Consider the following 72,089-nt stretch of genomic DNA (forward strand, 5'->3'; position numbering starts at 1 on the left):
CTGAAGCGACTTGGCAGCAGCAGCAGCAGCAGCAGCAGAGTTGTATATATGTTTTATCACTCTGCTTCCTGGCCAGCAATTAATATCAGAATTTTAAAATATATAATATAAATAAAATATGTCATTGTGACATTAAATTGTACTTATCTGATTTCTAAATCACTAGTATCTTTTCTCATTTGAAATACAGGTTTGGTCATTTATTAGATTGTTTTGATTTGATGGGAGAAGGGTAGTTCTTTTTCTTGTCGCCTCATAGGCATATTATACTTGCTGCTGCTGCTAAGTAGCATCAGTTGTGTCCGACTCTGGGTGACCCCATAGACGGCAGCCCAACAGGCTCCTCTGTCCCTGGGATTCTCCAGGCAAGAATACTGGAGTGGGTTGCCATTTCCTTCTCCAATGCATGAAAGTGAAAAATGAAAGTGAAGTCACTCAGTCGTGTCCAACTCTTAGCGACCCTATGGACCGCAGCCTACCTCCATGGGATTTTCCAGGCAAGAGTACTGGAGTGGGTTGCCATTGCCTTCTCCGATATTATACTTTTTTTTTTTTTCTTTGGGTCTATCTTCTTCAAATAATTTGTGGTTTTCTATTTTCATTATTATGTCTTTTGATAAGCAGAAGTTTTTTTCTATTAATATAATTGAGTTTAATAATATTTTTTCGTTTAAGGTTTATATTTACCCTATTCTGAGATCATAAAAGATATCTTCTAAAAGTTTCCCTTTGGAATTTAATATTGAGTCAACTTGAAATTTGTAGGTATTATATACAAAAAAATATTTTTTTCTATGATTAGTATAGCTCCTTTCTCCAATGATCAGTAATATCATCTTTGTCATTACTGAGTTCTATTAAGCATACATCTGTTTCTGAACTCTCTAATCTATTGAATATTTTGTACCATGGCCAGTTTTGAATTAATATCATACTTTATTCATTGGCATATCTTTATAATAAAGTTTATTATCTGACAGTACAATTTTTCCCACACTATTCTTCTTCAGTTATGTTTTACCCTTTATTGGGCCTTTACTTTTTCAAGTGAGTCTTAGAGTTAACTTATTTCCTAAAAATCCTGTTAAATTTTGATTAAATGTATTATTGCAGAAGTCAGTAATTGAGAAACCAAGCACCACACTCAGAGAGTTGGAGAATTCAGGTTTATTATGCTGGCGGGCCCAGAGGAGATAACACTCCAAGCTCTGAGCCCTGAATAAAGGGGTTACAGAGTTTTTATACACAAACTGTAGTGGGCAACACTAGCTGCTAATAGGCTGGTTTAAACTAAGGGGTTCCACACACAGGAACGGCGTCAAGATGGGGAGGGGGATGCCTGACCTTTACGTGGACAGGCATGATTAAGCAGGTTGGCAGGGGCTGGGCATTTGCAAAGAGCAGGACAAGGGTGAGTGAGATAAGCTCCAGTTCCTGGTATTGTAAGTAAGTCCCCACTTTCCGAGACTACGTGACCTGCATAATTCAGACTTTGCAAGGAGCAAGCTGAGTTACAGAGGCAGAACGAGCAGGAGGTTATGTAAACTTTTAACTTTTCCTCATCAATATAGTGACATTTAAGGAGAACAGACATTTTATGGTATTGAGCTATCCCATCCATGAACTTGGTATATTTATTGTTATATTTCTGTGTTCTACAAATAGCTTTCAATAAAATTTAGTCTTTGTTCCTTGGCTTCTAGCACATCATCTTTTAAAATATATATATTTCATTGCATGTTTCATGTTATTAACAAAATACATTTTAAGTTATGCTTTCTAAATTTGTAGCTTGTATATATTAACACATTAATGTTTAAATAATGTTATAATCAGGCACTTTGGTAAGCAAGATTTCTAATATTTTGCTGGTAAATTCTTTAGGTTCCTATGTAGACATTCATATCATTTGTTCATTTCAGTACAGTTCAGTCACTCAGTCATGTCTGACTCTGTGACCCCATGGACTACAGTACACCAGGCCTCCCTGTCCATCACCAACTCCCGGAATTTACTCAAACTCATGTCCATTGAGTCAGTGATGCCATCCAACCATCTCATCCTCTGTTGTCCCCTTCTCCCGCCTTCAATCTTTCCCAGCATCAGGGACTTTTCAAATGAGTCAGTTCTTCCAATCAGGTGGCCAAAGTATTGAAGTTTCACCTTCAGCATTAGTCCTTCCAATTAATATTCAGAACTTATTTCCTTTAGGTTGGACTGGTTGGATCTCCTTGCAGTCCAAGGGATTTTCAAGAGTCTTCTCCAACACCACAGTTCAAAAGCACCAATTCTTCGGCACTCAGCTTTCTTTATACTCCAACTCTCACATCCATACATGACCACTGGAAAAGCCATAGCTTTGACTAGATGGACTTTGTTGGCAAAGTAATGCCTCTACTTTTTATTAAGCTGTCTAGGTTGGTCATAACTTTTCTTCCAAGGAGCAAGCATCTTTTAATTTCATGGCTGCAGTCACCATCTGCTGTGATTTTGGAGAGAAGAAAACTAAGTCAGTCACTGTTTCCACTGTTTCCCCATCTATTTGCCATGAAGTGATGGGACCAGATGCCATGATTTTGCCCAACTTTTTCACTCCTTTTTCACTTACATCAAGAAACTCTTTAGTTCTTCTTCACTTTCTGCCATAAGGGTGGTGTCATCTGCATATCTGAGGTTATTGATATTTCTTCTGGCAATCTTGATTCCAGATTGTGCTTCATCCAGCCCAGTGTTTCTCATTATGTACTCTGCATACAAGTTAAGTAAGCAAGGTGACAATATACAGCCTTGATGTACTCCTTTCCCTATTTGGAACCAATCTGTTGTTCCATGTCCATTTCTAACTGTTGTTTCTTGACCTGCATTCAGATTTCTCAAGAGGCAGGTCAGGTGGTCTGGTATTCCCATCTCTTTTTTTTTTTTTTTAATTTTTATTTTTACTTTATTTTACTTTACAATACTGTATTGGTTTTGCCATACATTGACATGAATCCACCATGGGTGTACATGCGATCCCAAACATGAACCCCCCTCCCACCTCCCTCCCCGCAACTTCCCTCTGGGTCATCCCCGTGCACCAGCCCCAAGCATGCTGTATCCTGCATCGGACATAGACTGGTGATTCGATTCGTACATGATAGTATACATGTTTCAATGCCATTCTCCCAAATCATCCCACCCTCTCCCTCTCCCTCTGAGTCCAAAAGTCCACTATACACATCTGTGTCTTTTTTGCTATCTTGCATACAGGGTCATCATTGCCATCTTTCTAAATTCCATATATATGTGTTAGTATACTGTATTGGTGTTTTTCTTTCTGGCTTACTTCACTCTGTATAATCGACTCCAGTTTCATCCATCTCATCAGAACTGATTCAAATGTATTCTTTTTAACGGCTGAGTAATACTCCATTGTGTATATGTACCAAAGCTTTCTTACCCATTCATCTGCTGATGGACATCTAGGTTGTTTCCATGTCCTGGCTATTATAAACAGTGCTGCGATGAACACTAGGGTACACGTGTCTCTTTCAATTCTGGTTTCCTCGGTGTGTATGCCCAGCAGTGGGATTGCTGGGTCATATGGCAGTTCTATTTGCAATTTTTTAAGGAATCTCCACACTGTTTTCCATAGTGGTTGTACTAGTTTGCATTCCCACCAACAGTGTAGGAGGGTTCCCTTTTCTCCACACCCTCTCCAGCATTTATTGCTTGCAGATTTTTGGACCACAGACATTCTGACTGGTGTGAAGTGGTACCTCAGTGTGGTTTTGATTTGCATTTCTCTAATAATGAGTGATGTTGAGCATCTTTTCATGTGTTTGTTAGCCATCCATATGTCTTCTTTGGAGAAATGTTTATTTAGTTCTTTGGCCCATTTTTGGTTGGGTCGTTTCTTTTTCTGGAATTGAGCTGCATAATTTGATTGTATATTTTTGAGATTAGTTGTTTGTCAGTTGCTTCATTTGCTATTATTTTCTCCCATTCAGCTCTCTTTTCACCTTGCTTATATTTTCCTTTGTCGTGCAGAAGCTTTTAATTTTAATTAGATCCCATTTGTTTATTTTTGCTTTTATTTCCAGAATTCTGGGAGGTGGATCATAGAGGATCCTGCAGTGATTTATGTCGGAGAGTGTTTTGCCTATGTTCTCCTCTAGGAGTTTTATAGTTTCTGGTCTTACATTTAGATCTTTAATCCATTTTGAGTTTATTTTTGTGTGCGGTGTTAGAAAGTGATCTAGTTTCATTCTTTTACAAGTGGTTGACCAGTTTTCCCAGCACCACTTGTTAAAGAGATTGTCTTTACTCCATTGTATATTCTTGCCTCCTTTGTCAAAGATAAGGTGTCCATATGTGTGTGGATTTATCTCTGGGCTTTCTGTTTTGTTCCATTGATCTATATGTCTGTCTTTGTGCCAGTACCATACTGTCTTGATGACTGTGGCTTTGTAGTAGAGCCTGAAGTCAGGCAAGTTGATTCCTCCAGTTCCATTCTTCTTTCTCAAGATTGCTTTGGCAATTCGAGGTTTTTTGTATTTCCATACAAATCTTGAAATTATTTGTTCTAGTTCTGTGAAAAATATCGCTGGTAGCTTGATAGGGATTGCATTGAATTTGTAAATTGCTTTGGGTAGTATACTCATTTGCACTATATTGATTCTTTTGATCCATTAACACAGTATATTTCTCCATCTATTAGTGTCCTCTTTGATTTCTTTTATCAGTGTTTTATAGTTTTCTATATAAAGGTCTTCAGTTTCTTTAGGTAGATATATTCCTAAGTATTTTATTCTTTTCATTGCAATGGTGAATGGAATTGTTTCCTTAATTTCTTTTTCTACTTTCTTATTATTCGTGTATAGGAATGCAAGGGATTTCTGTGTGTTGATTTTATATCCTGCAACTTTACTATATTCATTGATTAGCTCTAGTAATTTTCTGGTGGAGTCTTTAGGGTTTTCTATGTAGAGGATCATGTCATCTGCAAACAGTGAGAGTTTTACTTCTTTTCCAATTTGGATTCCTTTTATTTCCTTTTCTGCTCTGATTGTTGTGGCTAAAACTTCCAGAACTATGTTGAATAGTAGTGGTGAAAGTGGGCACCCTTGTCTTGTTCCTGACTTTAGGGGAAATGCTTTCAATTTTTCACCACTGAGGATAATGTTTGCTGTGGGTTTGTCATATATAGCTTTTATTATGTTGAGGTATGTTCCTTCTATTCCTGCTTTCTGGAGAGTTTTTATCATAAATGGATGTTGAATTTTGTCAAAGGCCTCCTCTGCATCTATTGAGATAATCATATGGCTTTTATTTTTCAATTTGTTAATGTGGTGAATTACATTGATTGATTTGCAGATATTGAAGAATCCTTGCATCCCTGGGATAAAGCCCACTTGGTCATGGTGTATGATTTTTTTAATGTGTTGTTAGATTCTGATTGCTAGAATTTTGTTGAGGATTTTTGCATCTATGTTCATCAGTGATACTGGCCTGTAGTTTTCTCTTTTTGTGACATCTTTGTCAGGTTTTGGTATTAGGGTGATGGTGGCCTCATAGAATGAGTTTGGAAGTTTACCTTCCTCTGCAATTTTCTGGAAGAGTTTGAGTAGGATAGGTGTTAGCTCTTCTCGAAATTTTTGGTAGAATTCAGCTGCGAAGCCGTCTGGACCTGGGCTTTTGTTTGCTGGAAGATTTCTGATCACAGTTTCAATTTCCGTGCTTGTGATGGGTCTGTTAAGATTTTCTATTACTTCCTGGTTCAGTTTTGGAAAATTGTACTTTTCTAAGAATTTGTCCATTTCTTCCACGTTGTCCATTTTATTGGCATACAACTGCTGATAGTCTCTTATGATCCTTTGTATTTCTGTGTTGTCTGTTGTGATCTCTCCATTTTCATTTCTAATTTTATTGATTTGATTTTTCTCTCTTTGCTTCTTGATGAGTCTGGCTAGTGGTTTGTCAATTTTATTTATCCTTTCAAAGAACCAGCTTTTGGCTTTGTTGATTTTTGCTATGGTCTCTTTTGTTTCTTTTGCATTTATTTCTGCCCTAATTTTTAAGATTTCTTTCCTTCTACTAATTCTGGGGTTCTCCAATTCTTCCTTTTCTAGTTGCTTTAGGTGTAGAGTTAGGTTATTTATTTGACTTTTTTCTTGTTTCTTGAGGTATGCTTGTAGTGCTATGAACTTTCCTCTTAGCACTGCTTTTATAGTGTCCCACAGGTTTTGGGTTGTTGTCTTTTCATTTTCATTAGTTTCTATGCATATTTTGATTTCTTTTTTGATTTCTTCTGTGATTTGTTGGTTATTCAGAAGTGTGTTGTTCAACCTCCATATGTTGGAATTTTTAATAGTTTTTCTTCTGTAATTGAGATCTAATCTTAATGCATTATGATCAGAAAAGATGGTTGGAATGATTTCGATTTTTTTAAATTTATCAAGGTTAGATTTATGGCCCAGGATGTGATCTATCCTGGAGAAGCTTCCATGAGCACTTGAGAAAAAGGTGAAATTCATTGTTTTGGGGTGAAATATCCTATAGATATCAATTGGGTCTAACTGGTCTAATGTGTCATTTAAAGTTTGCGTTTCTTTGCTAACTTTCTGTTTAGTTGATCTGTCCATAGGTGTAAGTGGGGTATTAAAGTCTCCTGCTATTATTGTGTTATTGTTAATTTCCCCTTTCATACTTGTTAGCATTTGTCTTACATATTGCAGTGCTCCTATATTGGATGCATATATATTTATAATTGTTATATCTTCTTCTTGGATTGATCCTTTGATCATTATGTAGTGGCCTTCTTTATCTCTTTTCACAGCCTTTGTTTTAAAGTCTATTTTATCGGATATGAGTATTGCCACTCCTGCTTTCTTTTAGTTTCCATTTGCGTGAAATATCTTTGTTCAGCCCTTCACTTTCAGTCTGTATGCGTCCCTTGTTTTGAGGTGGGTCTCTTGTAAGCAGCATATAGAGGGGTCTTGTTTTTGTATCCATTCAGCCAATCTTTGTCGTTTGGTTGGGGCATTCAACCCATTTACGTTTAAGGTAATTATTGATAAGTATGATCCCGTTACCGTTATTTTATTGTTTTGGGTTCGGGTTTACACACCCTTTTTGTGTTTCCTGTCTAGAGAATATCTTTTAGAATTTGTTGGAGAGCTGGTTTGGTGGTGCCGAATTCTCTAAGCTTTTGCTTCTCTGTAAAGCTTTCATGATTTCTCCTTCATATTTGAATGAGATCCTTGCTGGGTACAGTAATCTGGGCTGGAGGTTATTTTCTTTCATCACTTTAAGTATGTCTTGCCATTCCCTCCTGGCCTGAAGAGTTTCTATTGAAAGATCAGCTGTTATCCTTATGGGAATCCCCTTGTGTGTTATTTGTTGTTTTTCCCTTGCTGCTTTTAATACTTGTTCTTTGTGTTTGATCTTTGTTAATTTGATTAATATGTGTCTTGGGGTGTTTTGCCTTTGATTTATCCTATTTGGAACTCTCTGTGTTTCTTGGACTTGGGTGATTATTTCCTTCCCCATTTTAGGGAAGTTTTCAACTATTATCTCCTCAAGGATTTTCTCATGGTATTTCTTTTTGTCTTCTTCTTCTGGGACTCCTATAATTCGAATGTTGGAGCGTTTCATGTTGTCCTGGAGGTCTCTGAGATTGTCCTCATTTCTTTTAATTTGTTTTTCTTTTTTCCTCTCTGATTCATTCATTCTATCTTCTATTTCACTAATCCTATTTTCTGCCTCCATTATTCTACTATTTGTTGCCTCCAGAGTGTTTCTGATCTCATTTATTGCATTATTCATTATATTTTGACTCTTTTTTATTTCTTCTAGGTCCTTGTTAAACCTTTCTTGCATCTTCTCAATCCTTGTCTCTAGGCTATTTATCTGTGATTCCATTTTAATTTCAAGATTTTGGATCATTTTCACTATCAATATTCGGAATTCTTTTTTCAGGTAGATTCCCTATCTCTTCCTTTTTTGTTGGGTTTGGTGGGCATTTCTCCTGTTCCTTAACCTGCTGAGTATTCCTCTGTCTCTTCATCGTGGTTATATTGCTGTGTTTGGGGTGGCCTTTTAATATTCTGGTAATTTGTGGAGTTCTCTTTATTATGGAGCTCCCTCACTGTGGGTGGGGTTGTATCAGTGGCTTGTCAAGGTTTCCTGGTTAGGGAGGCTTGTGTTGGAGTTCTGGTGGGTGGAGCTGGGTTTCTTCTCTCTGAAGTGCAGTGGAGTGATCAGTAATGGGTTATGAGACATCAAAGGTTTTGGAGTGGCTTTGAGCTGCCTGTATATTGAAGCTCAGGGGTGTGTTCCTGTGTTGCTGGAGAATTTGCATGGTAGGTCTTGCTCTGGAACTTGTTGGCCTTTGGGTGGAGCTTGGTTTCAGTGTAGATATGGAGGTGTTTGATGAGCTCCTATTGCTTAATGTTCCCTGAATTCAGGAGTTCTCTGATGTTCTCAGGCTTTGGACTTAAGCCTCCTGCTTCTGGTTTTCAGTTTTATTTTTACAGTAGCCTCTAGATTTCTCCATCTATAGAGCACCGATGATAAAACATTTAGGTTAAAGATGAAAAGTTTCTCCACATTGAGGGACACCCAGAGAGGTTCACTGAGTTACATGGAGAAGAGAAGAGGGAGGGGGTAGTTAGAGGTGACTGGAATGAGATGTGGTGAGATCAAAAGAGGAGAGAGCAAGCTAGCCAGTAGTCACTTCCTTATGTGCGCTCTATAGTCTGGACCACTCAGAGGTATTTACACAGTTATACAGGGAAGAGGAGAGGGAGGAAGTAGACAGAGGTGGCCAGGAGGATAAGAGAGAGGAATGAAAAGAAGAGAGACAAATCCTGCCAGTAACCAGTTCCTTAGGTGTTCTCCACCATCTGGAACACACAGAGATTCACAGAGTTGGATAGAGAAGAGATGGGGGAAGAAAGAGACAGAGGCTACCTGGTGGAGAAAAAGGAGAGTCCAAAGGAGGAGAGAGTGGTCAAGCCAGTAATCTCGCTCTCAGGTAAAATTGGGTAGTGAAGTTTGGGTTTTTAAATGTACAAAATTGACAACAAAAAGTAAAGATTAAAAATCTAGAGTAGAGGTTGGATTTTCAAAAATACAATATTAAAGAAAAGAAGCAGAAGGAAAAAAGAAAAAAAAAAAGAAAGAAAGAAAACAAAAAGCCACAAGAATTATTAAAAAACTCCAACAACCACATAAAGAATATATATAGTGTTTGCCTTAAAAAAATAGTCTTTTTTTTTTTTTGAAAAGTAATAGTAGGTTATAGAAATAAAAATTAGAGGAGAAATAAAAGACTTAACAATTAAAAAAAAGTTAGAAAAAGCAAGAAAAAAAAGGAAAAAAAGAGGGGAAAAAAAAGAAGTAATGATTGTAAAAATAGTAAAGATATATCTAGCCCTTCTCTGATGTTGTGGGAAGTGTGGGGTCACTTCCAAGGCGGTTCCCTCTGTTTAACTTCTGTTTGCTGGTATTTTAGGCTCACTAGTTCAGTTGTGCTGTGGGGAGGGGGGGATGCTGCAAACAAATAGCACTGTCGTGTGCACACAGTGTCTCAGCCCCGCTGGACCTGTCCCTTCTCGTGGCGCACAAACCGCTCCGGTTCTACGATGCTCAGCCATCTGAGGCCGGCCCTAGGCTGCGTGCACCTCCCCGGTCTAAGCCGCTCAGGTTCGGCGCTCAGGTAGCCCTCAGAGGCTCAGATTCGGTTGGGACTGCGTTTTGTGCCCTTCCCAGGTCCGAGTAGCTCAGGAGTTTGGCGAGTGCAGTCACTGCGACTTGTCGCCTTTTCTGTCTCTGCTGCTCAGCTTTCTGGGTGGACCGCTGGCGCCCCTTGTGAGGCAGATGGTGACTGTCCAGCACCCCCAGAAGTCTTAGCAAAGAAGCCTGCTTGCGGTTTGGTAGGTAGAGTCTCTCCGGGGCTGCAATTGCCCCTTTCCAGCCCTTACGGCTCTGGCTGCCTGTCCTTGGTGGGTGATGGTCTGGAGCTGACTCTTTCTGTTCCATCCTTTGTTCTGTGCACAGTCCTGGCAGTGTCTTATGGTCAAGCTTCTCGCGTGGTAGCTATCCCACAGTCTGGTTTGCTAGCCCAAGTTAGATCATTCTGGTTAAGCGTGGGGCATTCCTGCCCGATTCTTACAAATCTCTGCAGCCCACGCCTCCCGCGCGTCCCTGCCCTGTCCCCACTTGCTAGTGGCGGATGCAGGCGTCTGTGCTGCTTTTCCGCTGGGGGAGTTACTGTTGGGCTTGTAATCTGCTGGTTTTAATTATTTATTTATTTTTCCTTCCTGTTATGTTGCCCTCTGTGTTTCCAAGGCTCACCACAGACTGGGCAGGGAGAGTGTTTCCTGGTGTTTGGAAACCTCTCTTCTTAAAATTCCCTTCCCGAGACAGGCTTCCCTTCCCAGGACGGAGCTTTCTCCCCACCTCCTTTGTCTCTCTTTTCGTCTTTTATATTTTTTCCTACCTGTTTTCGAAGACAATGGTCTGCTTTTCTGGTTGCCTGATGTCCTCTGCCAGCATTCAGAAGTTGTTTTGTGGAGTTTGCTCAGCGTTGAAATGTTCTTTTGAGGAATTTGTGAGGGAGAAAGTGGTCTTCCAGTCCTATTCCTCCGCCATCTTAGGACCGCCTGCAGTACTCCCATCTCTTAACAAATTTTCCAGTTATTTTGATCCACACAGTCAAAGGCTTCGGCATAGTCAACAAAGCAGAAATAGATGTTTTTTTCTGGAACTCTCTTGCTTTTTTGATGATCCAACGGATGTTGGCAATTTGATCTTTAGTTCCTCTGCCTTTTCTAAATCCAGCTTGAACATCTGGAAGTTCATGATTCACATACTGTTGAAGCCTGAGATGGAGAATTTTGAGCATTACTTTACTAGCATGTGAGATGAGTGCAATCGTGTGGGATTTTGAACATTCTTTGTCATTGCCTTTCTTTGGGATTAGAATGAAAACTGACCTTTTCCAGTCCTGTAGCCTCTGCTGAGTTTTCCAAATTTGCTGAATGTTCTATGTAGACATTCATATCATTTGTTAATAGTGACATTTTAGTTTTCTTCTGTATTCAAGTCTTGTCTTACAGACTACTTAGTACTTCCAGCACATATGGCTATTGAGCACCCAAAATGTAGCTAGTATGAATAAGCATGTGAATTTTTAACTTAATTTTCTTAAGTTTAAATAGTAATTTATGTCTAATAGTATTAGACCGTGCATATCTAGTACCTTTGTTGTCTCTTTTTAGCAAAGAAGTTATTCATCATTAAACAAAATAGTTATCATTTTCTTATTTTTAGTGTATAGATTAATCTGTATGTTTAACATTTGATCAACATTGTTTCTTACATTTCATAACTTATATCTAGAATCTTTCCTCCTTTAAGTACACCTTTTAGAATGTACGCTAATAAATGTCTATTGGTGGTAAACTTGTTTTTTCTTTTTGTAAATGTCTTTATTTTAATAATGACCTTGAAAAAGAACTTTTGTAATACAATACTAGGTTCATATTCTCTCAGTCTTTTGAAGACTTTGCTCTAAGGCCTTTGACTATATTTCTGAACAGCTTCAATGTTATTGTTTGACCAAATTTTCTTTATTATAGGTGTTCTGTTTTTTTCTTTTTTTCCTGGTTTGCAGAATTTCAGATACTTCCTTTATTATTGGTGTTCTGCAGTTTTACTATCTTTTATATATAGATTTTCCTCTGATTATTAAGTTTCTATCATAATTCTTACAAAGCTCTCATGTTCATGAGACTCAGCAATTCTCAGCCTGATTCTCAGTTATTCCATTATTGCTTCTCTGTATTATTTTCTCAAGGATTATAATTAAATGAGTGTTTGACCTCCTGTGTTTCTTTCTTCAGTGATTCTTAACCTTTTATATTTCCATGCCCTTATCTCTCAACTGCAAATTCTTCATTTCTTGTTTCTAGTTCATTATCTCTTTAGCTGTGTCTTATATATTATTTAACATAGCCATTGAGATTTTAATTTCAATAAATTTTTTTATTCAGAAAACTTCTACTTGATCCTTTTACAATTTGCTTAGCTATTTTTAATAATCTCATGTTTCTAACATATTTTAACTGTGTTTGTCTTTTTCTTCAGTTCAGTTCAGTCGCTCAGTTGTGTCTGACTCTTTGCAACCCCATTAATCGCAGCACGCCAGGTCTCCCTGTCCATCACCAACTGCCGGAGTTTATTCAAACTCATCTCCATTGAGTCGGTGATGCCATCCAGCCATCTCATCCTCTGTCGTCCCCTTCTCTTCCCACCCTCAATCTTTCCCAGCAATGGGGTCTTTTCCAATGAGTCAGCTCTTGGCATCAGGTCTTTTTTCTAGGCTTTTATAAAAATCATTTTATATTTTTCATCAGCTAATTCTAATGTCACCAGGTTTTGACAGGTTTATTTTTTTGTTATTTCTGATGACGCTCACTCATGCAGCCTATTTTATTTATTGTTAGTGATTTTTTTTAAATGGTGAGTTTTACTTTTATTATGCAGCTTTTGAGAATTCCAAAAGGCTCAAGTAGGGTGGCTTTCTGCCACTGAAGATTTGTTTGCTTCAGTGAGCCAAAGCTACATACATATATTCAAACGACTTTAGCTCCTGTGGGGCATCCCATCTTACTGTGCAGCATCCCTACCTTGAAGACAAGGGCCTAGGTGTCCCCTGAGCCCAGGGCTGGTATTAGAATTGGGGAACCTCAAATTGTATATTTGTTTCCTGGGATTATTCAGGGTTGAGCTCACTGTTCTTTTTATTCTTCCCCTACATATCTTAATCTTTGGAGATTTTCTATGTTTGCTTTTGTGTTCAACTCTAATTTAAAAAGCAAGTATGTTGTAGTTATGCAGGATCAACTTGCATTACAAGAGGAGGATCATTCGGAACATCTATCCTACCCTTCCCTTAACATCAAAAGTCAGTTTCAGGGTTCATTGGATCACAAATAGGCTTCTTCTAGAGCCCTACAGCATTTTTGGATTAGAGTGTGCTTATTGTAGAACTTCTAGCAGTGGGGTTAAATTGATTGACTTTATTTTTCCTGTATTCTAGGCTTTTTTTGAGCCTCATAAAATCCAATTATGTTCAGTTCAGTTGCTCAGTCGTGTCCAACTCTTTGCGACCCCATGAATCGCAGCACGCCAGGCCTCCCTATTCATCACCATCTCCCGTAATTCACTCAGACTCACGTCCATCCAGCCATCTCATCTTCGGTCGTCCGCTTCTCCTCCTGCCCCCAATCCCTCCCAGCATCAGAGTCTTTTCCAATGAGTCAACTCTTCGCATGAGGTGGCCAAAGTACTGGAGTTTCAGCTTTAGCATCATTCCTTCCAAAGAAATCCCAGGGTTGATCTCCTTCAGAATGGACTGGTTGGATCTCCTTGCAGTCCAAGGGACTCTCAAGAGTCTTCTCCAACACCACAGTTCAAAAGCATCAATTCTTCAGCGCTCAGCCTTCTTCACAGTCCAACTCTCACATCCATACATGACCACAGGAAAAACCATAGCCTTGACTAGATGGACCTTAGTTGGCAAAGTAATGTCAGATCATTAAATTATTATAATAGATTGTGGACAAAACAAAATACTAGTTTGTATCTGAAAAGCAGATATAGGTTTCACACTTATGGTCTTCCTTGGGAAAATAGCTTCTGAGAAAGTTGTAGATATGCTTTATATAATATTTCCCAGTTTTATCCTCCTGGCCCATATTGTCTAAGATTACAGAGACAGACAATGTATGGAAAGAGTACTAAATTTGTGGTGAGAGAAATGACTGGAATCCTTAGTTTAGACACTATGTATGTGATTTTCAATGATGTAATTAACTTCATGAGTCTGTATTTTATTTGTATAATGGAGATAATTTGTTTCACACATTTTCTATAAGAATTAAATTCAACAACATAGTACATGTTGAGTTACCTGTGAAAATGTCCGGTCAGGAGAGCAGTATATGCTATCCCCCAATACTTCTCTTTGGCATAAAAATTATCTTGAGCTGGTTATTCTTAAGCCACAACAGACTTTTTAAGCAACAGCAGACATAGAAGAAGCTCTGAAAATCTAGTAGAAGTTGTCCATTTTATAAAAAACATGCATAGTTATAAGGGAAAATGTCCATTTATAAGTCTGTCACCCTCTCTGTACCAGGAAGAGAAAGATCACTAAATCTTTAGATATGCTTTCCAGTAGAGAAAACTACTCTATTCCTGTTTATTTTGCTTTGCCTAATAACCTTCCATAACTGGCTAATCCCTCCCTCTTGCAACATCTTCTGTATGTAAGGTATTGTTGTTGAGCTGCTAAGTCGTGTCCAACTCTTTGCAACCCCTTGGACTGTAGCCCACCCAGCTTCTCTGTCCATGGGATTTTCCAGGCAAGAATACTAGAGTGGGTTGCCATTTCCTCCTCCAGGAGATCTTCCGGATCCAGGGACTGAAATACATCTCCTGCATTGGCAGGTGGATTCTTTACCAGTGAACCCCCAGGGAAGACCCATGTAGTGTGTGGCTTGGGCCATTTGGGGAGTTAGTTTTCCATGGGTATCACCAAGGTATACATGTTATTAAACTTCTTGTTTTTCTCCCCTGTTAATCTGCCCTTTAGCACAGTTGTCTCCACTAAGAACCTAGAAGTATAGAGGGAAAAGTATTTTTCCTCCCCAGTAATTTTGAAAGACCCATGATGGTAATTTCTGAGACAACTTACTCACTCTGGAGCCTACAGATGAGAAATCTGGTAGAAGCTGGCAAAAAGTAAAAAGTTTTACTAAAGTCAATTCTCCCAAGTCCCTATCTGTATACCCAGTTTAGACAAGAGGGTAAAAATTTCTTGTCCCTCCTGTCAACTAAAACCTGTTTAGTTTCAACCTGAAAGTAGGGCTTTCCTTATAGCTCAATTGGTAAAAAAACAACACCTGCAATGCAAGAGACCCCGGTTTGATTCCTGGGTTGGCAAGATCCCCTGGAGCAGGGATAGGCTACCTACTTCAGTATTCTGAAAAGTAGAAAGCTACTTTATTTGGTGGGAATGTTTAGGACTCTGAATCTGGGAGGCAGCATCTCAGTAGCTCTGAGAAAACTGCTCCAAGGAGGCAAGAGGGACCATCAGGCTATATACAAGTTTACAACAAAGAGAGCAGACACTCTGAACATTAAAGATCAGGTATCAAGTTAAGGAATTGAGCATTCTATGTGTAGGAAGATGCAAGTCTCTGGGCTCACTGAATTCATTCATTTCAAATGCACCTCAGCTATCTGGGGCTAATCCTGTTTTCTTGTTCACCGTGCTTCTTGCATTTCCCCAGCTCCTCAGCAATCACCTGGGGGCGGCGGCATCCCCTAGATTACAGTCTGGGGAGCCTGCATTCACTTTTTTAAAATTTTTATTTTTACTTTACAATACTGTATTGGTTTTGCCTGCATTCACTTTTGAAGGCCAGAAATCGCTGATGGCTGTGACATCTCTTGTTTATTAATATGGCAGGAGTTATTTTCATTTCACACTTGCATTCCAAATTTAGATTAGACGAAGAAATATTTGTGTGAACTAGTTTCTTGGGTATAGCAACTAGTGAAGAGGCCCTGGAGGAGGACATGGCAACTCACTCTAGTGTTTTTGCTGGAAAAATCCTATGGGCAGAGCAGCCTTGGCAGAATGTATAGTCCATAGGGTCACAACTGAAACAACTTAGCACACGCAAGCCGATGAAAGGCTTATTGGGTTGAGTCACTATTGAGATAAATATACCATTGAGTATTCTACTTGTCAATGGACAGATGATGGATCTTTTGAACTGGAAAGACTTCCGTATATGAAAAAAAATTTTTAACAACTGTGTTATTGGTACCTATGGAAAGATAACATTGAAAAGAAGATACAAAAGTAGTAGTATGGTATTTAGCTTTAGGGATTTCCTTCACAGGATGAAATTATGTAAAATATCTTTTTTCTTACTTCAGTTTCAAAAGACCCTACCACATTTATAAGAGTTGAAAACACCAGCGGACAGCCGCATTTCCATTTACAGGGACCTTGCCCAGCTGCTAAGGTGTGTTCTTTCATTATAATACTGTAATTAACAGAAAAGTCAGACGGTCCCCTGGGGAAAACACTTCTCATAGAGGGAACAGATGAGCAGAATTCCTCCTAGGTCCGTTTACAAATGATCAGGACCTGACTCAGGGGGAGGTTGATGTTAAGATGCTGGTAGGAGAAATAACAGAGCTTTTCATCCTAAGGTGAACTGGTTGAGGTTGAACTGTACACTCAGAAAAAAAGGGAAGCATTTTTACAGACTTTTTACAAAGGCATACCATATTCAACCCTGAAGTTCCAAAACATAGGATTCTTTTGATTTCCATCTTGGTTGAAAATCTTGATAGAAAAGAAGGAAATGGGAGATAATATATTTGGATGGGCAGGTCAGCCCCTTGATATAATTCAGGCTACAGTCCAATTCTCTGAGGAATTCAAAACAATTGTCTTTGTCTTTAAAATCTTTACAAAACCAGAAATGTAGCTGTACAAGCAATTCAAAAATCCAGCTATCCTTACCAACCCCCCAATCTCCCTATTGATCTCAAAATGCTTGCAAATATTGTAGAAAATTAGGACATTGGAAACAGAATTGTTCTGCACTTGAGAAAAAGACAACATTTTAAATTTCCCTAGACTTTAATAGTATCCCTAAAATTTCATCTTAGAGGAAACTTGTATACTTTCTCTGTGCCTACCTTGTCTACTCTAGGAACTGATAGCCATTTCTTTGAAATGCAAAAAGGAGCTATTTAGAAATTGAGAAAAAAAAAGTTTAAGTGTCTTCTCCACAGGTATTAGTAAAAAAGCTTCCCTCTGAGCAGGTAAACTTATTCCATCTGCCAGAAACACAATTTAGATCCAACTATTTTAAAAAATAGTTGGAAAAGACTCTGATGCTGGGAGGGATTGGGGGTAGGAGGAGAAGGGGATGACAGAGGATGAGATGGCTGGATGGCATCACTGACTTGATGGACGTGAGTCTGAGTGAACTCTGGGAGTTGGTGATGGACAGGGAGGCCTGGCGTGCTGCGATTCATAGGGTTGCAGAGAGTCGGACACGACTGAGCAACTGAACTGAACTGATTTTTAAAAATAAGTTTTATATTGAGTTTAGTTTTAAATGGGTTTTGTATTGGACTTGACATATGGCTAAAATTTTAGAATCAAAGCTATACTGTTTCTCTTTGTATTTCTCTATATGATTATGTGTATCTCTATATGTATGTTATAGATGTCATATTTTTCTATCTCTATATGATATTGTCAAACATAATTTGTCAAAACTCTATTTGGTCAGCTTGAAAGAAAACACTGTATGGCTTGGATAGTCCAAAACTCACAGAAATACAGAAACTAACCCTACAATGTTTTTTCAGGTACATGTGATTTGGAATGCATGCATACGTGCTAAGTCGCTTCAGTCATGTCCTACTCTGCAGCCTCCAAGGCTCCTCTGTCCATGGGATTCTTCAGACAAGAATACTGAAATGGGTTGCCATGCCATCCTCTAGGGGATCTAGAATAATATTTGGTAAATGAAAGCTAGTTGAAGTTTGTTGGTTTAATTAAAATGACATTTTTTTAGTGTTATTAGCACTAAATATAATGCATACATGCAACTTTTATTCTACCTGAGTTTACTACTCAACTAAGCTCATGTCTTACCTGTTACAAAAACTGTCTGCAAGAGAAAAATAGTATGGTTAATTTTGTCTAATATTTATGAAAGTTTCATAAGTAATTGATATGATTAATAATGAATTATATAGTTGTAAGTAGACTTTTCAGTAATGATGAAGTTTTTATATGTCTTCTTTAAACTCTTTTAAAACTTCCAAAGTCTTTTTAGGAACTTAAAATTTTGCTAAATTAAAGGATATAGATTCATTGAAATCTACATCATTTCTAAATAAGATAGCATTTTGAACATCAGTTTTTCTGTAATAAAAAAATAGATGTGCCAAAAATGTTTGGGTCTCATGCCACATCAAAAAACTGTACTATTAAAAAGGAACACTATTATAACAGACCATTCACAATTGTTTACTTCTGAGGTTTGAGTAGAACTTAAGGTTTCTATAGGTTAAGGATTCTAATATATGTAATTAAAACTAGTAGCAATAGTAGGAGAAACTATTTCATCTCTGAATACAAGGTAAGTAGGGTATGTTATTGGGTAGCAAAGCATGAGACATGGAGATGTGTTTTTGTTAAGGGAAATGAAAATTTTGTCTTTAAGAGCAACTGGCTATTTCAAAATGGAAAAGATGGTAAAGAACAGTCTAAATGGATGTGAAAAGTTGTGAAGAGAGAATCTTATGTGGTTAAGCTAGCTAAAATTGAATTATTATAAGGATTTTTAAATAAGCTTTAATATCAATATTTGTACTTCTATAAAACTATAACTTTTCTTTCATCTATTTAAAGGGCAATGTTTTCTTATTGGGTGGGAAAACCTATGGGTGTAGGAACCTCAGGATATCTTTATTAGATACCTAATTGCTTGCATCATATAGGTCTAACTTTGGGAGCCCACCCACAAATGCTGCCTTCTGAAATAGGTCAGTTAAACAGTTGCCTCATTTCAAGACTAAGGGGCTGGTTCAGTGAAATATGGACCTATCTCTTAACTCACCTTCTGTACTATGATTCTCCTTGGAGAAATTTCAGTAGCAGGGTGAGGTGAACAAATATGCCACATTGGTATACGGATTATCTTGAGATGGTTATTTTTAAGAAACAGCAGATACAGGAGAAGCTCTGAAAACAAGTACAAGTTACCCATTGGTAAGAGACATTCACATTTATAAGGAAAACCTCCTTTTATAAGGAAAGTCTCCTCTTCTGCTGACTAAGATGACTAAATCTCTAGAAATTCTTATCAATAGAGAAGGTAACCACTTCAATTCACATAATAATCATACCCTTGTTTACTGTGCTTTGCCTGGTAACCATGCAACTGCTTCCTTGGCTTACCTCCAACATCTTCTTTTGTCTTTAGCTGGAGATGGTATTTAAGATGATGGCTTGGGCCATTTGTGGGAGTTACTCAAGGTTTCTGGGTATTTCCTAGGTATATCTCCCATGCATACTCACTTTTCTATCGGTCTCTCTCAGATATATATGCTATTAAACATTTATTTTTCTCCTATTAATCTTTTAACAGAAGTATCACAGCCAAGAACCTAGAAGGGTAGAGGAAAATTTATCTGCTACACATGCACATAATGGACACTTGGACATTATTATTTTTTCTTTCCTTCTGATGGCAGTTTTGAGCTAATATAGTTACATGTGAGATTTCAAAAACTATATCTTGAATTTTCATTGATACTCATTTACTTCTAAGGAAATCTATCAGCTTTATCTCTGTATTTAAGCTGAGAGTTAATTTTTAAAAAGCAGAGCAGAGTCGAACTCCTACCTATACAAATTAAGTTACTTTCAAGAAATGGGAACTTAGGTCTGATTGTAGTTAAAAATGTGAACAATGCTTATGTAACTTTAGTTAGGCAACATCTGGAGCTGATTTCCTAACTTTGATTAAGAGAACCAGACTGATGAATCCCAGATGTTTAAACATGGCTGTGTTTCTTAGACTCACTAAATTATTAGAGTGAATACTTGGGAGGAAGGGAAACATTTATAGGAACTAGGTGTCAAAGTGGCCAAGGGGGTTTTGGGGTGTTGGCTTAGCTGTGTGTGGGGGGGGAGGCTAAATGAACATCCCCTTTAAAGTTTTATGCATGTTATTAAGACAAAGGCGCAATCTTTGATAACCTCAAAAGTATGTCTTAATAGCTTCACTCATATTTATTCCTGCAGAAATATATTTTTGAGCATCCACTGTATCTAAAGTCCTGCTGTTAGAAAGATAAATAATAAACATTCCCTCCCTTTGAGTCACTCAGTTTAGTAAACGAGTCAGGCATGTGAACAGTAATTATAATCAATTATAACTGCTATATTGAATGGCTAAGTACAGAAAGCAGCCAGATCTTCCAGGGAAGATAGGATGGTTTCAAAGAGGTGGCAGCCTTGGTCTCAAGATTTCTGTACATTACTTCTATCAGCTGCATTTAGCCGTAGTAATACAATTCCGCTTCCATAGAGTTGTATGTTCCATTAGATCATGAGGCCATTTACATGTCATAAAAATACATTTAAAACAACAATTTATGAAATTGTACAATAGGAAGATCCCCTGGAGAAGGAAATGGCAACCCACTCCAGTATTCTTGCCTGGGAAATCCCATGGACGGAGGATCCTGGCCATGGAGTTCCAGAGTCAGATGCAAAGAAGCACACACACATTCTGATAATTCAGCATCATAGGGGTAAAAACATGGTTATTAATGTTGACTTCCCATCATTTGGTAAAGCTTTTAGAAAAAAAAATGAAAACTGAAAAATGTTAGTCGCTTAGTGGTGTTTGACTCTGCAACCCCCTGGACAGGTTTCTCTGTCTATGGAATTCTCCAGGCAACCATACTGGAGTGGGTTGCCATTCCCTTCTCCAGGGGATCTTCCTGACCCAGGGATCAAACCCAGATCTCCTGCTTTGCAGGCAGATTCTTTACCGTCTGAGCCACCAATAAATATTAATAGTTTAGTCCGTCTTTTCACACATTGTGCTTTTAAGTGTAGGAATGCCTTTACCTTGTGCAATCTTTCTGCAGTAGATCCTGACTCTTCCCTCTTCCTGAACAGTCTCCTGTGCTTTCTTCAGCTCTTCACCCAGCAATGCCTGCTTAGCTTTCACAACCTGGTTTAAATGTCAGTTCCCCAGAAAGGACTTCCCCAGTCCTTCTAGGCTTGCTAAAATCCATTCACCACATATGTCCACATAACACTAGCACACGATCTTTATCACACTTGTAATTGTATACTGAGCGTCTGTCTTTCTCACCTGATTACAAAGTTCCAGGAGAGCAGGAACTTTTCGCATCTATACTCATCACTGTGTTTTCAGCTCATTGCATTCATGCAGTAGATGCTTGCTGAAAAGAAAACGTTCAAAATCTTTATCACTGTAATATTTTATGCTCTACTTATATCTTGCCTGATCCATCTAGAAGGCATGTCTTACCTTACAGGCTTCAACACATGTCCATCTGGACAGACTTTCTCATAAATGATTACAACTTGACCTTCAGGTCTCAGCTGAAACCACACCTTTTCATGAAGATCTTCTCTCACCAATCTAAATGAATGGGTTAATGTCTGCCTTATTTGTTTTCTTCATGATGCTCATCAGGATTTATAGTTATATATTAAATTTTTTTTTGTTCAATAGCTAAGTTGAGGGCAGGGCTGTGTTACCCAGTACTTAGCCAAGTGGCTAGATAGGAAGATACTTCTTTTTTTTTGGGGGGGGGGAATGAATAACAGTTACATATATGAATTTGGTAAATCTCTCTCTAAATATATTTTATGAGTTTCTTAGACACAGGGGCTATGGCTTTTTATCACTGTTATTCTATATCTAGCTTGCTTCTTTGTATATATTAGGAGTTCATATATTTTTTATTAAATATATAAATAATGTTTTAGTCATCCAAAGAACTTTTGTGGTGTCTTATTATATAAAGGTTGTCATTTTTACTCTATACCTATTAGAAAAAAATTCAAGATGACTTGTATATCTAAGACAGTAAAATGTCAATTACCAAAACCTAACTATAACTTTTATTCAGTTAACTATTAACACCTAGAGTGCAAGGTGCTATTGGCCCCTCTGAACAAGACTGAAACCATCTCCTCGAGCAGTTATAGTAACTGGGGCAGCTCTTGCCTCACTGTTTCAGGGGGGTTACTTTTGGGTTCCAGTCCATGATGGGATAATAGGTTTGACACTGTTCTCCTTACCTATTAGAAGTAGCAGCAAACCCAAAATAACTGCCTTCCCAGAGGTCCCCAGGAGCTAAGCACTCAGAACGAGACTCCCAGAGCTGCCCTTCTGAATAAGCGCCCCAGGTTGGCAGTTCAGACTGCAAAGCCTGACATTCCCAGGGATGCTAAGATCCACTCTCCCATCAGTGCTCCTGGGCAGGGGCACCAGTGACATAGGAGCCCAGGGGCTAAGCGGGGTGCTCTGTTAAGGGCACTGACAGGTGCTCTGGGATAATGGCCTCTTTCAAACCATTCTTACACTTCATAGGACAGTGAAGGGGTAAAAAGTTAATTTTCCTTCTACCCTTCCAGGTTCCTGACTGGGACCCTAACCCCATAATAAAAGGCAAGTTAATAGGAGAAAAACAAGCAGAAGCTTAGTAACATTGTTGATGGAAAAATTAATAGTTAAGAAAGAAATGGAAATTTTTATTTGAGCCAACCTGGAGGATTATAACCCAGAAAACAGTCTTTCAGAAAGCTCTGAAGACTATTCTGCCCATTAGAGGTTAAAGCACAGTTGTATACATTTCTGAGACAAAGGCATATACTTCAAATGATGTACTGACACTTTACACTGTCCAGATCTCTCCATGTACAAAGAAGCACACAGTGGGTCATGGGTCATTCTGGCCCCTTACAAGATTAAGAAGGAAGGTTATCTCCTGAGGAGTTGTAACCCTTGATCAGATTAAGAAGGAAGGAATGTTATCTGCTAAGTGGGTCTGGTTAAGGCATATCCTACAAAGAGGCCCATACAGGTGAAGAAAAAAATCATGTTTAAAATTTTCTCATCTTGCTATAAAATAGGAATTTTATTTAATCAACGTGCATACCACCTGTATATGTGGACAATAGCTAGAAAAACTGAGTAAAACTACCAGAAGTGGCCAAAGTATCCACCTTAGAATACCATCTCCAGCAAAAGACAAACAAAAGACATTTTGAAGGGGATGCCAGCTATGCTTGCCTGAAAAATACCACGGCCAGAGGAGTGTGGTGGGCTACAGTCCAAGGAGTTGCAAAGAGCTGGACACGGCTGTGTGCACTCACACACACAAGCTATGGGAGGTTGCTAGGCAAAGCCTGGCAACAAGGGAAGGTTTGCTCTGCAGATTTAAGTGGTTGTGGTAAAGAACCTGCCAATGCAGATGTAAGAGACAGGGATTCGATCCCTGGGCCAGGAAGATCCCCTGAAGGAGGGCATGGCAACCCACTCCAGTGTTCTCCTGGAGAATTCCATGGGCACAGGAGCTTGTGAACTATTTAGTCCATAGGGTCTCATAGAGCCGAACACGACTGAACCAACTTAGCACACGTGTACACTTCTCCACTGATAAGAAATTCTGGAGCTGGAGAATCCTTCTCTTCCTGGGACAGAGGAAGATGCCCTTACAAATGGAGATTTCCTGTATAAATGTCCCTTGCCAAAGGGCAACTATTATACTGTTTTTATAGATTTTCCTGTGTTTGTTGTTTTTCACAAATAAGGAGCTAAAAGTAATACTTATGCCAAAGAGGTGTGTCTGGGATGGCATATTCTCCTGCCCTTCAACAGCTTCTGAGGGTGGGTCAGGATTGGGATGAGCATCTCCTTGTATTTTAAGCTAAGAACCATCGGAGGCTTTGTTCTGCTTTCTTTCCAAAGCAATGCGGCCATCCAGTCACACCAGTAAATAAAGCAACTTTTTAGTGATTCCAAGTGCTTTTCTCTCCTATGGGTAGGAGTGATGAGTCAGTGATTGCAGAAAGCACCCCACCTCAGCCACCCACCCAGACTCTTCAAAAAAAGAGCTGGATCTCATTTTTTATTCTATTTTTCCCCCTTTTAAAGTATCTTTCTTGCTGAGGCAGAAAGGGAAACATTTTCAAGTTTACTTTGTGTTAGGAAAATCCAAATATAGTAATATTAGATGAGATGAAATGCTTTCAGATGTAAGGTAATGAATGATGCATTTTGAAGGGTACCAGGATATATACCACTCCAAAATATGCCCCTCTGGCATGTGGATTATTTTGAACTAAAGTAAAATGAGAACAAGCAAAAGCAGGTAAACCTCTTAAAAAAAAGGCACGAGTTTTCCTTTGATAAAGGAAATTTACATTTATAAAGGAAATTTATTTTCATAGAGATGTTGCCCTCTCCAATATCAGGAAAAGACGCAACCACATATTAAGACTGTCCGGCCAATGGGGCACCCAGACAGGCCAATATGCTGTCCCAATCTCTATTACTGTAAAAACGGGAGCCTCGTATCCAGGGAAAAAACAATACCCTCTTAAGAAAAAGGCCAAATCTAGCTGGTTTTAAACTGATTTCTAAAGTATGGGCTAATTAGACTCCACAGGTTGCCTTGTGTGTGTGCTCAGTTGCTCAGTCGTGTCCAACTCCTGCAACCCCATGGATGGTAGGCCACAGTTCTCCTTATAATACTCTTATTCTGCTGGTCAAGAAAACTCATACCAATGAATACTGATTCATTCAGGATCTGTGAGCCATAATGAAATCATTCAGGACCTTCACCCTACAGTTCTGAACCCATGTAACTTATTCCTTACTTAAGAACCACACCTGGAGATTATTAGATTTGAAAGGTGCCTTTTTCTGTATTCCAGTAGAAAAGTAATCACAATTGCTATTTGCCTCTGAATGGCAAGACTCGAATTCCAAAACAAGAAGTCAGCACTGCTAGATGGTATTGCCCCCAATATTAAAAAACTCCCCTATCCTCTTTAACAAGATTTTGGCAGAAGATTTATGAGTATTACACCTGGAACAAGGTTGAGTAGAGGCCTTCCCAGCGAGGATGGAAAAAGCATTGAAAGTGACAGAAGCCCTTCTTAAGGATGTTATTCCTAGGAACAGCCTTCTGTCTACTCTTTGGAGTAAAAATGGATCTTTTCTGTTCCAGAAATAACAAATAGTAAGTAAAGCTTTAGGTATAAAGTGGAAACTTCATTCATCATGCAGACCCCAATCTAAGGGAAAGGCTGAGAAATGAATCACACCCTGAAGAAAACTCTCACCAAATTATGCCAGAAAACTCATCGAAAGTGGGCTTGTTTATTGCTCTCCTTTATATATGGTTGGCCCCTAGAAGTGGGCTAGGATTGAGCCCTGATGAAATCCTATATGGGAGACAATTCTTAGCTCCTAAGAATAAAAGAAAGAGAAACATTTCTATTGCAGGAGGTAAAAATTAAACAGCAGGTACAACAGACGGATGAACCATTAAATGGTGTGTATGATTTTGTGTCCCATAGGTCTCCCCCTCACCTGGAAGCTCCTTTGCATCCCTTCAAAGTGGAATAGTGGGTGGCGCCAAAAATGCGGAAAGAGCAAGCAGCTGAGCAGCAACTTGAAGAAAGAAAGGGACCCTTTGATGTTCTCACTACTCACGCCTCTCTAAAATTGAGTGGAGTAAAACTGTCGGTACATCACATTAGAGTAAAAAGATGACCAGAGGCTGCCCAGCCAAGCCTGTGTACAGCCAGTGAGTGGATCTGAGAAGCAAACATCTTACACTTTGGGAAACCTTAAGTATTTGTCTGGCAAGCAAAATGAAAGTTCTGTTTTGTTTCTTATACCTTTTCCCACAAATAGCTTCACATACTGATTCTTTCAGTAATTCTAACCGCTGGATATGAAGTCAGCTTCCTCTTTCCAAGTCTGCAGGATTGCCTTGGTGGGTTTTTCCCCCTCACAGGGAATGATGTGCAAACAACTGGCCACAAGTCCCTCCGCAGTGCCATGTCCGGACTGGGCTTCAGGCTTAGGCTCCTGAATCCCCAAGGGAAGGCAATCTGGCCCGCCTACTGATGTTTCTGTTGTTAGTCCTCCTACCTCTCACTGGGTCTGTTGTGCCAAAATGGCAGACGAAGGGACTGAAATCTTAATTATGCAAAACTCAAATCCAAGATTTGGAACTCAAATATTTCTAATCTGATGCCTATTCTCCCCCGTTTAGGAAGGACTACCCCCCACCCCAACACACACACACAGGGAAGCCTGGCGTGCTGCAGTCCAGGGGTTCACAGAGAGTCAGACATGACTTGGTGACTAAACAATATGCCCCATTTCAACAGAAAGTAGCTAGACTGGTTATTGCTTATTTCCTGAAAGATTTAGGGAAAGATAAAACTGAGTCCCCCTAAAACTGAGTTCATGATTAATGTCTCTGCCCAAAATGATTGTTCCTTTCCTTATGTAACTTCTGTTCTCAAGATTGAGGAGTATCAAAGAAAAGGGGAGAGTGAAACCAAGCAGGACCCCGTTGTCTCCTGGGCACGCAAGCCTTTCCGGGTCTCCCATTTCTTGTGTGTAGGCAAAAGACTCTAGCCTCCCTGATCTTCCCTGAGTTCCAAAGGGCAGATTCAAACAGTTGCCCATCAGAGAAGGGAGAGGATACAGAGCAAGAGAGGAGCCTTGAGGCAAGACAATACAGCCTTGGGGGCAGGGTTTTGGTTCTACCTCAAGGAATAAACATAACAATATCCTGGCATCTTTACGGAACTAAAAGCCTCCTGACAAATGGAAAATGTCAGACTTCTTCATTCCAGAGAAGACCACCTGAGGCCAGATTAAAGAAACCAAAGATGCTTCACCTCACACACACCACAAGTTTATCAGTGATCCCACCCTTGGGCCATTGCTATGGAACACCACACCAGATCCTCCCAGGCTGGGACACAGTTTCCAGGAGCATGAGCCTGTTGTGTCTCTTTGTCTGGAATAAATATCGCAATAAAACTAGCAATAAATAAACAAAATAGCAATAATACTGTTCTTTTCTACTTCACCCCACACTCTGTCTCTGAGACTTGATTCAGCACTGGGCGCACAGAGGCCAAGTTTTTTGGCCTCATTATCAATGGAGAAAGCACTTCTTACATATGCACAACAAACTTTGCTTAAACAATTCTTGTTTACTACACCTTCCTTGGTCACATTCTTTTAACGACATCCCTTGCTCAGTAGCCCCAAACTCCTTTACCTCCACGTAGCTTGAGATAAGCCCAAATTCTAATTACTCCTCTGAGTTACTTGTTAGGTGCACCCATGTGTACATTCATGATGCAAATATTAATAAACTTCTGTTTTTCTCTTATCCTGTCTCTGGCCAGTTGAATTTACCAGGTTCTACACTAGAGGATTGAAGATGTGTTGAGGAAAATTTTTCCTTCCCCACAATGCCACAATTTGTAGTAATGTATAAGTAACATGTGACATGGGTTCATGGGTTGGCAAAATCGCATTTACTTGTAGGAACCAGGACAATTAGAGAGGAAACTGTCTGGGAAGTCTATGTTGAATGCAGGACAGAGCTTGAACATGTGTAAAAGTGGCAGAGAAGATCATCTGAATGTAATAATACAATCAAAGACACAGTGAGGAGAAGACGGGACATGACTGGGGGGATACAAGACCTGAAAAATTAGTGCTAGAGACAGATCATGGACATACTTGACTGGCAAACTAAGGAGACTCGACTTTGGCTAGAAAAAAATATTTTAAGCCGAGTTGTGGTCTACATATAGAAATGATGGGATCAGGAGCATATTTAAATATTCTGGAAAAGAAGCTAATGAGATTGTGAGTAGCAGCAATGGAAGAGAACAGAAGGAAGATGGGCTGGATTACAAGAGGTGCACTAATGATTGATGGTGCTGGATATGAGGAGAGAGTAGAGGCAAAGAAGCTGCCACTTCCTGATGGAAAGATCAGTTGTATCACAGCATGACTTACCCCAATGACACAGCTGCTGCTTCTGCCTCAAGGAACCAAGCTTTTGTGTGTGTGTGTGTGTGTTTCAGAACATTTTGCCTAAAAAATTTCTGAAGTTTCTTTCAGAGTTAGAATATAAGTTACACAAAGCAAGAATTTCCTTTGAAGCATTTATCCTTTAGAATCATTTATACTTTCTTTTTATCAACTAGGGGAATAATAGCTGTTGACATGCAACTGTTATAAGTGGATTTCATATACTTCTATTTTATCCTGATTATAGCACCATGAAGAAGGCTTTGGGGCACCTTTATTGGTGGGAAACAATGTACTTTTAGTTGTCAAAGTTTTCTGTAGAATTGGAAATAATGAAAAGCCACCTACAAGCAGCTGCAGGAGACCCATGAGTGTGAATCGCCATGAGCATACCTGGGACATCTTAGTTTTAAAGAACATGAGGCAAGAACCACCAGTGTGCTGTGTCAGAGACCAGGTTCCGCAGTCAGCTCTGGAAATAAGTACCTTTTCAGGCAATTACCAGCTGTATGAGCTTGAGCGAATTACCTAGCTTCCATGGACTTTAGTTTCCCTCATCTCTATGATGGGGCGATAGTGATCAGTCTCATTAAATGAAAAAAAAAATTGCTAGTATCAGAAATAGCTAATATGCTATACTTCTTTGCTAAGTATCAAACATTCACTAAGAGTTTTACATTCAATATCTCAGTTATTCTCAAAATAGTCCTGGGATAAGTACTACTAGTATTTCCATTTTATAGATGAGAAAATTGAGGCCTTTGAAACATTTACTTGCCTAGATTACAATGTTAGTATAGTGTTAATGAGGATTTAAATCTGTGTGGACTTATATTGGTGCTTTTAAAGTATTATTCTCTACTATCATTGCACAGGTAAATTACTTACCAGAGCATCCAGAATGCAATAAGTCCCAGATATGTAATATTAGAGATCTCTTTATAGTCTCAGATCAGATTGTGACTTAAATTGTATAAGTACTCTGCAAACTAGTTAAATAGAAGTAACATTTAATTAAAAATGTCAATTTTTTTACAATAGCTAGGACATGGAAGCAACCTAGATGTCCACTGACAAGATAAATGATACAGAAGTTGTGGTACATATATACAATGTAATATTACCCAGCTATATTAAAAAAAAAACATATTTGAGTCAGTCCTAATGAGGTAGATCAGCCTATTAAATAAAGTAAGTCAGAAAGAGAAAGATTAAATACTATATATTGAAGCATGCATATGGAATCTAGAAAGATGGTACTGATGAACCTATTTGCAGGGCAGCAATGAAGGTGCAGACACAGAGAACAGATTGTGTACATAGTACCGGAAGGAGAGGGAGGGACAAACTGAGAGAATGGCATGGAAAGATATACATTACCTTATGTAACATAGATCACAAGTGGGAATTTGCTATGAGGCACAGAGAGCTCAACCCAGCGCTCTGTGATAACCTAGAGGGGTGGGATGGGGTGGGAGAGGAGAGAGGGGTTCAGGAGAGAGAGGACATATGTATACCCATGGCTGATTCATGTTGATGTATGGCAGAGGCCAACACAATATTGTAAAGCAATTATCCTCCAATCAAAAACCCCACAATTTAAAAAAATATCAGTCAAGGTAGAATCAGATGAAAGCAACTGATCATGACCTTGTCATAGCAAAGGGGGCTTGCATAACTCAGTGAAGCTATGAGCATGCTATTATGCAGGGCCACCAAACACAGATGGGACACAGTGAAGAGTTCTGACAAAACATGGTCCACTGGAGGAAGGAATAGTAAACCACTCCAGTATTCTTGTCTGGAGAACCACATGGACAGCATGAAAAGGCAAAAAGATATGACACCAGAAGGTGAGTTTCCCAGGTTGGAAGGCGTCCAATATGCTACTGGCGAAGAGCAGAGGGCAATTACTAATACCTTCAGTAAGAATCAAGCAGCTGGGCCAAAGCAGAAATGACACTCAGTTGTGGATTTTGTGACAGTAAAGTCTGATTCTGTGAAGAACAATATTGCGTAGGAACCTGGAATGCTAGGTCCATGAAACAAAGCAAACTGGATGTGGTCAAGCGGGGGATGGCAAGACTGAACATCGACATTTTAGGAACAAATGAATGAAAATGGACGAGAATGGGTAAATTTAATTCAGATGACATTATATCTATTATTGTGGGTAAGAATCCCTTAGAAGAAAGAGAATAGCCCTCATAATCAACAAGAGTCCAAAATGTAGTGCTTGGGTGCAGTCTCAAATACAAGAGAATAATCTCAGTTCATTTCCAAGGCAAACTATTTAACATCACAGTAATCCAAGTCTATGCCCCAACCACTGAAACTGAAGAAACTGAGGCTGACCAGTTCTTTGAGAATCAACAACACCTTCTAGAACTAACAGCAAAAAAAAAAAAAAAAAAAAAAAAGATGTCCTTTTCATCATAGGAGCTTGGAAAGCAAAAGTAGGAAGTCAGGAGATACATGGAATAACAGAAAAGTTTGGCCTTGGAGTACAAAATGAAGCAGGCAAAGGCTAACAGAGTTTTTCAAGAGAACACACTGGTCATAGCAAACACGCTGTTTCAACAACCCAAGAGATGACTCTATACATGCCCATCACCATATAGTCAATACTGAAATCAGATTGATTATGTTCTTTGCAACCAAAGATGGAGAAGTTCTATACAGTCAGTAAAAAAGAGAACTGGAGCTGACTGTAACTCAGATCATGATCTCCTTATTGCATAATTCAGGCTTAAATGGAAGAAAGTAGGCAAAACCACTAGGCCATTCAGGTGTTACCTAACTCAGATCATGTAGGATTATACAATTGAGATGGCAAATAGATTCAAGGGATTATGTCTGATAGAACACTTGAAGAACTATGGACGAGGTTCATGACTCTGCACAGGAGGCGATGACCAAAACCATATCCAAGAAAAAGAAATGCAAGAAGGTAAAGTGGTTGTCTGAGGAGGATTTACAAATAGCTGAGGAAAGAAGGGAAGTGAAAAGCAAAGGAGAAAGGGAAAGATATACCCAACTGAAAGCAGAGCTCCAGAGAATAGCAAGGAGAGATAAGAAGACCTTCTTAAATAAACAATGCAAAGAAGTAGAGGAAAACAACAAAATGGGAAAGGCTAGAGATCTGTTCAAGAAAATTGGAGATTTCAGGGGAACATTTCATGCAAGGATGGGCATGATAAAGGACGGAAATGAGAACCTAAGAGAAGCAAAAGAGATTAAGAAGAGGTGGCAAAAATATACAGAAAAACTATACAAAAAATGCCTTAATGACCCAGATAACTATGATGGCAAGGTCACTCACCTAGAGCCAGACATCCTGGACTGTAAAGCCAAGCGGGCTTCAGGAAGCATTACTACGAACAAAGCTAGTGGAAGTGAAAGTGAAGAAGGAGGGTGAAAAAGCTGGCTTAAAGCTCAACATTCAGAAAACGAAGATCATGGCATCTTATCCCATCACTTCATGGGAAATAGATGGGGAAACAGTGGAAAGAGTGTCAGACTTTATTTTGGGAGGCTCCAAAATCACTGCAGATGGTGACTGCAGCCATGAAATTAAAAGACACTCCTTGGAAGGAAAGTTATGACCAACCTAGATAGCATATTCAAAAGCAGAGACATTACTTTGCCAACAAAGGTCCATCTAGTCAAGGCTATGGTTTTTCCAGTAGTCATGTCTAGATGTGAAAGTTGGACGGTGAAGAAAGCTGAGTGCTGAGGAATTGATGCTTTTGAACTGTGGTGTTGGAGAAGACTCTTGAGAGTCCCTTGGGCTGCAAGAAGAGCCAACCAGTCCGTTCTAAAGGAGATCAGTCCTGGGTGTTCATTGGAAGGACTGATGTTGAAGCTGAAACTCCAATACTTTGGCCACCTCATACGAAGAGTTGACTCATTGGAAAAGACCCTAATGCTGGGAAGGATTGGGAGCAGGACAAGAAGGGAACGACAGAGGATGAGATGGCTGGATGGCATCACCGACTCGATGGACATGGGTTTGGTAAACTCCAGGAGTTGGTGATGGACAGGGAGACCTGGTGTGCTGCGATTCATGGGGTCGCAGAGACAGACACGACTGAGCGACTGAACTGAAGTGGAGGTAAGGGAATTCTAGCTGAGCTCTTTCAAATCCTAAAAGATGAGACTGTTAACATGCTTCACTCAATATGTCAGCAAATTTGGAAAACTCAGCAGTGGCCACAGGACTGGAAAATGTCAGTTTTCACTTGAATCCCAAAGAAGGGCAATTCCAAAGAATGTTCAAATATGATACAATTGCCATCTCACATGCTAGCAAGGCAATGCTCAAAATTCTTCAAGCTAGGCTTCAGCAGTGTGTGAACCCAGAACTTCCAGATGTACAAGCTGGGTTTCAAAGAGGCAGAGGAATCAGAGACCAAATCACCAACACGTTGGATCATGGAGAAAGCAAGGGAGCTCCAGAAAAATATCTATTTCTGCTTCATTGACTATGCTAAAACCTTTGTGTAGTTCAGAACAAACTATATCCTAAAGATACGGGAGTGCGAGACCACACCACCTGTCTCCTAAGAAACCTACATGCAGGTCAAGAAGCAACAGTTAGAACCAGACGTGGAACAACAGACTGGTTCAAAACTGGGAAAGGAGTACGGCAAGGCTGTATATTGCCACCCTGCTTATATATGCAGAGTACATCATGAGAAAGCTGGGCTGAATGAAGCACAAGCTGGAATCAAGATTGCTGGGGGAAATATCAACAACTTCAGATGTGCAGATGATACCACTCTAATGGAGGCAAGTGAAGAAAAATTAGAGTCTCTTGATGAGGGTGAAAGAGGAGAGTGAAAAAACTGCCTTGATACTCAACATTCAGCAAACTAAAATCATGGCATTTGGTCCCAACACTTCATGGCAAAGAAAAGGAGAATAAGTGGAAACTGTAACATTTTAATTTTCTTGGCTCCAGAATCACTGCAGATGCTAACTGCAGCCATGAAATTAAAAGATGCTTGCTCCTTGGAAGAAACGCTATGAGAATCTTAGCTTACTAAAAAGTAGAGGCATCACTTTGCTGACAAAGGTCTGCCTAGTCAAAGCTATGGTTTTTCCTGTAGTCATGTATGGATATGAGAGCTGCACCATAAAGAAGGCTGAATGCTGAAGAACTGATGCTTTCAAAATATGTTGTGGGAACAGAATCTTGAGAGTCCCTTGGACTGCAAGGAGATCAAACCAGTCAATCCTAGAGGAAATCACCTCTGAATATTCATTGGAAGGACTGTTGATGAAACTGAAACACCAATACTTTGGCCAGATGATGAGAAGAACTGACTCATTGGAAAGGACCCTGATGCTGAGAAAAATTGAGGGGGAGGAGGAGGGGGCGGCAGAAGATGAGATGGTTAGATAGCATCACTGACTCAATGGACATGATTTTGAGCAAACTCAGGGAGATAGTGGAGGACAAAGGAACCTGGCGTGCTGCAGTCCATGGAGTGAGACCTGACTTAGCAACTGAACAACAACAGCAAATAATATAATATTAAGATGAAAAATGGATTTTAGAGTGGATTGTAGAGTTAAAAGAGAAAAGTGATAAAGAGACCTGGAAAGAGAATAAATGGAGGGAGGGAAGAACCAGGAAAAGATCATCATCATGCTAGCTTTTTTGCCATCTTCCCCTAATGAATTGGGAAAGCAAATCTGTAGGCATCGATTCTATACTGCAGACAGCATATGACTGTAATATCCTTTGTCTGTAGGCCCATCATCTTATTTTGCACTGATTGAGGGAATAGTGTGAATTACATGCAAGATTTGGTGGCCACAAGTACCCTAGGAAGAAGATAGGGTAAAAGCCCTGGGAAGAAATTGTAGAGATTCTTGCTTAAAATGGCTAAACCAGGACAAGGTTCTATGAATCAGGGAGTGGCTAGCAGCAAGCAGTGGACTGGAGCTGCCAGCAAGCTGAAGAGAAGCCTTAGCTTGTGGAAGGGAGAGACTTCATGTTTCCTCCTGGGAAAAGTTGAAATCACTGGTGGGAACTTCTTCTGAGGACTTGAACTTGCTATCAGTAAGTAACCCAAGGTTTTGCATGTGTTGAACTCTAGAAGTGGAGATGTATAGACCCTGCTTATTGTCTCAGTGGGATTACTGATCACAAGAGTGCCAGTAACCAGGAACTTAATGCCATTGTGGTTCTATTAGTGCTTTATTCCCAGATTCCTAATCTATTTGAACACCTGCCTGGGGCCACATTCTGAATTAAAGTGGTCCTCTGAGTTGTATCCATATCACCTGGATAGCTTGGTGACATCTGAAGTGTCTGGAGCTCACGAACTCCCCAGGGAACATCATACTTCTGAGCCAAATTCAAGACAATTGTACGTTTTCTGCTTGTCTCTGATGGACCAAGGTAAACTTTCCTACAGAAAAACAGCAATAGCTGAAAGCTGACCTTAAGAAAAATGGTGCTAGGCAGAGATGGAACTATACAAAATGTGATTAGTCATTCCTAAGAGTATAGACGAATCCACACTTAAAGAGTTTGAAATAATTAGGCATCCATAATGTTATTTCAACATGGTTCTTAACATAATGAAAATTAAATTAACTAGAAATTTGTACATCTGTCTATACACAAACAAATTTGATTTGCATAGTACAACAGTTGTGCTTTTGTTTCACTGAACTGGCAAATAGCTTGATTGATTTAACTGAATGAACCAGTTATATTTGTGCTGAGTTGGCTATAGAAAGCATGCATGTAGACAGTAAGCCATGCTGATACAAATAAACAGAGAGTATCGAGTTCACCTTAGATAGGTTTTAGTCAATACTGTCTACATCTTGTGCTTTAAGAGGAGCACAGAATCTCTCATGCTAAATTTCAATTAAAAGTGCAACCTATTTTTCACGGTATGAACAATCTAACATGGTTAACTTTACACAACTATAAAGTTATATTTTATAATTTTGAGTCTCTTCTCCCACCTCTTTGTATTTGTCACAAGTGTCTTTACTTTCTTTCGATGCTACTTCAAATAATCAATTTGAGCTGTAGAAAATACTGGAGAGTTTCACCTCAAAAGAAAAATTTTGGCAAGTTTTGAGTGAAAACAGAGCATTATAATAGAATCCACTATGCATACCTCTACCGCTGAGAGCAGACCTCATGTTTTTATAGTCACCCAGCGCTAATGCAGCAGGGGGGCTCTGTCCTGGATTCTTTGTGGCTCCAGACTACTTTATTTCCTTTCTTCTCACTGTAGGAGAATGTTTCCTTTTTCCCCGTGTCTCAGGGCCTATGAGACATCATTAGCCCTTCTGGCTCTATATCTTGCTATTTATCTTTTTTGCTTTCTTCTGTTTCCATTTTCATATTTTACCATTTTTTGCTTCTCTGTGAACAAGACTAGTTGTTGTTCAGTCACCCAGTCGTGTCTGACTCTTTGCGACCCTATGGAGTGCAGCCAGCCAGGCCTCCCTGTCCCTCATCATCTCCCAAAATTTGCCCAAGTTCATGTCCATGGCATCACCAATGCCATGGACATGAACAAACCTAGACTCACTGTTCAATTCAAAGCTGAGGGAATAATAATTCATTACTACTTTTGAATACCTGTTGCATGCCAGGTGCTACAGGTACCTTGCAAACCTTATTCCTAATTAAGCAATTTAATATTCCTATTTCACAGTTGTGGAAACTAAAGCTTAGAGACTAAGGGAAGTCTTGGTCATACAGCTGGTAAATAACAAAATTAATGGAAGACCTCAGGACTGTTGCCTTCCAAAGGCTGTACTCCCTCTTTCCTTTCCAATCATCTGAGTCTATTCACCTGGTCTAGCTTAGCATGGATTACCTTCCCAGGCATGATACACTAAACTTTCACTGATGATCATGGGACTTTTATCTTTATCTGAGGATTAAGTTTATTCTTTAGTTTTGCAACATTCCTTCTGCCAGTCTGTCTAGAAACTCTGGCTCTAACTGAAAACCCACTAGACTGTGCACTCCTGTCTGACTTCAAAGGCTCTGCTCTTTGCATCTTGTTAGACTTCCTATCAGAGAAGGCAATGGCACCCCACTCCAGTACTCTTGCCTGGAAAATCCCATGGGTGGAGGAGCCTGGTAGGCTGCAGTTCATGGGGTCGCTAGGAGTCGGATACGACTGAGCGAGTCGACTTTCACTTTTCACTTTCATGCATTGGTGAAGGAAATGGCAACCCACTCCAGTGTTCTTGCCTGGAGAATCCCAGGGACGGGGGAGCCTGGTGGGTTGCAGTCTATGGGGTCGCACATAGTCAGACACGACTGAAGCGACTTAGCCACAGTAGCAGCAGCATACTTCCTATCAAGCATGATTGATCAGTTATTACCCATCCACCAAGTTCTGGAAGCTACAACAAAATTTAAACTTCAATGGCTGAGTTTCTTGGAAATGCTTTCAAACATATAATTGGAATTTTCTTACTTAACTATACTTCAGCTACACTTTTCTAAACTTTTCTTTCTGGAACAGTGCCAGTCACAATACAGTTATAAGAAACAAAAATAGAGCTATTTGAATTAGAAAAGGATTCAAAACAAGGAAGGAGTAGCCTCTTGGCAGGTCATCCAGGAATGACCCTCCGAGTAATAATGAGGAACTTGCCCTTCAGGGGAGCTGCTCCTTCTGCCCTAATCAAGGGGGAAGAATCACAAGGCCACCAAAGCATCTTTACAACTGCTTCTGGGCATCTCGATGGCAGCAATTGGGCACTAGAGAACCAACTTAGACCCAATGTCTCTGGCTGTGGCTTTCTACAGAAAACAGCACTGAAGCAAATCACTGGCCTCTGCCCCTCTTCCATCTTCTGAATCTTGCATGAGTGAATCTCATTTGTGAACCCTGTCAGGTATCTAGAACCCTTGCTGCAAGGGAGTTTGAGAAGAAACTTTTAGTTTTTCAATCTCTGCCACAGAGAAATCTTTTAGAAAGCAGGTGGAATAGAGAGCCAATAAACTAATTATTCTTTGACAGAGGGGTATTTGGTAAACACTGATTTTCTTTGTTTTGCATTGAATGAGATGGAACAGTTTTAGAAAACAGCTATAATATTGCAAACAACAACAATAAAGCACACTGTGTGAGTATCTCACTTATCTGGATGATTGGTGTCTTGCCTCACTGAATGTGTATTTATACTTCATTAATGATAATATTTGACGAAAGGTTTAACTTTCTCAAAGGCATGAGTGATCTTATAAGTGGAGGGAATCTTTCTTAAAGACTCTGAATCCAGGTAGAGGGACTCAAAATGTAGAATGTAAGTGCTACAGTCTTTATGGTACATAAAGTCTGGAAGAGAATGGAAGGATATCTTCTTGGCAAAAGCCTGATCTCTTATATTTCATATTAAGCTTAAAAAATCAGTATTACAGGGAACATTTAACCAATTCAAAGCAAGCTAACCAATTATAGAGAAGTCAGTTAATACTAGATCACCATGAATCAACAAAAAATCTAAGGTTCTTTATATAAAAGAGAAAATTTTTCTAGAGATTTCAGATATAGTAGTTATGTTAATGATCAAATTCATGTTGATGTCAGAATGAAAATTTAACATATAAATTTTTCATGTCTTTAATGAAGCTTTGAACTAAGTGTTCTTTGACCAACTTATTGCTGAAAATAGCTATTTTAGGAATAACAAGAGACATTTATCCCATAAGAGATATTTTTTCTTTGAATTATTTTAAATTGGGATATAAACTAATCATCTGAAACAACTTTATCCAAAAAGATGTTTATGTATAAAATACAGTGAAAGAAATGTATCATTAATCATCTTTGATGAAAATTAGCTTTTAAGAAGTAGAGTTGAAATGTAATATTAACTTTTAAAATATGGATAATGTAAAATTCTATTTTGGTTACTTTAAGTCAACTTTTCTTCCTTCTTTACTGTTTCTGATGGGGGATGGCATAGGTTCCTAAGGTTAACTATTCTGCTCTATTTTTCAAAAATACTTTCAAATACATTTTCCTTTTTTTAGTTATCCTTAAATAACTAAAAATGTTTCAATTTTATTTTCTACTAGGCTAGTCAGTTCAATAATTTGAGTCTTGAGAGTTCTGGTTCAAGATGGTAACACAGAAGGACCCTGAACTCACCTCCTTCCATGAAATCTATAGTTACATTTGAAATCTATAACACACCAAATTTATAGGTACATTTGGAAAATCTTTCTCTGGAAAAAAAAAAACTCATTTATCATTGTATCAAAAAGAATAAAATGCCTAGGGATAAACCTACCTAAGGAGGCAAAAGATCTGTACTCCAAAAACCACAGATGCTGATGAAAGAAATCTATTATGACACAAACAGATGGAGAGATGTAACATGTTCTTGGACTGAAAGAAACAATACTGTCAAAATGAATATACAATCCAAGGCAATCTACAGATTCAGTGCAATCCCTAGCAAATCACCAATGGCATTTTACAGAACTAGAACTAAAAATTTTAAAGTTTTTATGGAGACACAAAAGAACTCAAATAGCCAAAAGAATCTTGAGAAAGAAAGATGGAGCTGGAGGAATCAGCTTCCCTGACTTCAGATCATACTACAAAGCTGCCATTGTTAAAACAGTATGGTACTAACACAGAAGCAGTAATATAGATCAATGGAAGAGTATAGAAAACCCAGAAATAAACCCATGCACCTGTGGTCAATTAACCTATGACAAAGTAGGCAAGACTATACAATGGAGAAAAGACAACCTCTTCAATAAGTAGTGCTGAGAAAACTAGATAGATACATAAAAAAAGAATGAAATTAGAACATTCTTTAACACCATACACAAACTCAAACTGGATTAAAGACATAAATATAAGATGGGATACTATAAAACGCCTAGAAGAAAACAGTCAGTACACTCGTTGACATAAATAAAAATATCTTTTTCAGCTGTGTCCTAGAGTAATGAAAATAAAAACAAAAACAAATGGGACCTAATTAAACTCAAGAGTTTTTGCCCAGCAAAGGAAACCATAAACAAAACAAAAAGACAACTTACAGAATGGGAGAAAATATTTGCAAACAATGTGACCAACAAAGAATTAATCTCCAAAGTTTAGATACAGCTCATGAAGCTCAATCAAAAAAAATTTTTTTAAATCAAAAAATGGGCAGAAGACCTAAATAGACATTTCTCCAAAGAAGACATACATATGGCCAAGAGGCACGTGAAAATATGCTCAACCTCACCAATTAAAGAAGTTCAAATTAAAACTATAATAAGTCAGAATGGCCATTATAAAAAAAATCTACAAACAGTAAATCCTGGAGAAAGTGTGAAGAAAAGAGGCCTGTCCTACAGTGTTGGTGGGAATGTAAGTTGGAGAACAGTATGGGTTCCTTAAAGAACTAAAAATAGAGCTAACATTTGATCCAACAGTCCCACTACTGGGCATATATCCAGATAAAAACATAGTTTGAAAGGATACATGGACTACAATGTTTATTGCAGCACAGTTTACAATAGCCAACACATGGAAGCAACCTAAATGGCCTTTGATGGATGGATAAAGACATGGTACATATGTACAACAGAATGTTACTCAACCATGAAAAAGAATGCAGTAATGCCATTTGCAGCAACATGGCTGGACCTGGAGATTATCATACTAAGTGATATTAAGTCACACAGAAAAAGACAAATGTTATATCATTTATATGCAGAATCTTGAAAAAAAAAAAAAGATACAAGTGAACTTATTTACAAGAAAGAAACAGACCCACAGACTTAACAAAACAAACTTATCATTACCAGGGGGGAAGGGTAGGGGTTAGGGATAGTTTAGGAGTTTGAGATTGACATGTACATACTGCTGCAATTAAAGTAGATAACCAACAAGGACCTATGGTATAGCACAGGGAACTCTGCTTAATACTCTGTAATAACCTAAATGAGAAAAGAATTTTAGAAAGGATACATGTATATGTATACCTGAATTCATTTCTCTACATCTGAAACTAACACAACATTGTTAATCAACTATATTCCAACAAAAAAAATTAATAAAAAATTGATGAGAAAGGGGAGAAAATATACAAATGATAATTATATAAAACAGTAATAAGACTTGTTTTGAGAAATATTCAAAATTATATTGGTGGTTTAATAAAAATACACATAGTCTTGGAAAAAATAGATCACTAACAAGGACTTACTGTATAGCATAGGGACTATCTGCTCAATATCCTGTAATATCCTAAATGCGAACAGAATCTGAAAAAAATGGATGTATGTATATTTATAACTGAGTCACTTTGCTGTACACCTGAAGCTAACACAACACATTGTAATTCAACTACAGTCTAATAAAAAATAAAAATTAAGAAAAAACCCAGAGCCAGCTGAATGACGCCTATAAATTGAACAAATGAGAAAAATCCCATATCGAAGTGAGTAGCAGAGACTGAGACACAATCTAGCCATAAATCACAGCCCTGCAATCTGCAATCAGGAGGAGACTCAAAACCCTGTGCTTTTCCTGATGAGCAAAAGTTTTGAGCCCCACATCTGGCACCCTAACTGTTAAGACCTGCACCCAAGAGATGAGCCCCCCAAAATTCTAGCTTTGAAAGTCAGTGGTGCTTGGGTCCAAGAGAATCACAAGGCTACAGAGAACTGAAAGCAGTTCTTAAAGGGCTCCTGCGCATAGATTCACCCATTCCAGATCCCAACACAGATAGTCAAAGCACTTAGACTTTCTACTTTCTATGAAAGCCTATTTGCTTATATCTAAGCATCAGCCTGAGGATGTATTTTAACATACATCTAGTGACCTATGGAAATATTCTCCAAAAATAGAGGTCAGGGGTGCCATCTTTGTGTGTTCCTTCTGCCTCACTTCGGGTTGCCAATACCTCCTGGAAAGCAGCTTGTACACTTATCTGGCATCTCAGTTTTAACCTCTGCCACCCAGAGGACACCTCTAGATCACCTGGCTCTGGTGACCAGTGGGGTTAGGCTTTCAGGTCCGACAGGACTCTAATAAATGGGGAAATTTCTGAACCCGCTACCACCTACAAGGTTAAGAAGAGAGGCAATAGATTAGGGTGTCCAGTCATTCTGTGAAAGAAGCCTATTAGCTTATTTTTATAACTGTGGCCTGAAGGGCAGGCTTCTAAGAAGACACATGTCCAAGGGCTGATTATAACCTCCCTCCCTCAGAGAGTGGGGAAGATGGCAGGCATCATATTAGCACTCCCCTTCTGCTCCACTCAGGTCATCTGTGTCTTTAAGAAAGGAGCTTGTATATAATCCTGGTGTCCCAACTTTTGCATCTGCCACTCAGAAGATAGTCCCTTGAAAGCCTGGCTTTAGTTGCCTGCTGTGCTTATGTTTATGGGTTTAGTGGGACAATGACAAAGTAAGAAAGATTTCTTAACTGGTTATCACCCCCAGTCTCAGCACTGAGAGGAGACAAATGCCCATATCCCAGTCTTCTCTTGGAGCTTCCCCCATGGCTCAGAATCCACCTGCACTGCTGGAGACACAGCAGGAGCCACTGCTTTGATCCCTGGTTTGGGAAGATACCCTGAAGAAGGATATAGCAACCAACTCCAGTATCCTTGCCTGGAAAATTCCATGGACAGAGGAACTTGCTGGGCTACAGTTCATAGGGTCACAAAAGAGTCAGATATTACTTAGTGACCAAACAACAATAACAAAAGTCTCCCCTTAAAGAAATCTATTTTTATACTTTAAAAGTTGCTGCACAAGGACCTGACTTCTAATAAGCCTGAATCTAGCTGTTGACAAAGATCCTTCCTTTTGGACACTGACAGGATTGGGCATACCTCAATTACTGGGAACCACTAAAAATAAAATAGGCTGCTTGGAAAAATCACAAAAATTTGAGAGACCAAAGAGCTAAGGCAGAGTTGAATGATAATATTCATTTCCTATAGGAGAGCACTCCTTTAAGACTAGAGGTGGTGACTGTTTCACCTAATGCTTAAAAATGCATAACCCATACAGAGAATCAAGGAAAATGAAGCAACAGAGGAATATGTTTCAAATAAAAAAATGAAACCTCAGGAAAAGAACTTAATAAAATGGAGATAAAAGATTTACCTGATAGGCTTCAAACTAATGGTCATAAAGATGCTCACTGAGCTCAGAGAAGATTGAATAAATTTTGCAAAGAGAGAGAAAAAGAAAGTACAAATACAGCTGAAGAATACAGTGATTGAACTGAAAATACAACAAAGGGGCTCAATAACAGACTAGAGGATGCAGAAAAAAGGATTCAGAAACTCAAACATAGGGCAGTGTTTTATTTAAAATGGATAACCAAAAAAGACCTTATGTATAGTACATGGAACTCTGCTAAATGTTATGGGAGTTTGGGAAAGAATGGATACATGTATATGTATGGCTGAGTCCCTTTGCTGTCCACCTGAAACTCACATTGTTAATTGTCATAGTCCAATAAAAAATAAAAAGTTTAAACTAGATTATTATAGATATAAATTGTTTCCTGTAAACCTCATGGTAACCACAATGCATAAACCTATAGCAGATACACAAGAGATTAAAAAGAAATCTAAGCATACCACTAGGGAATATTATCAAATCACAAAGAGAGCAAAAGGAGAAAGGAACAAAGAAATTACAAAATACCTGCAGATCAATTAACAAAATGGCTATAAGTATATATGTACATACTTCAAATATAAATGCACTAAATCCTCCAATTATAAGAGAGAGTGGCCGAATGGATAAAATAACAAGGCCCATCTATATGCTGCCTAAAAGAGACTTCTTTCAGATCAAAGGATACACAAACAGAGTATAAGTGAAGAAACAGTAAAAAGATATAACACGCGAATGGAATTTTAAAAGTTGAAGTAGCTATACAATCATACCTTGGAGATATTGTGGGTTTGATTCCAGACTACTATAGCAAAATGATTATCTCAATAAAGTGAGTCACAAAATTTTTGGTTTCCTAGCACATATTAAAGGTTATGTTCCCACTATACATAGTCTATTAAGTTTGCAATATATATAAAATATAGCCTTATATTTAAGCAATGTACATACCTTAATTTTAAAATACTTTATTGCTAAAATCCTAATCATCATCTGAACCTTCAGCTATTCATAATCTTTTTGTAACAGTCACACCAAAGACCACTGCTCACAGATTACCATAAAAACTATAATAATAAAAGTTTGAAATGTTGAGAGAATTACCAAAATGTGATACAGAGACATGAAGTGAGAAATGCTGTTGGAATAATGTGGAATAATGGCACTACTTTGATACCCTGTTGCCACAAACCTTCAATTTGTTAAAAAAAGAATCTGTGACATACAGTAAAATGAGGTATGCTTGTACTTACATGAGGCAATAGAGTTTAAGAGAAAGAGTATAATAAGAAACAAAGAAGGTCATTATATAATGATAAAGAGGTCAATCCAACAAGAGGATATAACATTTTAAAATATTTATGCATCCAATATAAAAGCACCTAAATTATAAAGCAACTATATTAATAGATCTAAAGGAAATAAAAGATGGTAATATCATAATAGTAGGGGACTTTAATACCACCATGAATAGATAGATAATGCAGAAAGAAGATCAATAAAATTGATCTTAATGTGTTTAAGGCTGAATAGACTTTAAAAAACATGCAGAACATTTCATCCAAAGGAAACAATACACATTCTTCTCAAATGTATATGAAGAATTCTATAGAAGAGATCATATGTTATACCACAAAATGTCTTAATAAATTTAAGAAGTTTGAAATCATATCAAGCATCCTTTAGACCACATGGTATACAACTAGAAATCAATTACAAAAAAAAGTAGAAAATTTACAAACATATGGAGATTAAATAACAATACTGAACAATCAATGGGTCAATGAAAAAATCTAAAGAGAAATTAAAAAATACCTTAAGAATATGAAAATAAAATATACCAAAGCTTATGCAGTGGAACAAATGCAGTTCTAAGAGGAAAATTTATAGTGATTAATGTCTATATCAAGATTAAGAAAAAGGACACAACCTAACTTTATACTTCAAGGAATTAGAACAAGAACAACTAATTCCAAAATTATTAGAACGAAGGAAATAACAAAGATCAGAGCAGAAATAAATGAAATAAAGACTAAAAAGGCAAACAAAAGATGAAATTCAGGGATATTTCTAAAAAGTAAGCAAAATTGACAAATCTTTAGCAACTCACCAAAAAAAAAAAAAGAAAGAAAGAACCAAAATATATAAAGTTAGAAATAAAAGAAGAGATTTTACTGTACCAGAGAAATACGAAGGATCATTAAGAGACTCCTATGAACTATTACATATCAACAAGTTGGACAACCAAGAAGAAATGGATAAATTCTTAGAAACATACAATCTACCAGGACTAAATCATTAAGAAATAGAAAACATGGGTAGACTGATTACTAGTAAAGAGATTCAGTCAGTAACCAAAAACTTCCAACAAACAAAAGTCCAAGACCAAATGGCTTCACAGGTGAGTTCTACAAAACATTTAAAGACAATTAACAACAATCACCTCAAACTGTTCCAAACATTTTGAGAGAGAGTACTTCAAATCTCATTTTTTGAGGTTAGCATTACCCTTGATACCAAAATTAGACAAGGACACTCCAAGAAAAGAAAATTACAGGTGAATATCACTGATGAACACGGATGCAAAAGTCCTCAAGAAAATATTAGCAAACTATGTATTTGCTCAGTTACATTTAATAAAATAAGTTAAATTTGTTAATTTATCAACAATAAAAAGGCTCATACATCATGATCAAGTGGGTTTTCTCCAGGGATACAAGGATGATTCAACATCTGCAAATCAACCAACATGATTCACCACATTAACAAAAAAGAAGGATTAAAATCATATGATCTCCATAGATACAGAAAAACATCTGACAAAATTCAACATCTTTTTATAATAATGATTCTTAACAAAGTGAATATACAGGGAACATCAGTTCAGTTAAGTTCAGTCGCTCTTTGCGACCCCATGAATCGCAGCACGCCAGGCCTCCTTGTTCATCACCATCTCACGGAGTTCACTCAGACTCACGTTCATAGAGTCTGTGATGCCATCCAGCCACCTCATCCTCAGTTGTCTCCTTCTTCTCCTGCCCTTAATCTCTCCCAGCATCAGAGTCTTTTCCAATGAGTCAACACTTCTCATGGGGTGGCCAAAATACTGGAGTTTCAGCTAAATAGCATCAGTCCTTCCAGTGAACACCCAGGACTGATCTCCTTCAGAATGGACTGGTTGGATCTCCTTGCAGTCCAAGGGACTCTCAGGAGTCTTCTCCAACACCACAGTTCAAAAGCATCAATTCTTCGGTGCTCAGCCTTCTTCACGGTCCAACTCTCACATCCATACATGACCACAGGAAAAACCATAGCCTTGACTAGACGGATCTTAGTCGGCAAAGTAATGTCTCTGTTTTTGAATATACTATCCAGGTTGGTCATAACTTTTCTTCCAAGGAGTAAGTGTCTTTTAATTTCATGGTTGCAGTCACCATCTGCAGTGATTTTGGAGCCCCCAAAAATAAAGTCTAACACTGTTTCCCCATCTATTTTCCATGGAGTGATGGGCCCGGATGCCATGATCTTCGCTTTCTGAATGTTGAGCTTTAAGCCAACTTTTTCACTCTCCTCTTTCACTTTCATCAAGAGGCTTTTTAGTTCCTCTTCACTTTCTGCCATAAGGGTGGTGTCATCTGCATATCTGAGGTTATTGATATTTCTCCCAGCAATCTTGATTCCAGCTTGTGTTTCTTCCAACCCAGCATTTCTCATGATGTACTCTTCATAGAAATTAAATAAGCAGGGTGACAATATACAGCCTTGACGTACTCCTTTTCCTATTTGGAATCAGTCTGTTGTTCCATGTCCAGTTCTAACTGTTGCTTCCTGACCTGCATACAGATTTCTCAAGAGGCAGGTTAGGTGGTCTGGTACTCCCATCTCTTTCAGAATTTTCCACAGTTTATTGTGATCCACAAGGTCAAAGGCTTTGGCATAGTCAATAAAGCAGAAATAGATGTTTTTCTGGAAATCTCTTGCTTTTTCCATGATCCAGCGGATGTTTGCAATTTGATCTCTGGTTCCTCTGCCTTTTCTAAAACCAGCTTGAACATCAGGGAGTTCACGGTTCATGTACTGCTGAAGCTTGGCTTGGAGAATTTTGAGCATTACTTTACTAGCATGTGAGATGAGTGCAATTGTGCGGTAGTTTGAGCATTCTTTGGCATTGCCTTTCTTTGGGATTGAAATGAAAACTGACTTTTTCCAGTCTTGTGGCCACTGCTGAGGTTTCCAAATGTACTGGCATGTTGAGTGCAGCACTTTCACAGCATCATCTTTCAGGATTTGAAACAGCTCAACTGGAATTCCATCACCTCCACTAGCTTTGTTCATAGTGATGCTTTCTAAGGCCCACTTGACTTCACATTCCAAGATGTCTGGCTCTAGATGAGTGATCACACCATTGTGAGTATCTGGGTCATGAAGATCTTTTTTGTACAGTTCTTCTGTGTATTCTTGCCACCTCTTCTTTATATCTTCTGCTTCTGTTAGGTCCATACCATTTCTGTCCTTTATCAAGCCCATCTTTGCATGAAATGTTCCCTTGGTATCTCTAATTTTCTTGAAGAGATCTCTAGTCTTTCCCATTCTGTTCTTTTCCTCTGTTTCTTTGCATTGATCGCTGAAGAAGGCTTTCTTCTCTCTTCTTGCTATTCTTTGGAACTCTGCATTCAGATACTTATATCTTTCCTTTTCTCCTTTGCTTTTCACTTCTCTTCTTTTCACAGCTATTTGTAAAGCTTCCCCAGACAGCCATTTTTCTTTTTTGCATTTCTTTTCCATGGGGATGGTCTTGATCCCTGTCTCCTGTACAGTGTCACAAACCTCATTCCATAGTTCATCAGGCACTCAGATCTATCAGATCTAGGCCCTTAAATCTATTTCTCACTTCCACTGTATAATCATAAGGGATTTGATTTAGGTCATACCTGAATGGTCTAGCAGTTTTCCCTACGTTCTTCAATTTAAGTCTGAATTTGGCAATAAGGAGTTCATGATCTGAGCCACAGTCAGCTCCTGGTCTTGTGTTTGTTGACTGTATAGAGCTTCTCCATCTTTGGCTGCATAGAATATAATCAATCTGATTTTGGTGTTGACCATCTGGTGATGTCCATGTGTAGAGTCTTCTCTTGCATTGTTGGAAGAGGGTGTTTGCTATGACCAGTGCATTTTCTTGGCAAAACTCTATTAGTCTTTGCTCTGCTTCATTCTGCATTCCAAGGCCAAATTTGCCTGTTATTCCAGGTGTTTCTTGACTTCCTACTTTTGCATTCCAATCCCCTAGAATGAAAAGGACATCTTTTTTGGGTGTTAGTTCTAAAAGGTCTTGTAGGTCTTCGTAAAACCATTCAACTTCAGCTTCTTCAGCGTTACTGGTTGGGGCATAGACTTGGATAACTGTGATATTGAATGGTTTGCCTTGGAAACGAACAGAGATCATTCTGTCGTTTTTGAGATTGCATCCAAGTACTGCATTTTGGACTCTCTTGTTGACCATGATGGCTACTCCATTTCTTCTGAGGGATTCCTGCCCGCAGTAGTAGATATAATGGTCATCTGAGTTAAATTCACCCATTCCAGTCCATTTTAGTTCGCTGATTCCTAGAATGTCGACATTCACCCTTGCCATCTCTTGTTTGACCACTTCCAATTTGCCTTGATTCATGGACCTGACATTCCAGGTTCCTATGCAATATTGCTCTTTATAGCATTGGATCTTGCTTCTATCACCAGTCACATCCTCAACTGGGTATTGTTTTTGCTTTGGCTCCATCCCTTCATTCTTTCTGGAGTTATTTCTCCACTGATCTCCAGTAGCATATTGGGCACCTAATGACCTGGGGAGTTCCTCTTTTGGTATCCTATCATTTGCCTTTTCATAGTGTTCATGGAGTTCTCAAAGCAAGAATACTGAAGTGGCTTGCCATTCCCTTCTCCAGTGGACCACGCTCTGTCAGACCTCTCCACCATGACCCCTCACCCCACCCCATCTTGGGTTGCCCTGCAGGCATGGCTTGGTTTCATTGAGTTAGACAAGGCTGTGGTCCTAATAAAACGTCATACAGGACATGCCCACATCTAATATCATACTCAATTGTATAAAGCTAAAAACTTTAGGGTCAGAATTTGGAAAATTCAGTAGTGGCCATGGGACTAGAAAAAGTCAATTTTCATTTCAATCACAAAGAAGGGCAATGCCAAAGATTGTTCAAACTTTCAAAGAAATCACTTAGACAATAATTGCACTCATTTCATCTGCTAGTGAGGTAATGCTCAAAATGCTTCAAGCTAGGCTTCAGTAGTATGTGAACTAAGAACTTCCAGAAGTACAAACTGGATTTAGAAAAGGCAGAGAAACCAGAGATCAAATTGCCAACATCTGCTGGATCATAGAAAAAGCAAGGGAATTTCAGAAAAACACTGCTTCTGCTTCACTGCTTCTATGCTAAAGCCTTTGACTGTGCAGATAACAACAAATTGTGGAAAATTCTTAAGGAGATGGGAATACTAGACCACCTTACCTGCCTCCTGGGAAATCTGTACTCAGTTCAAGAAGCAACAATTAGAACAAGACATGAAACAACAGACTGGTTCAAATTTGCAAAAGGAGTATGACAAGTCTGTACTATTGTCACCCTACTTATTTAAGTTATATGCAGAATACATCATGCAAAAGGATGGGCTGGATGACTCAAAAGCTGAAGTCTAGATTGCTGGGAGAAGTATCAGTAACCTCAGATATGCAGATAACACCAACTTAATGGCAGAAAGTGAAGAGGAATTAAAGAGCCTCTTGATGAAGGTGAAAGAGGAGAGTGAAAACCTGGCTTAAACTTCAACATTCACAAAATTAAGATCAAGACATCCGGTTCCATCACTTAATGACAAACAGAAGGGGAAAAAAAATGTAAATAGTGACAGACTATTTTCTTGGGCTTTCAAATCACTGCAGATGGTGACTATGGCCATGAAATTAAAAGACACTTGCTCTTTGAAAGAAAAGCTATGACAAACCTAGACAGCACATTATAAACCAGAGACATCACTTTGCCAACAAAGGTCTGTGTAGTCAAAACGATGGTTTTTCCAGTAGTCATATATGGATGTGAGAGTTGAACCATAAAGAAGGCTGAGCACCAAAGAATTGATGCTTTCAAACTGTGGTGCTAGAGGAGACTCTTGAGAGTCCTTTGGACAGCAAGGAGATCAAACCCATCAATCCTGAATGAAATCAGTCCTGAATATTCATTGGAAGGACTGATGCTGAAGTTGAAGTTCCAATACTTTGATCACCTAATGCAAGGAGCCGATTCATTGGAAAAGACCCTGATGCTGGGAAAGTTTGAGGGCAGGATGAGAAGGGGGTGACAGAGACACTCAGACTCCCAACTCATGTCAAAGGACATGAGTTTGGACAAACTCTAGGAGATGGTGAAGCACAGGGAAGCCTGGTGTGCTGCAGTCCATCAGGTCGCAAAGAGTTGGACATGACTAAGCAACTGAACAACAACAAGACAAGAATGCCCACTCTCACCACTTTTATTCAACATAGTATTGGAAGTCTCAGCCAGAATATTTAGGTGAGAAAAAGAGTAAAAGAAATCCAAGTTTGAAAGGACGAAATAAAACTGTCACTAGTTGCAGAAGACATGACAGTTTATATATATTTTAAATGCAAAAGTTGCAATAAAGTTAGGAAAGTTGCAAGATACAAAATAAAAAAAACTGTTGTATTTCTATACCAATAATACATTATCAGAAAAGAATTAAGAAAACAATCTCATTTACAATTGCATCAAAAATAAATTTAACTAAAGAAGTGAAAGACCTGTATACTGGAAATTATATGATGTTTCTGAAAGGTACTGAAGAAGATACAAATAAAATGGAAATATATTACTTGTTCATAGATTGGAAGAATTAATATTATTAAATGTTCACACTACTGAAAATAGTATATAGATTCAATGCAATCTCTATCAAAATTCCAGTGGAATTTTTCACAGAAATAGAGCAAACAATCCTAAAATGTATATGGAACCACAAAAGACTCTGAAAGCCATAGTGATCTTGAGAAAGAAGAGCAAGCTGGAGACAACACAGTATCTAGTTTCAAACTATATCACAAAAGCTACAATCATGAAAACAGTATGGTGTTAGTATAAAAGCAGAGACATAGATTAATGGAATAGAAGAGAGCCCAGAAATAAGCCCATTTGTATATAGTCAATTAATTTGCTTAAATGAGCTTAGACTATATAAGGGACAAAGGACAGTTTTCAGTCAGTGGTGTTGGGAAATCTGGAACATATGCAAAAGAATGACAGTGGTCTGTTATCTGATACCATACCCAAAATTTAACTCAAAATGGATTAAAGATTTGAACATAATACCTGAAACCATAAAACTTCTAGAATAAAGCAGAATGGTAAGCTCCTTAATGTAAGTCTTAACAATGGTTCATGGATTTGATGCCAAATGTAAAGCAATAAAAATAAAAACAAATGAAACTACATCAAACTAAAACCCTCTCCACAGCAATGATATGAAAAGGCACCAACTGAATGGGAGAAAATATTTGCAAACCAAGTATTTGATACTGGAATAATATTCAAAACATATAAAAACACATAGAATTCAATAGAAAAATAACAATCTAGTTAAAAAATAGGCAGAGAATTTGACAACTTTTTTTTCCAAAGACGACACACAGATGGTCAACAGGTACATGAAATGGTGCTCAACATTACTTATAAATAGGGAAATGCAAATAAAAACTCCAATGGTTATTACTTTATGCACGTCTGAATACTATGAAAAAAACAAATAGTATGCATTTCTGAGAAGACGGATGTATAATGTTGGTTGAAATATTAATTTGGTATAGCCACTATGTAAAAACTATATAGTGTTTCCTCAAAAACAGAACTACCAAGTGACGTGGGTCTTCCCTGGTGGCTCAGATAAAGCGTCTGCCTACAATGCGAGAGACCCGGGTTTGATCCTCTGGAGAAGGAAATGGCAACCCATTCCAGCACTCTTGCCTGGAAAATCCCATGGATGGAGGAGTGTAGTAGGATACAGTCCACGGGGTTGCAAAGAGTTGGACATGACTGAGCGACTTCACTTTCACTTTTACCATGTGACAGGTGGGGAGGAGTCTGCTGCTGCAGCCAGGCGAGCCAAGCCCCGCCCTGCTACACCTCAAGCCGGCCCCTGATTCCCCGCCACCTCTAGGGCAGGCGGTGGGAGTAAGCGGGAGCCCGGGATAACAAGCCACCGCCTGGCCGGCGGTTTCACCATTGTTCAGCTGGGTGGCCAAGGTGCCTGAGATCAGTGCCATCCAGCAGGCCCGCCAGGAGGAGCTGCACTGCCAGGCAGAGTTCAATGACACCTTCCTGCGAAGTTTGAGGAGCTGTTTTGCGGCCACGTGGTGATGGCGCTCAGGAAGGCTCCACCAGCCCTGATCAACCAGTGCTTGGAAGGCTTCAGTCACGTGAGTGGTGGCTTTTCCTCTCGGATCAGTTCCAGCCTGCACTGCAGCCACTGCGGAATGCTGAGCGGGTCCTCAGCCAGTGCGCAAGTCCTTCTCAAAGCCTTGGCTGCCGCTCCTTGGCCTTCCGAAAGGAGTTTCAGTATGCAGGCTTGCGGAGTAGTAGTTTCTTCAACTCTTTTGAGGAAAGTGTCATCCAGAACCACCTGATTAGTGAACTCTATATTGTGCAGTGGACAGATATTGAGGAAGCTAGAACTATGCTCTTCACAATTGGTCAATCAGAAGTTTACCTCATCAGTCCTGACACCAAAAAAAAATAGCGTTGGAGAAAAATTTTCAGGAGATATCCTTTTGCTCTCAGGGTATTAGATATACGGACTACTTTGGTTTCATCTGCCAGGAATCTTAAGGCGGTAGAGGCTTTCATTTCCTCTGTTATGTGTTTCAGCGCACAACTGAAGCTCTGGTGGATGAGATTGTCAAGGGAGTGTGTAATTTCCTTGGTTCTGTCTTGCTGTAGCAAAAATTTGAAATGGCAGACCAGGGTTACAGCTTGGTTACAGCTCAGTGTTATTTGGCAAGCAAAGGAAAATACATCCTTGAGGTGTGAGGGCAGTCCAACCCACAAGAAGAGCCAGGGCTCGATTTTGGCTCCTCTTTTTGTATGTTTTTTCCTTCCCCCTGAGCCTGCCCTAGGTAAATTGGGCTAGCCAGGAGGGCTGTTTGTTTCACCTGAGGTTCTCACGCTGGTCCTCAGATTTTCTTTTGTTCTATTTCCGCGGGCTTTTCTTTTCTTTGTCTTTTAGCCACTGCCATTTTGGACTCCTTTTTCCTATTCTAACTACCTATCAAGATCATGATGACCCTGAAGCAGGCCTTCATGATGGCCTCAGTGCAGCAGACAGTGAAGGCGCTGGTCCAGCTATGTGAGGGCTGCCCCCTGCAGGGCCTGCACAAGCTCTGTGAGCAGACTGAAGGAGTGAATTCTTCCAAAACCAAACTAGAGCTCCAGAAGCACCTGACAACATTAACTAATCAGGAGCAAGCAACTATTTGTGAGGAGGTTCAGAAATTGAAATCAAGGAATGAGCAGTGAGAGAATGAATTGGTTATTTCTTTCCTGAGATGTTTACATGAAGAGAAGCTAAAAGTTCACGTCCATATTGGGGAGATAAAAAAGACGTCACAGATTGCAGCAGAGAATATTGGAAGTGAATTACCATCAAGCACTACTCGATTTAGGCTGCTGCTGCTACTAAGTCACTTCAGTCGTGTCCAACTCTGTGCGACCCAATAGACAGCAGCCCACCAGGCTCCACCATCCCTGGGATTCTCCAGGCAAGAACACTGGAGTGGGTTGCCATTTCCTTCTCCAATGCATGAAAGTGAAAAGTGAAAGCCAAGTCGCTCAGTCGTGTCTGACTCTTAGCGACCCCATTGACTGCAGCCTACCAGGCTCCTCCATTCATGGGATTTTCCAGGCAAGAGTACTGGAGTGGGGTGCCATTGCTTTCTCCTCAATTTAGGCTAGATATGCTGAAAAACAAAGTGAAGAGATCTTTAACAGAATCTTTAGAAAGTATTTTGTCCTGGGATAATAAAGCCAGAGGCCTCCAGAAGCACTCAGCCAGTCTGGGTCTGGTCAGCTCTGTGTCTGGCACATTCAGTAACACCAGCAAAGAGCTGTCTGGCTGTGAAAAGGAGGCTTTGCCCATCTCCAAGAGCTGCTTCAGGATCCTCGGCTCCTTGGATGACCTGTCCAGTGACTCGGAGAGCCAACCCGTGGAAGAAAGAGCCAGCCCTGCTCTCACCCAAGCAGGGCTTTCAAAGGCACACCAACACCTGAGTCATGTCCTCATGGAATACCAGGAGCCTCTGCAGCTGGCATGGGGGTCCCCAGGGGTCTCACAAAGGAAGCTTGTGAGGTATCACTCAGTGAGCACAGAGACACCTCATGAATCAAAGAACTTTGAGTCCAAAGCTGACCACATGGGTGACGCCAGCAGGACCTCCATAAAGACACAGAGACCATGGAGGCAGCAGATCTTCCTTCGAGTGGCCACCCTCCCCGAAGGCCTGCAATTCTCCCAGCAGATACAAAGATTATTCAGAGCTGGGAGAGCTTTCCCCATGATCTCCTCTAGAACCAGTTTGTGAAGATGGACCCCTTGGCCCTGTCCCAGAGGAACAGAAAAGGACATCTCGTGAACACCGAGAGCTGTGGCAAAAGGCCATTCTACAACAGATACTGCTGCTCCGGATGGAGAAGGAAAATCAAAAGCTGCAAGCCTCTGAGAATGGTTTGCTGAACAAGTGCCTAAAGCTTGATTATGAAGAAATCACTCCTTGTCTTAAAGAAGTGACTACAGTGTGGGAAAAGATGCTAAGCACTCCAGGAAAATAAAAAACTAAGTTTGACATGGAAAAAATGCACTTGGCTGTTGGCCAAGGTGTGCCACGACATCACCGGGGTGAAATCTGGAAATTCTTGGTGGAGCAGTGCCACCTGAAGCACCTGTTCCTCAGCAAACAGCAACCCAAGGACATGCCCTACAAAGAGCTCTTAAAGCAGCTCACCTCCCAGCAGCACACCATTCTCATCGACCTCGGGCGAACCTTTCCAACACATCAGTACTACTCTGCTCAGCTAGGAGCAGGACAGCTGTTACTTTACAACATCCTGAAGGCCTACTCGCTTCTAGATGAAGTGGGCTATTGCCAAGATCTCAGCTTTGTAGCAGGCATCCTCCTGCCTCACATGGGTGAAGAAGAGGTGTTTAACATGCTCAAGTTTCTGATGTTTGACATGGGACTGTGGAAACAGTATCGAACGGACATGATTATTTTCAGATCCAGATGTACCAGCTCTCAAGCCTGTTCCATGATTACCACAGGGACCTATACAACCACCTGGAGGGGCGTGAGATCAGCCCCAGCCTCTGCCATGCCCTGGTTCCTCACTGTGCTTGCCTTGCAGTTCCCCCTGGGCTTCGTCCCAGAGTCTCTGATATGATCTTTCTTCAGGGATCAGAGGTCATATTTAAAGTGGCTTTAAGTCTGCTGGGATACCATAAGCCCTTGATTCTGCAGCATGAAAACCTAGAAACCATAGTTGACTTTATAAAAAGCACACTGCCCAACCTGGGCTTGGTGCAGATGTTGAAGACCATCAGTCAAGTGTTGGAGATGGACTCCTCTAAAGTTACAGGAGTATGAAGTTGAGTACCACATGCTTCAGGAAGAGCTTATCGATTGTTCTCTCAGTGACAACCAAAGAATGCACAAATTAGAGAAGACCAACAGCAGCTTACACAAACAGAACTGTGACCTCCTTGAACAACTGCAGGTGGCCAATGGGAGGATCCAGAGCCTGGGAGCCACCCCTGAGAAGCTCCTAACTAGCGAAAGCAAGCTAAAGCAGGCAGCCCTGGCCTTGGAGCTGGGGTGGTCAGCCCTGCTGCAGACAGTAGAGCAGCTCTGGAGGCAGATGGCAGAGCTGGGGGGCTGGGAGCCTGACCCCACACTACCCGAGCCCTTGGGTGACTGACAGCCTGGGGCCCAACTCCCACCAGCCCACAGCTCCAGAACAGGTGTGGCCACCACCCTGACACTGTCCAGGCCTTAACAGAGAGATGAAGATGCTGGAGGAGAACAGAGAACAAAGCGTGCTTCTCAGGGAGGAGACTGGCTTGCCAGCATACAGATTCTTCTGAACTGACTCACAATGCAGGGAATGAATGTCTCAGTGTTTTCGTTGTAGTTTGGGTTTAATTCTTCCCTTTTCTAGTCCTGATTATTCAGTAGATTAGATGGCACGGACTCGAATAAATGCACGTTTATGTTTTTAAAAAAAGAGACAAAAAACAAAACTACCATATCATCCAACAATTAACTTCTGGGTGTTTATCTAAAGGAATAAAAAATGCTAAGTAAGAAAGATGTGCATGCTCATATTCATTACAACATTATTTATAATAACCAAGACATGGAAACAGTCTAAGTGTCCATCAATGGATGAATGAATAAAGAAAATGTGGAATATGAATTGAGTGGAATATTATTCACCCATTAAAACAAGAAAATCTTGCTATTTACTCTGTCGTGGATAGACCAGTGTATTGTGGTTGTATCGTGGATGGACCATACATTCTTCTCAATGAAATAAGTCAGACAGAGACAAATATTGTATGTTCTTATTTATTTGTGGAGTCAAAAAACAAAACACCACAGATACAGAGAACAGATTGCTGGTTGCCAGAGGTGGGGTTTGGGTGGTGGGTCAAATGGATGAAGGTAGTCAGGAGGTAAAAATTTCCATTAATAATAAAAATTAATTCATGGATGTGCTGTATATCATGGTGACTATAGTTAATAATACAGTATTATATGTATGAAAGTTAATAAAAATTAAATCTTTAGTTATCATCACAAGAAAAACTATTTAAATTTGATGAATGTTACCTAGACTTATTGTGGTGATCGTATCACAATATATACAAATTTGGAATCAATATGTTGTATACCTGAAACTAATATAATGTTACATGTCACTTATAATAAAGAAGAATTTGAATCCTTGAAATATGATTCTTTTTTTTTTATTTTTTTTTTTTTTTTTTAAATTTTATTCTTACATGTTAACATGACCCCCCCCCCCCCCCCCCCTCCCCCCCCCCACCCTACGTCAGACATGACTCGATTCAATAACTTGATCAAGAAGAATATTAGAATAATTAAAATATATTCATTAAAAAAATAAAAAAAGTATTATCCATACTAAAATATGATTGAAGCCTGTCATAGGTCATTTAATTTCACCTCAATCTCATGCACATCATTTTAGCAGAGTTATTATGCAGTTTTATATCTCCATTTAAATGACAGCATGTTTGAAATAAAAATAGAATCTGAATCCTGGATTTTAAAACATAAATGTAAAGTTACTACTATCATAAGTTGTGGGCAGAATTACTTATTACCAATGAAAAAGGACCTTTATTTAACAGGCTTGAAGTTATGTTCCTTAGAAGGAGAGCCTGAGACAAGAATTCAGATGCAGATTTTTTTGAGGGAGTGCTCCTCAGGATGGGTGAGGGGTGGGGGGGAAAGCTGTAGGAGAGGAAGTAAAGCAGGATAAGACAGGTGAACAAGAGGAGAAAAGGCAGTAACCTGTGGAGTGAGGCAGCTCCTGTCAGCTGAGAACAGTTTCCTGTAGAAGGAAGGCTTCTATAAGCCTTTAACATCTATGCTCAAGAAACCAGGGAGGTGGGTGTACTCGCTCATAAAAGGGGATATGGGTTGGGGACCCCCTATCTATTGCAATAGGAAATATGGAACTACAGTTGATATAACTCACCACAGTCATAATAGTTGTTTCCCTCTGGGCCAATTTAAGGAGAACTAAGCTACTACGTCAGAGAAGGCAATGGCACCCCACTCCAGTACACTTGCCTGGAAAACCCATGGACGGAGGAGACTGGAGGGCTGCCATCTATGGGGTCGCATAGAGTCGGACATGACTGAAGTGACTTAGCAGCAGCAGCAACAACCTACTATATAGGGTGCCCCGGTGGCTCAGACGGTAATGCGTCTGCCTGCAATGTGGGAGACCCGGGTTGGATTCCCGGGTCGGGAAGATCCCCTGGAAAAGGAAGTGGCAATCCACTCCAGCACTCTTGCCTCAAAAATCCCATGGAGGGAGGAGCCTGATAGGCTACAGTCCATGGGGTCACAAAGAGTTGGGCATGACTGAGCAACTTCACTTCAAGCTACTACATAAGGGAATTGATTTAGGTCATATCTGAATGGTCTAGCAGGTTTTCTCTACTTTTTTCAATTTAAGTCTGAATTTGGTAATAAGGAGTTCATGATCTGAGCCACAGTAAACTCCTGGTCTTCTTTTTGTTGACTGTATAGAGCTTCTCCATCTTTGGCTGCAAAGAATATAATCAATCTGATTTCGGTGTTGACCATCTGGTGATGTCCATGTGTAGAGTCTTCTCTTGTGTTGTTGGAAGAGGGTGTTTGCTATGACCAGTGCATTTTCTTGGCAAAACTCTATTAGTCTTTGCCCTGCTTCATTCTGCATTCCAAGGCCAAATTTTCCTGTTACTCCAGGTGTTTTTTGACTTCCTACTTTTGCATTCCTGTCCCCTAGAATGAAAAGGACATCTTTTTTGGGTGTTAGTTCTAAAAGATCTTGTAGGTCTTCATAGAACAGTTCAGCTTCAGCTTCTTCAGCGTTACTGGTTGGGGCATACACTTGATATTGAATGGTTTGCCTTGGAAATGAACAGAGATCATTCTGTTGTTTTTGAGATTGCATCCAAATACTGCATTTTGGACTCTCTTGTTGACCATGATGGCTACTCCATTTCTCCTGAGGGATTCCTGCCCACAGTAGTAAATATAATGGTCATCTGAGTTAAACTCACCCATCCAGTCCATTTTAGTTCGCTGATTCCTAGAAGGTCGACATTCACCCTTGCCATCTCTTGTTTGACGACTTCCAATATGCCTTGATTCATGGACCTGGCATTCCAGGTTCCTATGCAATATTGCTCTTTACAGCATCGGACCTTGCTTTTATCACCAGTCATATCCACAGCTGGGTATTGTTTTTGCTTTGGCTCCATCCCTTCATTCTTTCACATGCTAGTATGGTAATGCTCAAAATTCTCCAAGCCAGGCTTCAGCAATACGTGAACCGTGAACTCCCTGATGTTCAAGCTGGTTTTCGAAAAGGCAGAGGAACCAGTGATCAAATTGCCAACATTTGCTGGATCATGGAAAAAGCAAGAGAGTTCCAGAAAACATCTATTTCTGCTTTATTGACTATAGCAAAGTCTTTGACTGTGTGCATCGCAATAAACTGTGGAAAATTCTGAAAGAGACGGGAATACCAGACCACCTGACCTGCCTCTTAAGAAATCCTGTATGCAGGTCAGGAAGCAACAGTTAGAACTGGACATGGAACAACAGACTGGTTCCAATTAGGAAAAGGAGTACGTCAAGGCTGTATATTGTCACCCTGCTTATTTAACTTATATGCAGAGTACATCATGAGAAATGCTGGGTTGGAAGAAACACAAGCTGGAATTAAGATTGCTGGGAGAAATATCAATCACCTCAGATATACAGATGACACCACCCTTATGGCAGAAAGTGAAGAGGAGCTAAAAAGCCTCCTGATGAAAGTAAAAGAGGAGAGTGAAAAAGCTGGCTTAAAGCTCAACATTCAGAAAACAAAGATCATGATCTGGTCCCATCACTTCATGGGAAATAGATGGGGAAACAGTGGAAACAGTGTCAGACTTTATTTCTTTGGTCTCCAAAATCACTGCAGATGGTGACTGCAGCCATGAAATTAAAAGACGTTTACTCCTTGGAAGAAAAGTTATGAGCGACCTAGATAGCATATTCAAAAGCAGAGACATTACTTTGCTGACTAAGGTCCGTCTAGTTAAGGCTATGGTTTTTCCTGTGGTCATGTATGGATGTGAGAGTTGGACTGTGAAGAAGGCTGAGCGCCAAAGAATTGATGCTTTTGAACTGTGGTGTTGGAGAAGACTCTTGAAAATCCCTTGGACTGCAAGGAGATCCAACCAGTCCATTCTGAAGGAGATCAATCCTGGGATTTCTTTGGAAGGAATGATGCTAAAGCTGAAACTCCAGTACTTTGTCCACCTCATGAGAAGAGTTGACTCACTGGAAAAGACTCTGATGCTGGGAGGGATTGGGGGCAGGAGGAGAAAGGGACGATCAAGGATGAGATGGCTGGATGGCATCAGGGACTCGATGGACGTGAGTCTGAGTGAACTCTGGTTGTTGATGATGGACAGGGAGGCCTGGCGTGCTGCGATTCATGGGGTCGCAAAGAGTCGGACATGACTGAGCAACTGAACTGAACTGAACTTCATTCTTTCTGGAGTTATTTCTCCACTCATCTCCAGTAGCATATTGGGCACCTACTGACCTGGGGAGTTCCTCTTTCAGTATCCTATCATTTTGCCTTTTCATACTGTTCATGGGGTTCTCAAGGCAAGAATACTGAAGTGGTTTGCCATTCCCTTCTCCGGTGGACCACATTCTGATTGATTATATTCTTTGCAGCCAAAGATGGAGAAGCTCTATACAGTCAACAAAAACAAGACCAGGAGCTGACTGTGGCTCAGATCATGAACTCCTTATTACCAAATTCAGACTTAAATTGAAGAAAGTAGGGAAAACCACTAGACCATTCAGGTATGACCTAAATCAAATCCCTTATGATTATACAGTGGAAGAGAGAAGTAGATTTAAGGGACTAGATCTGATAGATAGAGTGCCTGATGAACTATGGACAGAGGTTTGTGACATTGTACAGGAGACAGGGATCAAGACCATCCCCATGGAAAAGAAATGCAAAAAAGAAAAATGGCTGTCTGGGGAGGCCTTACAAATAGCTGTGAAAGGAAGAGAAGTGAAAAGCAAAGGAGAAAAGTAAAGATATAAGTATCTGAATGCAGAGTTCCAAAGAATAGCAAGAAGAGATAAGAAAGTCTTCTTCAGTGATCAATGCAAAGAAATAGAGGAAAAGAACAGAATGGGAATGACTAGAGATCTCTTCAAGAAAATTAAAGATACCAAGGGAACATTTCATGCAAAGATGGGCTCGATAAAGGACAGAAATGGTCTGGACCTAACAAGCAGAAGATATTAAGAAGAGGTGGCAAGAATACACAGAAGAACTGTACAAGAAAGATCTTCATGACCCAGATACTCACAATGGTGTGATCACTCATCTAGAGCCAGACATCCTAGAATGTGAAGTCAAGTGGGCCTTAGAAAGCATCACTATGAACAAAGCTAGTGGAGGTGATGGAATTCCAGTTGAGCTGTTTCAAATCCTGAAAGATGATGCTGTGAAAGTGCTACATTCAATATGCCAACAAATTTGGAAAAGTCAGCAGTGGCCACAGGATGGGAAAAGGTCAGTTTTCATTCTAATCCCAAAGAAAGGCAATGCCAAAGAATGCTCAAACTGCCGTACAATTGCACTCATCTCACATGCTTGTAAAGTAATGCTCAAAATTCTCCAAGCCAGGCTTCAGCAATACATGAACTGTGAACTTCCAGATGTTCAAGCTAGTTTTAGAAAAGGCAGAGGAACCAGAGATCAAATTGCCAACATTCCCTGGATCATCGAAAAAGCAAGAGAGTTCCAGAAAAACATCTATTTCTGCTTTATTGACCATGCCAAAGCTTTTGATTGTGTTCATCACAATAAACTGTGGACAATTCTGAGAGAGATGGGAATACCAGACCACCTGACCTGCGTCTTGAGAAATCTGTATGCAGGTCAGGAAGCAACAGTTAGAACTGGACATGGAACAACAGACTGGTTCCAATTAGGAAAAGGAGTACATGAAGGCTGTATATTGTCACCCTGCTTATTTAACTTCTATGCAGCGTACATAATGAGAAACGCTGGACTGGAAGAAACGCAAGCTGGAATCAAGAACTAAAGAGCCTCTTGATGAAAGTGAAAGAGGAGAGTGAAAAAGTTGGCTTAAAGCTCAACATTCAGAAAACAAAAATCATGGCATCCAGTCCCATCACTTCATGGGAAATAGATGGGGAAACAGTGGAAACAGTGCCAGACTTTATTTTTGGGGGCTCCAAAATCACTGCAGATGGTGACTGCAGCCATGAAATTAAAAGACACTTACTCCTTGGAAGAAAATATGACCAACTTAGACAGCATATTCAAAAGCAAAGACATTACTTTGCCGAGTCTGTCTAGCCAAGGCTATGGTTTTTCCAGTAGTCATGTATGAATGTGAGAGTTGGACTGTGAAGAAGGCTGAGCGCTGAAAAATTGATGCTTTTGAACTGTGGTGTTGGAGGAGACACTTGAGAGTCCCTTGGACTGCAAGGAGATCCAACCAGTCCATTCTGAAGGAGATCAGCCCTGGGATTTCTTTGGAAGGAATGATGCTAAAGCTGAAACTCTAGTACTTTGGCCACCTCACGCAAAGAGTTGACTCATTGGAAAAGACTCTGATGCTGGGAGGGATTGGGGGCAGGAGGAGAAGGGGACGACCAAGGATGAGATGGCTGGATGGCTTCACTGACTCGATGGACATGAGTCTGAGTGAACTCTGGTTATTGGTGATGGACACGGAGGCCTGGCATGCTGCGATTCATGGGGTCGGAGAGTCAGACACAACTGAGCGACTGAACTGAACTGAACTGTAGCTACTACAGTGGCTGCAGAAGGAGTGAGTCTGGATGGTCAATTTTGTTCCATTTTCATACAAAACTGGATAACCAGGCGAGGCCTTGGACTAAAGGCAGTCAATCCATTTGTTTTCCAAGAAAAGAGGAGGACAGAGGATGAGATGGCTGGATGGCATCACTGACTTAATGGATGTGAGTTTGAGTGAACTCCAGGAGTTGGTGATGGACAGGGAGGCCTGGCGTGCTGCGATTCATGGGGTCGCAAAGAGTTGGACACAATTGAGCTACTGAACTGAACTGAGCTATGATAGGACCAGATATAAAAGATAACCTTGGGAGATCATCAGTTTTTAGTTTAAATATTTGAAGTTGGCAATACTGGGAGAATAAACTGAAATGTCAGAGAGGTCTTGATAATCTAATGTATAGGCTGAAGTCATGAGGGAAGCAGAAACTATGAGTAAGCAAACGGGTATATGTGAGGTAGAGAAAAGGCATATAGACAGTGTAAGTGAGGAACCTGTTTGTTGGATAAATGTAGGATGGAAGACAAAGCAGAAACGTAAAGGGTAGCTGAATCACACTGGTAGAGCTCCAGAGAAAAGAACCATAAAATCCCAATATTACTTTTATTTCATCAGATAGGATGTGGGTTCAATCCCTGGGTCAGGAAGATCCCTACCCACTCCAGTGTTCTTGTCTGGAGAATCCCATGGACCAAAGTGCCTGGAGGGCTACAGTCAATAGTGTCACAAAGAGTTGGACACAACTGAAGCAAATTGGCAAGTATGCAGGGAAAGATTTCAAAGAGCAAGATCAGTAAACATCAGACTGGATAAATTTCCTCTGGAGAAAGCAGATACTGTTGTTTGCACGACTGTGTTTTCTTAAACACTTAAATGCTTCTAGAATGTTTGACAGTAGAATTGTTCTGCCTAAGAGAGACTAGAGAATCCTGGAGGCCAGAGTGCCACCAGGAGAGAGTGATAATGAAGGTGACTCTGAAGAAGATAGATGCCCAAACTGAATTTCAATGCTGTTAATGGTAGAGTCTGTGTAAACAAATTTACACAGTGAATTTGTTTTTAGTGAAGTGTTATACAACTATGGGGATGAGGGGGCAGTTGACATCTGGACTATTCAATATTATTTTCCTGAGAAAGAATTCCAAATGAACTCATAGGAAGAGCACTTGCCAATCAGAGCAGAAGCCAGAGAGAGATATGAAGGATGGACAGGGGTTGGCCTGGTGAAGAGGGGAAGCTCAGGTCACTATTCTAACAGTAGTGAGAAATGTTGAACTTGATCATGTCTATGGATCTTGCTAGTTTTGCCTCTTTTCGTGTTCTTGAATATAAGGTCTTAGGCATTTCGATCTCCTTTAGCAGGTAGAGAGAGAAACTTGGGTGACCTGGGCCAGAGTTTAGTAAAGGGAGTTATTTTTGCAATGCTATGAGATTTCTGAAACAGTGATAAGTAGGGAGGCTGGAACCTGGTTAGGTTATCATAATTCATCCTCTCTCCCCATGAGAATATTCTGTAAGAAGTATTAAATATTACAAATATTTACAAATTTTAAAGTCAAACAAATTCAAATATACCAATGTAAAGCCTCTAGGAATTGCTGGATATTCCTTACCATTTGAATTATGAACTGTTTGACCCAAGAATATATGTGTATGTGCATATATGTGCATAGATCCATTTATCTCTGTATGAAAAATATCCATAAATCTACTTTTATGAGATCAAGAGAATCTGAGACATGCTTCATTGTTTCTGCATTTGCCCTTTGCACTTACGGTTTGGTCAAGTGATTTCTTGAACATGCCATTAAAACAGATCTCAAGATAATAATAATGGAGGTTTGAAATATAAAATTAAGCAACACAATAAAGTTGGAGTGGGTAGATCAAAAATAAGCTCATAGCATAAGGAGCCTTCATTATATGTGGTGGTGGTATTTGTGTGTAAGTGTGAATGTATTTGTGAGCATCTAATTCTATGATAAGAGAACCTTTAATATTAATTCAGGAGAAATAGCTCAGCAATTTACCCAGCTCTTAAATTCTTAGATTCATCTTGCTTCCTCTTAAAAACACTAAATTAACACTACTACAGACCTTTCCTCCATCCTATTTTCTGAAGAATATCTAAGAGACAATTCCACAACTTTTGATGTTACCATCAAAACTCTTTAATTTTAAATGGAATACTTTTTTTGTTCCCACTGAGTGTTGTCATAAATGAAATACAACCACTGGAAGAAAAAGTATTAATCAGATCAGTTCAAAGTTGGAACTTAAATGGAATGCTCTAAAAATTGAAACAGTGTGCCCCTAATGTGATAATATGTATTTATAAACAGGGCTTTGTGGTTGATGCCATCAACCGCTTTGCAAACTCTTGCCAATAATATTATTGCCATAAATTTGGAGAGTTGATTAGTGGGTCACTTAAAACCATAATCTTAGCCTTTAGAGGATTTATTTAAATCTAACTTAAAAAGAGTCCTTTAATATTTATTTTTACAGAAGTTTACTTAGAAATTTAAGATTAGAGAAGAGTTTCAAATGAGTGCTGCTGAAACTAAAAGAATTTGGATATATGGCTTTTTTCCAAGGTGGTCGCGTTTCCCTCAAGGCCAATTTGTCATTGATGAAACATCTGTCCAAAACCATTCATGTGTGTTTTGAGAACCTAGGATCAATCAAATTCTCTGTTTGGATAGGCAACTATTGTTTTCTAAGTAAAGATGAATGATGATAGGTGAATATATTTTTAGGTTTAACTTTAATGAAGTCTACTTATTTTTCTGTAATTGGAAAAATTTTGTGCTTTTGCCTTATCTCACAATTAAGTTCTTGGAAACTCGGAAAAGGAAACAGTCAAAGGATATTCAGAAGTCTTAGGAGATATTTTATTTTGTGCTGATGGCACTTTCTCATGGAACTGTTCGAATATATTGCCAGCGTAGAACTGGATGTTTATAAAAACAAATCACTGAAGATTTTTCCACGTTGAAACACTTTCTGATTTGAGGCACACAAACCATGATGTCATTCCACTCTTCAAGAGTCTACAGGCTCCACTTTCTGTCTCCCAGATCTTCCTCTTCTCTATTCTAGCCACAGACAGGCATGAGGCATGTTGTGTGAATATATACATGAACTGGAATTTTTAGTCTTTGTCGATATAGGATAACTGATAACTTTAAGTTGAAGTCTCTAGAAAGAAATACAGACTGTAGGTTAAGCTTTTCACTTAACCATTTGTTCATTTATTCACTAAGAATTAACTGAACATCTACTCTCAGGCACATTTTATACTATACTATAATTAGGTTTTCAAAGGTCTCTGATAGCAGATTGTGAGAACTTCTATTTTAGTGCCTGGATTAATAGACATCAGTTAGAAAAAATGGACGATTTTTCTCTCACTGGGCCTAGTAAAGTGGTAAGGGTTTCGTGTGGTGGTCAGCTACTGCAGTCTTAAGCATATGGTCTTTGAGATCTTATATACATGAGCTCACCTCTCAGTTCCAACTTACCAGCCCACTTACTTTGGGCCAGTCACTAAATCTCCCTGATTCTAGTTATTTGAATCCTTTCTGAGAGGTTACTGTAAGAGCTGAATAAAAAACAATATAACTAAAGTGATTCTAACATATATTGCATGCTAAATAGAAGTTAGGTGTCTCTTTTACATTTCCCTTCATCTTTAAAACATCACTCTTGAATATTTACATTTATTTGTTTGACAAGTATGTTTATAAAATGTACTAAATGATGGCCATTAATCCAGGCACTGAAATAGAAGTTCTCACAGTATGGGGCTTCCCTGAGGGCACCAGTGGTAAAGAATCTGCCTGCCAATGAAGGAGACATAAGAGACACGGATTCGATCTCTGGACCTGCCTCTTGAGAAACCTGTATGCAGGTCAGGAAGCAACAGTTAGAACTGGACATGGAACAACAGACTGGTTCCAATTAGGAAAAGGAGTACATCAAGGCTGTATATTGTCACCCTGCTTATTTAACTTCTATGCAGAGTACATCATGAGAAACTCTGGGCTGGAAGAAACACAAGCTGGCATCAAGATTCCAGGGAGAAATATCAATAACATCAGATATGCAGATGACATCACCCTTATGGCAGAAAGTGAAGAGGAACTAAAGAGCCTCTTGATGAAAGTGAAAGAGGAGAGTGAAAAAGTTGGCTTAAAGCTCAACATTCAGAAAACGAAGGTCATGGCATCTGGTCTCATCACTTCATGGGAAATAGATGGGGAAACAGTGTCAGACTTTATTTTTGGGGGCTCCAAAATCACTGCAGATGGTGATTGCAGCCATGAAATTAAAAGACGCTTACTGCTTGGAAGGAAAGTTATGAGCGACCTAGACAGCATATTCAAAAGCAGAGACATTACTTTGACAGCAAAGGTCCATCTTGTCAAGGCTATGGTTTTTCCAGTAGTCATGTATGGATGTGAGAGTTAGACTGTGAAGAAAGCTGAGTGCCAAAGAATTGATGCTTTTGAACTGTTGGAGAAGACTCTTGAGTCCCTTGGACTGCAAGGAGATCCAACCAGTCCATCCTAAAGGAGATCAGTCCTAGGTGTTCACTGAAAGGACTTATGCTGAGGCTGAAACTCCAATACTTTGGCTACCTCATGTGAAGAGTTGACTCACTGGAAAAGACCCTGATGTTGGGAGGGATTGAGGGCAGGAAGGGAAAGGGACAACAGAGGATGAGATGGCTGGATGGCACCACCAACTTGATGCACATGAGTTTGGGTGAACTCTGGGAGTTGGTGATGGACAGGGAGGCCTGGCATGCTGAGATTCATGGTGTCGCAAAGAGTCTGACATGACTGAGTGACTGAACTGAACTGAACTGAAGAGGGAGGAAATGGCAACCCATTCCAGTATTCTGGCCTGGAAAAATCTCATGGACAGAGGGAGCTGGTGGGCTATAGTCCAAGGGGTTGCAAAAAGTCGGACATGACTGAGCACACACACATGCATGCCTTTACCACTGATTAATTAGAAGGAAATTTAATAAGCTTCAAAACCAATTCTATGAAAAACATTTCTTTTAATGAAGTAGCCACAATTCTGTGTTCTCTCTAAAACTGGAATGGGAGACATCCAGGGTGATGACTGTTTTAAAAGTTCTGGCCAATTTAAAAGGATACAAAACATGAATTTAAATATGGGAAAAGTAAGAAAATATTCTTTTGTCATTGATATATTTGGCTACCTAAAAGTCGAAAGACTCAACTAAAAACTGTTAAAATGCAGGTACACTAATTCAAGCAGAGGAATTATGCACATAAATGCTGTGACTATTTTTCTCTTTAATTCAGTCAATATTTTGTGAAGTTACTACTCTCAATGCTAGAGATACAACGTGAAACAAGAGAGACAAAAATCTTGCTCTCCCTGAGCTTACATTCTTAAGGAGGCAAATAATAATATTTATTCTAGTAGCAGTGCATACATAGTGCTCATGTGTCAGACACTCATTTCTTTTTCTCAGTTTTTCTTCCTGTCTGTCACACACACACACAATCTTGTTTAAATTTAACATCCTTATGAGGTAGGTTCTATTATTATTCCCATCTTACAAATGTAGAAAATAGATCATAGAAAGGTAAAGAAGTTGCCCAGGGTCATAACAGTGAGTAATGGAGACAAGTTTCAGATCTGGGCAGTTAATGCTCCTATGTCAGGATTAACATATTCATTATATTAATTAACTATATTATATTGATTATATTATATTTATAACTATATTAAGAAACAGTAAAGCAAAGTAAGAGGATAAAAGGTGGCAGGGGTGCTATTTTACTGAAGTTATTGAAAGAGGACTTGAGATGAGACGGCATTTAGAAAGAGACCTGATATAAATAATAATTTAGCCATAAGGATGTCTTAGGATAAAAAGAATTCTGAGAAGTGGGAACAGTAGATGCAAAAGTCTTGTACTTGGAACAGGCTAGATGTGTTCAAAGAGTTCAGTGTGACTGGAGGAGAATGGGAATGAAATCATTTGTAAGCTATGGGCCAAAGTGGGATCTTAGATGTTTGGATTTTGGGTTATTCTGTTAGAGATGGGAAACAATAAGGAGATTTAAGGATAGCTCTGGTATAATCTGGGCTTCCCTGGTGGCACAGATGGTAAGAATCTGCTTGCAATGTGGGAATTGTGGGTTTGATCCCTGGGTCAGGAAGAGCCCTTGGAGAAGGGGATCGCTACTCATTCCAGGGTTCTTGCCTAGAGAATTCCATGGACAGAGGAGCCTGGCAGGTTACAGTTCATGGGGTCAAACAGAGTCGGACATGACTGAGTAACACTTTCACTTTCTTGTATAATCTAACATTTTAAAAAGGCTCATTCTAATAGCTATGTAAAGACGAGACTGTACACTTGCAAGACTGGAAGCAGAGGGGTTATTTAGGAGGCTTTCTACTACTGTTCAGGAAGAAAAGTTCTTGGACCAGTAGTATAAAGTTGGTAGATTTCAGAAGTATTTTGAAAGAAAAATCAATGAGATTTACTGATGTGTGTGTTTAATCTCTCAGTCCGTATCTGCTATCTGATAGATTTAGTTGTTTTTTTTTGTTTGTTTTTTTTTGTTTTGTTTTTAGTGTGTGAAAATAAAGAGCCAAAATGATTCCACAGTTTTTGGCCAGTGTAATTGGATGAATAATTGCTGTTTACTGAGGAAATATTGGGAGAAAGACATGTTGGAGTAAGGAGAGTAAGAAATTTTGTTTCGAACATTTCATGTTTTATAGTCTCTCTCCACTGAGTCAAAAGTAAGAAAGTAACCATCTGCAAGCCAGGAAGAGAGCCTTCACCAAGAAATGCAAATGCCAGAACCTTAAACTTGGACTTCCCAGCCTCTAGAACTGTGGAAAGTAAATTTGTTATTCAAACCACCAATCTGTGGCTTTTTAGTTTTTGCAGTCTGAGAACACTAATATAGGAGTGGAAGTGTGTTAGATTTTAGAAGCTATATAAATATAGTTTTAAAAAGCAGATGTATCACTTTGCTGACAAAGGTCCATACAGTCAAAACTATAGCGTTTCCAGCAGTCATGTACAGATGTGAGAGTTGGACCATTAGGAAGCTGAGCACCAAAAAATTGATGCTTTTGAATTGTGGTGCTGGGGAAGACTCTTGAGAGTTCCCTGAACTGCAAGAACATCAAACCAATCAATCCTAAAGGAAACCAACTCTGAATATTCATTGGAAAGACTGATGCTAGCTCCAATATGTTGGCCACCTGATGCAAACAATGGATTCATTGGAAAAGACCCTGATGCTGGGAAAGATTGAAGGCAAAAGGAGAAGGGGGCAACAGAGGATGAGATGGCTGGACGGCATCACTGACTCAATGGACATGAATTTGAGCAAACTTAGGGAGACAGTGGAGGACAGGGCATGCTGCAGTCCATGGGGTCACAAAGAGTCAAACACGACTTAGTACATGAACAACAAACATAAAAATAATAAGGAGAATTGACTTGAGTTTTGCAGGTCACAATGAGGGATTAGGTAGGATTTTTATTCATAAATTTCAAGTTGGACTATTAAAGCATGGTTTTGAGTTTTATTCTATGTATATTCAGCTAATTCAGTGCCAAGATAGCAGTGCCAGATAACTAGCTTTGATATATTTTGATATATGATAGAGGGAATGCGGGAAAGGGCTTTAGAGTGCTCAGAACCACAGAGTAAACATCCTGCTTAGAGATCACATGGCACCCCACTCCAGTACTCTTGCCTGGAAAATCCCATGGACAGAGGAGCCTGGTGAGCTGCAGTCTATGGGGTCGCAAAGAGTTGGACACGACTGAGTGACTTCACTTTCACTTTTCACTTTCCTGCATTGGAGAAGGAAATGGCAACCCACTCCAGTACTCTTGCCTGGAGAGTCCCAGGGACGGGGGAGCCTGGTGGGCTGCCATCTATGGGGTCGCACAGAGTTGGACACTACTGAAGCGACTTAGCAGTGGTAAAACAGTTATAAATAATTACGAGTGTGAAACATATAAAATCCATTAAATAAATTGTACTGAGAGACGTGGGTGTTGGTAATGTGTCACCTTGCCTAAGCTGACCTACATTTCCCAGGATCCCCTTTCTTGTGTATTTCCAGTTAAGACTGGGCTGTTGGAGACATGTTTACAGGCTGTCAGGGAGATGGAAGTTAAACAGAAGCCATTTTGTAGTTTGCACCTAGTTCTGCTGTCTCAAACCTAGGTGTGGGGCAGAACCCACCTTTTCTGAATTCCTTCTTCAACTCTGCCTCTCCTGACATTCATGAGGAAGGTCACCGACTTTCTGTGCAGGACACCCATCATCAGGATCACAGATGGGTGAGAATTGACATGGGATATGTTTTTTCTCTCATGGGTTCCAGCTCCTCCTTGTGAATTTCAGCCTCTCTTTGATCTTCCCTATGTTACTTTCATCTCTTCCCAGCTCTCTGCCCTCTGGACTTCAAGCTGTAGATGAGATAAAAGACAGCAGCCTTACAGACATTACTTAGCCAGCTCTCATATTTCCATAAGACCCAATCCTGGCAACAAATTCCTTATATATAGTGGTTCTGCTTGTTTTAAAATATAATTAGTTAAAATCTTTTTAAAAATTTCTTGTTTTGGCTGTGCTGCCATGAGGTATATGGGGTCCTATTTCTCCAACCAGGGATTGAACCCCTGCCCCCTTGCCTTGGAAGTGTAGGGTCTTAACTGTTGGACCACGAGGGGATTCCTCTGATAAAATTCTAGTACAAGAGATTATGAAAAAAGAGGGCACATATATTGTAAGCTTCCCAACCCAGGGATCAAACCCAGGTCTCCCCATTGTAGGCGGATTCTCTAATGGCTGTGGCACAAGGGAAGCCCAAGAATACTAGAGTGGGTAGGCTATCCTTTCTCCAGCAGATCTCCCCAACCCAGGAATCAAACCAGGGTCTCCTGCACTGCAGGTGGATTCCTTACCAACTGAGCTATCAGGGAAGCCTTATATTGCAAGCTGCACTGTGCTTAGTCACTCAGTCATGTTTGACTCTTTGCAACCCCATGCACCATAGCTTGCCAGGCTCCTCTGTCCACGGGGATTCTCCAGGCATGAATATGGGAGTGGGTTGCCAAGCCCTCCTCCAGGGGAATCTTCCTAACCCAGGGATCAAACCCAGGTCTCCCGCATTGCAGACAGTTTCTTTACCATCTGAGCCGCTATATAGTAAGCTGCTGCTGCTGCTGAGTCGCTTCAGTTGTGTCCGACTCTGTGCGACCCCATAGACGGCAGCCCACCAGGCTCCCCCGTCCCTGGGATTCTCCAGGCAAGTATAGTAAACTAGAAGGTATCAATTCTCCTTAAATTAATTTATAAAAGTATAACAGTTCTGATAAAAATTCATCCAGATATGTCTTATAACTTAAAATTTCGGTGAGAATACTTTAAGAATAAGACAAAGCATAGAAAGCCACCACCCTAAATCCCTGAGGAGACTCAGTGTGAGAATATGAATAGAATACAAAGGTAATCAGGTTCTATGCCATGCTTGGAAGTATTACATAGTCACACTATATGAAACATCTACAGCAAGAAACTACAAACTAGGAAACCAGACTTTCATTTCAGATGACAGGAATTAAGCAGTATGAAATTATATTTATAACTTGCATGTATTTGGTACTTTATGTGTGAGACACTCATTTTCAAAGTGTGACATATATACACGCCAGCTCATTTAATCATTATAATAGCCCTGTGAGGTAGGTACTATTATTACTATTATTCCTATTTTTCAGGCAAGAAAATTGAATCACAGAGAGATTAGGGACCTTGCTTAGAATCACACCAGCAAACGACAATAAGGTCACACCACAGAATAATAGCAGTCAGAATTCCTATCCCAACCAACCTCTGGCATTTCCTCATTGTGATTTATGCTCAGCTATTTGAAAATGTCACCGTGGAACTGCAAAGGTAAGTGATGGAGAGGACCAGTACCTACAAGGTGTTCTTGAGAGGAAGACAGCCGTCCTTCATCCTCTAACCAACTGAGTACATCTGGACTGCAGATGGAAACGTCAGCTCCATGAGCAGAGAGCTAAGTAAGAACAACTGACTCGATTATTATTCTTGTGAGTTACTGGCTTGTTGGAACAAAGCTGGCAGAGTGGCCCAGGCAGGGATAGATGACTGAAATATGTTGCAGAGCAAGAATCAAGACAAAAGCTTTTTTAACATCTTGGCCTTATCAGGGAGGCATTTTAGTGCACACCAACATAAGGACACCCCTTCCTCTCATTATCATGCCAACATAGACTGCTTCTGTTGACAGATCAGCAATCACAATAGAAACGGAGACAGTTCATGTGGCTCCAGGCCCATTTAAAACCATAAGTGTTTACATAGTCAAAAGACAAGGCAACAATCCTGGCTAGAACATGTTCTGCCTCT

At 39.6% G+C, this 72,089-nt stretch overlaps 1 pseudogene; it reads left to right on the plus strand.

Moving 5' to 3' along the window:
- On the plus strand, positions 27,577 to 54,926 carry LOC102186782 (annotated as a pseudogene).

The sequence above is a fragment of the Capra hircus genome, chromosome 14 (genome assembly GCF_001704415.2).
Source record: "Capra hircus breed San Clemente chromosome 14, ASM170441v1, whole genome shotgun sequence".
NCBI lineage: Eukaryota > Metazoa > Chordata > Mammalia > Artiodactyla > Bovidae > Capra > Capra hircus.